Source organism: Tamandua tetradactyla, chromosome 9 (assembly GCF_023851605.1).
Source record: "Tamandua tetradactyla isolate mTamTet1 chromosome 9, mTamTet1.pri, whole genome shotgun sequence".
In the NCBI taxonomy this organism is placed as follows: domain Eukaryota; kingdom Metazoa; phylum Chordata; class Mammalia; order Pilosa; family Myrmecophagidae; genus Tamandua; species Tamandua tetradactyla.
This window is the reverse complement of record NC_135335.1, coordinates 19995000-20064376: the sequence shown is the minus strand read 5'-3', so window position 1 is coordinate 20064376 and position 69377 is coordinate 19995000. Positions and strand designations below refer to the sequence as shown.

Genomic DNA, 69377 nt, shown 5'->3' with positions numbered 1-69377 from the left:
TTCCCACGGAATTTCAGGTTGTTTTTTTAATATAGCTAACACTTATTGAACACTTCCTATGCCCGTCATTATTCCAAATGCTTTACACATATTAACTCATTTAACCCTCAAAAAGCCGAATGAGGTAGACAACATTATCCCCATTTCAGGAGGAAGCTCAAGTCCAGAGGAGTGACATGCTCAGGGTACAAACCTAAGCTGTCATACTAGTCTGTACTCTTAATACTTTGTTAAACTCCCTCTGCCGGCAGATGCTATGTCTGCTTTCTTTCCTCCAGAGTGCCAAGCACACTGCTTTGCACATAGTAAGTGTCAAACTTATTTTAATATATATAGATATATATACACACATACACACAATTTTAATTCCAGTGTGACAGATACCCCTTCTTCAACCAGGAAAGAGCTTTACCACACTCCAGGCTCCTGGAGACCATCCAGAGAGAGCCAAGGCCTGGCACAGTCTTCACAGATGGCACCCAATGGGGGGCACTTTTATTAGGAAGTGGGAAGGGGCAGGATGCAGCCCAGGGTGTGTATGTCTGGAGCCTCACACGGGCCCAGAGCTCTGCTGCACCCTCTTCATCAGCTCTTCATCCTGCATAGATAACTCTGTCAACTTTTTGCCCATCCGCTCATGGATGTCCAGGTACTTGGAGACACACCGGTCCAGGCATACAGATTCGCCCTTGGACAGTTCTGCTTCCTTGTAATGGGGAGGCACACACTTCCGGTGGCAGGCACTGGTCATTCTGCAGGGAAAGACAGACAAGTTCAGGTCAGTAGCATTCTGTGGCATCCCAGGGACCCTCGACTGTTCCTGCTAGCTATAAAGATTTCACTGCTTCCAAGAAGGCAGTGTAAATTGTATCTGCACCCCAACCAGCTTGGAAGGCCCTTGTGAGTAAGAATTCTGTCTGAGTCCTTATAGATGACTAATGAAATAGAAACCATTAATTAAGTACTGGCTATGTGCCAGGCATCAGGATTAATTCTTTAAATGGATCCTCTTATGCAGGTCTTACAACAAGCCTATGAGATAGGCATTATCTTTTCCCATTTCACAGATGAGGAAATTAAGGCACAAAGAGGCTCAGTAATTTGCTGAGGATGACATAAAGCTGGGCAGTCTGACTTCACAGCCCACATTTTAAAACCATTCTGACATATAGCCTCCAAGATGAACCAAGCATTCGGGGGAATGGATAGCAGAGAGCTACAGCTGATAAAAACAGCAAACAATTTATTGACTTCTTCCTCTGTGCTGGGCTTGATGCTAAAAGGTTATCAAACATTTTTACATTTAATATTTACCATGTCTCTACGAGGTAGATACTATTATTATCTACATCTTATCGCTGAAGACACGATCATCAAAGAGCCCAAGAAATTATCCAAGGCTATACTATTAGATTAGTGGAATCAGGGTTTGTTTCCATATTTACAAAGTGGTTATGAGCCCTAACTCTGGAGTCAGACTGAGGTATTAGTCCTACTAGTGACCAGCCTGTGGAAGTTAATTAACCTCTAGATGCCTCAAATTCTTTATCTTATAAAATTAACCCACTGGATTATTTTGAATATTAAAAAAGATAATGGGTGTAAAATGCTCAGCAAATGTCTGACATGGAGTAAGAGTTTAAGAAAGGCTAACCACTAAATGGCCATCTGCTATGCATCAAGAGGCAAACACTCAACTGTTCTTGGAACCCGCTCAGAACCTGGAATGGAGCTTCTCTCACGGCTCGACTCCTTCCTCTTCAATTTCATCCCAACCTAAAAGTCTGATTTGTTCTGGTGACGCCATAGTGAGTCTCCATTAGTAGTTCAACATGGGAGGAGTCGGGATGGGTAAGCACCGGCCTCTGGCTTCCCTTGATTTCCCTCGATCGAGGAAAGCATTTTTTAGAAGTCCTCCGCCCCTGCCCTGGGAAAGACTGACCAAGGCTCATCCCCCAAGACTTAGGGTGGTGCCGGGCCGGCTGCTGTTACCTGTTGTACATATCAGCCATCATCTCCACCTCCAGCTCCGCCGCCAGCTGCTGGGCCCTGAGTGGATCCATCTCAATCCGGGCACCGTGGAGGGGATCTCCTTCTGGCCTCCCTGTCCTGGGGGCAGACGTCACCTTCAGCACCCACCCTCCGTTCGTTCTCCTAACTCAGGAGCTACAAATCCGTCACCCCTGGAGGAGCCCACTGAGCTCAGTGAGCCCAATCACCTCATTCACAGGTGTGGAAACTGAGGCCCGAAGGGGAATACTGCCTAATCCAAGGTCACACAGCACACGAACGGCGGGGCCGTAAAACGAGCCCTAGCGCCCTGACGCCCAATCCCTCGGGGTCACCTCTATCCAGGAGAAGACCGAGAGCCCGGGGTGGAACATCACCCTAAGCCGAGGAACCGAACCTCAGGGGCCCTGGTTACTTGATCCCAAGTGGGACCGAAGCGCTCGGGCCCCCACACAAGGGCGGCCACTCAGAAATGGCTGCACCGTGATCAGGCCCACCTCGGGGTCAGGAGTCACAGGTCACTCACCTGGGCCTGGGATCGGTCAATATGCCCCCCGTGTCCCCAACTTCGGGTGAACGCTGGAAACTCACCAGGTTGCCGGGTCAGGCAAAACGGAAGCACGTGGATCGCTTCCGGGAGGGGAGTCCCACCTCCTCTTTGATCCGGACTAGCTTCCGGAATTGAGTACCAACGAGGCGGAGCCTGGAGGTCCGCTACCATAGAGAGGGAGCGGCGGGCCCCCGCCGAAGGCGAAGGCGCCTTGAAAGTGCTAGAGGGGACACCAAAAGACCATAGAGAGCTGGGCCGGGTGCAGAGCGCCCGCAGCCGGGTTGGAATTCAGGTGGGCTGTCGGGAAGAGATTTGAGTTTATTTGGTTCTCTAGGGAGGGACGAGGACGACGGAGCTCGGCCATCCTTGCCCCTACCGGGGAGAGCAGGCTCTTGACTGCAAGTCAGGCGTGGAGAAGGAAACACGGCCTTGGAGGGCGCGTTTAGGATTTTGCTGCACATTAAAATCACCTGGGGCGCTTTTAAAACTCCCTGTGCCCAGGTCGTGCCTCACACCCATTAAAACAATCTCTGGGAGCAAGATCCAGGCAGAGATACGCGAGGCATGGCTCCTTCTCGCCGAAGGCAGGTAAAGTGCACGTTTTATTTAGATCCCTCTGGGCCGTGGAGAGATGAGTAGGAGCAGTTTCGGCTGCTACCAGAGTTCATTGGTGCATTGGGATGAGGGAGAGGAGACTGGTGAACTCTTCATCTTTCCAGACTTACCGTAATCCTAGATCTACACACACACGCACACACACCTCCAAACACACCTTGGCCCTTGATTTTTCACATAATTTCCCAGAGAGTTAAATCCACAAAATGTAACTTAATGTCACAAGGTTACACGGCCCATGGGAGAATGTGGACTGTGTGAACAAACGTAAACTCAGCTCTTTGTCTTTAGCCTACGAGGTGCTGGACATTTTTGTAAAAATATTTTTTATTGAGAAGTCTTCACATACAGTCCATACATGGTGTATGACTAACGGGTCACAATATCATCACATAGATCACATAGTTGTGGATTCATCACCACAATCGTTTTCAGAACATTTGTGTCACCCCAGGAAACAAACAAAAACTCATACAGACCTTACCCCTTACCCCTGCCTCTCGTTGACAGCTAGTATTTCCATCCACCCGATTTATTTTAACTTTTGTCCCCCTAATGTTTATTTATTTTTTATCCATATATTTTTTACTCAACCGTCCATACTCTGGACAAAAGGAGCATCAGACACAAGGTTTCCACAACCACACAGTCCCATTGTAAAAGCTGTATCATTATATAATCATCTTCAAAAATCAAGGCTACTGGAACACAACTCGGCAGTTTCGGGTACTTCCTTCCATATGTGCTGGACATTTTATATGTATGGTCAACATAAACTTCCCCAGCTACCCACGACAGTCCTGATTTTAAAAAGTCTGTCTCATTACAGCTCTAAAGATTCAACCTTGTCAAACTCTGTGCCCTGATTCGTTTTCTTTCTTATTGAGGTATAACATTCGTACAGTAAAGTGTGTAAAATAGACTAATCTTAAGCTTGCTTAATTTTAAAATATGTATGCATCCATATAACCACCACCTGGATCAAGATATAAAATACTGGGTGGCGCGATGGTGGCTCAGCGGCAGAATTCTCACTTGCCATGCGGGAGACCCGGGTTCAGTTCCCCAGTGCCTGCCCATGTAAAAAAAATAAATAAAAGAGTAAGATATAAAATACTTCCAGCACCCCAAAAATGTTCTTTCCTGCTCCTTCCCAATCTATATATCCTTTCTCACGGTTAACCACTAGTCTATCACCATCAATTACTTTCAGTGTTCTCGGATTTCATATAAATGGCATCACACATTATTTCCTCTTTGTACCTGACTTCCTTAGTTCCCTGGCTTTGTCATGGTGCTAGAGTTATGTAAGGTTTAACCATTGGGGGAAGCTGGTTGAAGGGTGTACAGGATCTCTCTGTATTAGCCTTGCTACTACCTATGAACTTATAATTATCACAAAATAAAAAGCTAAAAAATTACAAAAAAAAAAGAGAATATAAAGACGTAGTCCATTGTAGATGCTCCATAAAAGGAAAGCATTGTTGTTACTGATGGCAATGGTTTTATTGCTATTATCACTATTTACTATGAAATCATATCTTTCCTTTCCTATACTTATACAGTTGATGATTTGGGGACCTGCAAGTAGGACTCTCCACTTGTCCCTGTGAAATTTCTTCTTGTAAAAGACAGCTTGTATTCTGGAGGTTATTCTTATGCATTATATAGATATCCCTTTTCAGTTTATGTTGTATTGGAGTGGCTGGGGGGAAGTACCTGAAACTGGAGAGCTGTGTTCCAGTAGCCCTGATTCTTGAAGTTGATTTTATAATGATATGGCTTTTACAGTGTGACTGTGTGATTGTGAAAAACCTTGTGTCTGATGCTCATTGTGTCTAGGGTATGGACAGATGAGTAAAAAATATGGATAAAAAGTAAGCAAATAATGGGGGGACAAAGGTTAAAATGAATTGGGTAGATGGAAATACTAGTGGTCACTGAGAAGGAGTGGTAAGGGGTGTGGAGTGTATGAGTTTTTCCTTTTTTCTTTTTTATTTCTTTCTCTGGAGTGATACAAATGTTCAAAAAATTATCGTGGTGATGAATACACAACTATGTGATGATACTGTGAGCTACTGACTGTACACCATGTAATAAATATGTGTTTGTTAAGAATGTTTGTATGTTAAGTTTTATCAATAGAAATTTAAAAAATAAAAATATAGCTTATAGCCCTAGCCTGAAAAGATCTCTTTGGATCCCAGCTATATCATCTAAAACTGCTGACCTCTGTCAGCACCATGGGGAAGTTCTGGCTCAGCCCTAGGTTCTACCCCTTCCCACCCTCACAGAGGGGAGTTGTCTATTTGTCACTCACCAGGAGTCAGTATTTTCCTCTTGGATGGGGAACTGTATTCCCAGAGTAAAGGATGTAGGCTTATCACCCATGGTGTCCATCTGAACCACTCACAAGAGATGTACAGAATACAATGTCAGCCTTGGTGTCCTCCCCCCGAGATGAGCAGGCAGAGAGGGGATAAGAATGGAATGGCCTGGATGGAGTCCAAGATCGTAGCTTAGTGAGGTGTGGAATTTAGTCCGTCCTCCAGAGCAGCTAGTAAATAGCCAGGAACAGGACAGAACAACTGCTGGGGCTGCATCAGTGGCCGAACACACAGCATACACCAGTCTGGACAAGCTGGACCAGCTGCGATCCCGCCCAGAACCGTAAGGTCCCCAAGCTGCATAGGCCAGCGCCCCTAACCCACAGGCTACTTTCCAGAGGGCAAAGGAAAGAGACTTTACTAACAGCAGGGTCTGAGCTCAAGCAAGCTCCCACTGTGGAATTAATTAACAAATTCTGACTACTAAAAATAGGCCCCCAGGGGCAGTGTGATGGTGGCTCAGTGACAGAAGTCTCACCTGCCATGCCAGAGACCTGAGTTCATTTCCCAGTGCCTGCCCATGCAAAAAGCGGAACAAAAAAATAGGCCCCCAGCTCAGCTAAACTTCAAATAAAAGCTAAGGTTACTAGTTTTTCCCCTGGCACTGATGGAGAGCTGATGAAAAAAAAAAAAGAGGTTTTTGGATCAGACATCACAAAATACTTGAAAAGGTCTGGACCCTAAAAAAAAAAAAAAAGAGGGGACACGTAGGACCTGGAGATACATAGAGCAATGTACAAACTTAAGCTCTTGATTAACAAACCTGAGGAACAGGGGTCCTGCTCTGAAAAGGATTTTTTTTTTTTTTTTTACAACTGTAAGTCTTCTAGGCTCCAACTGCCCTCGGCAAGGACAGAATTGAGCTTGTCTGAGAGACAAAGAGGCTGGTCAGGAAAAAGGAGGTAATTCCCTGGAGCCTGTGCCTTCCCCAGGAGAGGAGTAGGGTCCAGCTCATGTGGAATCCCTCCCTCAAGGAATTCAGACTGCAGGGACTAGAAAACTGAAGTAATTAAAGCCATCCTACAACCTCTCGTCTGTCTTATCCCAGCAGAGAGAGTCTGCTGAAGTTAAAGGCACCACATCACTTTATGCTGGTGAGACCCACAGGTAGACAAGCACCACATACTAGGCAGGATAGGAAAAATGCAGAGTCCAGAGGCTTCATAGGAAAACCTTGCAACCTGCTGGGTCTTACCCACAGGGAAAACTGATGCAGGTGACTCTTTCCTCTGGAGAGGAGGCCAGTCTGGGAAATCTGACTGGAGTCTATAATACCTGAGTAGACCCTCCTAAGGAAAAAAAAAAAAGGCACCATATGGGCAGGGCAAGGAACAAGAAAACTGAGAAATTCTGATTCATTAAACAAAACCTATGCTAGAGGTCTAGAATAAGCTAAACTGAATGTCAAAGAACAGATAGAAAACAAAGCCATCCAGCAAGAAAATGCTAGGTAAAAGAGTGAAAACAATCTCTAGAATAAATTAATTAAGGAAATTAAATGCCTAGTGCCAGCAAAAAAATAATGAATCATACTAGGAAAATTGAAGATGTGGCCCAGTCAAAGGAACAAATCAACAATTTAAATGAGATATAGGAGCTGAAACAATTAATTCAGGATGTTCAAAGAGACATGGAAAATCTCATCAAAAATCAAATCAACAAATTGAGGGAGGATCTAAAGAAGGTGAGGGATGAACAAAAAGGAGAAATCGAAAGTCTGACAAAACAAATCACAGATCTTATGGGAATGAAAGGCGCAGTAAAAGAGATAAAAAAAAAATGGAAACCAACAATGTTAGATTTCAAGAGGCAGAAGATAAGATTAGTGAACTGGAGGATGGGACATCTGAAATCCAACAAGCAAAAGAAAATATAGGGAAAAGAATGGAAAAATATGAGCGGGGACTCAGGGAATTGTATGACAACACAAAATGTATGAATATAAGTGTTGTGGGTGTCCCAGAAGGAGAAGATAAGGGAAAAGGAGGAGAAAGACTAATGGAGGAAATTATCACTGAAAATTTCCCAACTCTTATGAAAGACTTAAAATTACAGACCCAAGAAGTACCCCAAACAGAATAGATCTAAATAGATATCCTCCAAGATGCTTACTAATTAGAATGTCAGATGTCAAAGAGAGAGAGAGAATTTTAAAAGCAGCAAGATAAAAGCAATCCATCACATACAAGGGAAGTCGAATAAGACTATGCATAGATTTCTCAGAAGAAACCATGGAGGCGAGAAGACAGTAGTATGATATATTTAAGATTATAAAAGAGAAAAACTGTCAACCAAGAATGATATATCCAGAAAAATTGTCCTGCAAAAATGAGGGGGAAATCAAAACATTTTCAGACAAAAAAAAAAAATCACTGAGAGAGTTTGTGATCAAGAAACTGGCTCTGAAAGAACTACTAAAGGGAGCACTAGAGACAGATAGGAAAAGATAGCAGAGAGGGGTGTGGAGAAGAGTGTAGAAATGAAGACTATCAGTAAAGGTTAAAAAAAAAAAAAAAGAAAAATTGGATATGACATATAAAATCCAAAAGGCAAAATGTAGAGGAAAGTACTGCCCTTACAGTAATAGCACTAAATGTTAATGGATTAAATTCCCCAATCAAAAAATATAGACTGCATTAAAAAACAGGACCTATCTATAGGCTGTCTACAGAAGACACATTTTAGACTCAAGGACAAACATAGGTTGAAAGTGAAAGGTTGGGAAAAGATATTTCATACAAACAACAATCAGAAAAGAGCAGAAGTAGCTATACTAATATCCAACAAATTAGACTTCAAATATAAAACAATTAAAAGAGTCAAAGAAGGACACCATGTATTAATAAAAGGGACAATTCAACACAAGAAGATATAACAATCATAAATATTTATGCATTGAGCCAGAGTGCTCCAAAATACATGCGGCAAACACTGAAAAGAGAAATAGACACTTCTACCATAATAGTTGGAGACTTCAATTCCCTGCTCTTATCAATGGGCAGGACATCTAGACAGGGGCTCAATTTAAAAAGAGAGAATTTGAATAGTACAATAAACGAACTAGACTTAACATGACACCCCACAACAGCAGGATACACCTTTTTCCTCAAGTGCTCATGTATCATTCTCAAGGACAGAACATATGCTGGGTCACAAAGCAAGTCTCAATAAATTTTAAAAGATTGAAATCATACAAAACACTTTCTTGGACCATAAAGGAATGAAGATGGAAATAAATAACAAGCAGAGGGCCAGAAAATTCACAAGTATGTGGAGGCTCAACAACACACTCTTAAACAACCAGTGGGTCAAGGAAGAAATTACAAGAGAAATCAGTAAATATCTCAAGGCAAATGAAAATGAAAGCACAACGTATCAAAATTTATGGGATGCAGCAAAGGCAGTGCTAAGAGGGAAATTTATTGTGCTATATGCCTATATCAAAAAAGAAGAAAGAGCAAAAATCAAGGAATTAATTGTTCACTTAGAAGAACTAGAGAAAGAACAGCAAGCTAATTCCAAAGCAAGCAAAAGGAAAGGAATAAACAGAAACTAGGGCAGAAATAAATGAAATTGAGAACATCAACAAAACCAGAATTGGTTCTATGAGAAATCAATAAAATTGTTGGACCCTTAGCAAGGTTAAGAAGAAAGAAGAAGAGAGAGGATGCAAATAAATAAGTTCAGAAATAGAAGAGGAGACATAACCACTGACCCCTCAGAAATAAAGGAGCTAACAAGAGGATACTGTGAACAACTTTATGCTAATAAACTAGACAACATAGATGAACTGGACAACTTCCTAGAAAGGCATGAACAACTAACATTGACTTGAGAAGAAATAGATGACTTCAACAAACTAATCACAAGTAAAGAAATTGAATCAATTTCTTGAAGCTCCCAAAAATGAAGAGTCCAGGACCAGATGGCTTCACATGTGAATTCTACCAAACATTCAGGAAACAATTAGTACCAATCCTGCTCAAACTCTTCAAAAAAATTGAAGAGGAGAGACGTCTACCTTACTCATTCTATGAAGACAGCATCACCCTCATATGAAAGCCAGACAGATACTACAAGAAAAGAAGACCAATCCTAATGTATATAGATGCAAAAATCTTCAACAAAATTCTTGCAAGTTGAATCCAGCAGCACATTAAAAGAATTATACACCATGACCAAGTAGGATTCATCCTAGGTGTGCAAGGATGGTTCCACATAAGAAGATCAATTAATGCAGTACACCATAACCGCAAATCAAAGCAGAAAAACTACATGATCATCTAGATTGGTGCAGAAAAAGGCATTTCACAAAATTCAACATCCTTTCTTGTTGAAAACACTTCAAAGGAAATGAATAGAAGGGAACTTCCTGAACATGATAAAGGGAATATATGAAAAACCCACAGCTAACATCATCCTCAGTGGGGAAAAACTGAAAACTTTCCCCCCTAAGATCAGGAACAAAACAAGGATGTCCACTGTAACCATTATTATTCAGCATTGTGTTGGAAGTTCTAGCCAGAGTAATTAGACAAGAAAAAGAAATACAAGGCATCAAAATTGGAAAGGAAGAAATAAAACTCTCACTGTTTGCAGATGATATGATACTGTATATCGAAAAGCCCTAAAAATCCACAGCAAAACTACTAGTGCTAATAAATGAGTACAGCAAAGTGGCAGGTTACAAGATCAACAGTCAAAAATTTGTAGTGTTTCTATATGCTAGTAATGATCAATCTGAGGGGGAAATCAAGAAAAAAGTTCCATTTACAATTGCAACCAAAAGAATAAAATATTTAGGAATAAATTTAACTAAGGATACAAAAGACCTATAGAAAGAAAACTATAAGAAATTGCTTAACAACAACAAAAAAAAATCACAGAAGACCTAAATAAATGGAAGGGCATACCATGTTCATGGATTGGAAGACTAAATATAGTTAAGATGTCAATTCTACCTGAGTTGATTTATAGATTCAATGCAATACCAATTAAAATCCCAAAAACTTACTTTGCAGAAATAGAAAAAAAAAAACAATAATCAAATTCATCTGTAAGGGCAGGAACCCCTAATAGCTAAAAATATCCTGAGAAAGAAAAATGAAGTCGAGGTCTCACATTACCTGGCTTTAAGGCGTATTACGATGCTACAGTTGCCGAAAATGCATGGTACTGGCATAAAGATAGATATACTGACCAATGGAATCGAATAGAGTGTTCAGATATAGACCTTCTCATCTATGGGCAATTGATCTTTGATAAGGCAGTCAAGCCAACTCACCCAGGACAAAATAATCTCTTCAATAAATGGTGCTTGGAGAACTGGATATCCACTTGCAAAAGAATGAAAGAGGATCCATATCTCATACCCTATGCAAAAAATAACTCAAAATGGATCGAAGACAATAAAACTTTTAGAAGAAAATGTAGGGAAATATCTTATAAAACTTGTAATAGGAGGCGGTTTTTAGATCTTACACCCAAAGCACAAGAATTGAAGAAAGAAATAGATAAATGGGAACTCCTCAAAATTAAGCACCTTTGTGCATCAAAGAACTTTGTCAAGAAAGTAAAAGGACAGCCTACATAATGGGAGACAATATTTGGAAACGACATATCAGATAAGGGTCTAGTTTCCAGAATATATAAAGGAATTGTTCAACTCAACAACAAAAAGACAGACAACCCAATTAAAAAATGTGCAAAAGACGTGAACAAGCACTTCTCAGAAGAGGAAATACAAATGGCTAAAACGCACATGAAAAGGTTCTCAACTTCCCTGGCTATTAGGGAAATGCAAATCAAAACCACAATGAGATATCATCTCACACCCACCAGAATGGCCATTATCAATAAAACAGAAAACAACAAGTGCTGGAGAGGATGTGGAGAAGGAGGCAAACTTATCCATTGTTGGTGGGGATGTAAAATGGTACAACCACTGTGGAGGGCAGTTTGGCGGTTCCTCAGGAAGCTAAGTATAGAATTGCCATATGATCCAGCAATACCATTGCTAGGTATCTACTCAGAGGACACGAGGGCAAGGACACAAACATACATTTGCACACCAGTGTTTATAGCAGCATTATTTACAATTGCCAAAAGACAGAAATAGCCCAAATGTTCATCAACAGACAAGTGGCTAAATAAGCTGTGGTATATACATATGATGGAATATGTAAGACAAAATAAAGTTATGAAGCATGTAACAACTTGGATGGACCTTGATAACATTATACTGAGTGAGATTATCCAGAAACAAAAGGACAAATACTATATGGTCTCACTGTTATGAACTAACATTAATGAATGAACTTGGAGAATTTCAATTAAGAACAGACACCATCAGGAGATAGAAATAGGGTAGAGATTGGGTAACGAGCTGAAGGGATACAGATTGTGCAACAGAACTGATTGTAAAAATTTAGAAATGGATAGCACAATACTACCTAACTGTAATACAATAATGTTAGAACACTGAATGAAGCTGAATGTGAGAATGATAGAGGGAGGAGGGCTGGGGACACATATGAAACCAGAAGGAAAGATAGACAATAAAGACTGAGATGGTATAATCTAGGAATGCCTAGAGTGTACAATGATAGTGACTAAATGTACAAATTAAAAAATGTTTTTGTATGAGGAAGAACAAAGGAATGTTAATATTGCAGGATGTTGAAAATAGATGGTCATTCATATTTTTAAAATTCAACTTCTGTGTGAGACTGAAGCAAAAAATGTTTATTTGGCACAAAATTTATATTTTGACTAGTGCATTTCCTAATATAACTTATATGGACAGGTTAAGTGAACACCATACATGGTGTTCCTTGAATGGAACCTTGAATAGGGCATGAGATTTTGTAGGTTTGTCCAGTGTGATGCCCTGATAAATCCCAGAGTGATTTGAGCAGTGAATAAAAAAGTATTTGCAAAGTCCCCTTGCGGAAATGGCGAGAAAGGGGGAAAATTCAACTTCCCCATTTGGAGAAGGCCTGATATACTCTCAAGCAGTGTGGACAACCAAATCAAGGGCTGAGCCCTCAGTCTTGGGGTTTGTTCATATGAAACTTATCCCCGCAAAGGATAGGCTAAGCCTGCTTAAAATTAGGCCTAACCTCTCTCTCCAGTCAACACAGCAAGCAATCTCACCACCCTCCCCCTGTCTACGTGGGACATGACTACCGGGGGTGTGGCTCTTCCTGGCAGCATGGAACAGAAATCCCAGAATGAGCTGAGACCCAGCATCAAGGGATTGAGAAAACCTTCTCGACCAAAAGGGGGAAGAGGGAAATGAGACTAAGTGTCAATGGCTAAGAGATTCCAAACAGAGTCGCGATGTTATCCTGGAGGTTATTCTTAGGCATTAAGTAGATATCACCTTGTTATCCAAGATGTAATGGAGAGGCTGGAGGGAACTGCCTGAAAATGTAGAGCTGTGTTGCAGTAGCCACGTTTCTTGATGATGATTGTATGATGATATAGCTTTCCCAATGTTACTGTGTGATTGTGAAAACCTTGTGTCTGATGCTCCTTTTATCTACCTTGTCAACAAACAAGTAGAACATATGGAATAAAAATTAATAATGGGGGAACAAATGTTAAAATAGATTTAGTTTGCAATGCTAGTGATCAATGAAAGGGATCAGTAAGGGGTATGGCCCTGTAAAAAATTTTTTTTTCTGTTTGTTATATTTTTCTGTTGTCTTTTTATTTCTTTTTCTGAATTGATGCTAATGTTCTTGGAAATGATCATGATGCTGAATATGCAACTATGTGATGATATTGTGAATTGCTGAGTGTATGTGTTGGGAATGTTTGTTTCTTGTAATTTTTTAAATTAATAAAATAAAAAAAAAATTAGGCCTAAGAGTCACCCCCAGAGAATCTCTTTTGTTGCTCAGATGTGGCTTATCTCTCTCTTAGCCAACATGGCAGGCAAACTCACTGCCCTTCCCCTCTCTACATGGGACATGACTCCCAGGTATGTAAACCTCCCTGGCAATGTGGGACTGAAGTCCTAGAATAAGCTGGGACTCAGCATTAAGGGATTGAGAAAACCTTCTCGACCAAAAGGGGGAAGAGTGAAATGAGACAAAATAAAGTGTCAGTGGCTAAGAGATTTCAAACAGTCGGGAGGTTATCCTGGAGGTTATTCTTATGCATTATATAGATATCCCCTTTTTAGTTTAAGGTGTACTAGAGAGGCTGGAGGGAAGTGTCTGAAACTGTAGAGCTGTGTTCCAGTAGCCATATTTCTTGAAGATGATTGAATAATGATATAGCTTTCACAATGTGACTGTGTGATTGTGAAAACCTTGTGTCTGATGCTCCTTTTATCTATGGTATGGACAGATGAGTAAAACATATGGATTAAAAATAGATAAATAATAGGGGGAACAAATGTTAACATAAATTGTATAGACTGAAATACTACTGATCAATGAAAGGGAGTAGTAAAGGGTATTAAAAAAACAGGGGAACAAAGGCTAAAGTATATTGGGTAGATGGAACTACTAGTGGTCAATGAGAGGGAGGCATAAGGGGTATGTGTTCTAGTTTGCTAGCTGTCAGAATGCAATACACCAGAAACGGAATGGCTTTTAAAAAGGGGAAATTAATGAGTTGCTAGTTTACAGTTTTAAGGCTGAGGAAATGTCCCAATTAAAACAAGTCTATAGAAATGTCCAATCAAAGGCATCCAGGGAAAGATACCTTGGATCAAGAAGGCCGATGATGTTCAGGGTTTCTCTCTCCAGTGTAAGGGCACATGGTGAACACAGCCCGAGTTTCTCTCTCATCTGGAAAGGCACATGGTGAACACAGTCAGAGTTTCTCTCTCATTTGGAAAGGCATGTGGCAGACACAGCGTCCTCTGCTAGCTTTCTCTCCTGGCTTCCTTTCACAAAGCTCCCTGGGAGGCATTTTCCTTCTTCGCCTCCAAAGGTCGCTGGCTGGTGGACTCTGCTTCTCGTGGCTATGTCATTCTCTGCTCTCTCAGAATCTCCCATTTTCCAAAATGTTTCCTCTTTTATAGGACTCCAGTAAACCAATCAAGACCCACCCAATAAGTGGAGACATGTCATCACCTAATCCAGTTTAACAACCACTTTTGATTAGTTTACATCTCCGGGGAGATGATCTAATTACAGATTCAAACATATGGTATTGAATAGGGATTATTCTTCCTTTACGAAATTGGATTTTGATTAAAACATGGCTTTTCTGGGGTCCGTACATCCTTTCAAACCAGCACAGTACGTATGAGTTTTTTCTTTTTTCTTTTTATTCCTTTTTCTGGAGTGATGGAAATGTTCTAAGAAATAATCATGGTGATGAATATACAACTATATGATGATGATTTGAGTCATTGATTATATACCAAGAATGGAATGTTCATATGTTAAGAATGTTCGTGTTTGTATGTTGTTAGGTTTTGTCAATAAAATTATATATTTTAAAAAGAGCATTATAAGGGAAGTAAAATTTCCAAATGATTTTTATAAATCAAATAAAATATTAATGCTAAAAAAATAAATAATGGAATGGCCTGAGTCACTCTATTAGCTTGAAGAGAAAGCTGGCACATCATGGGCTCTACTCTTACTGTATTACCACTTCTCGCCTCCACTGCTGACACCTGGTCCAAACCAACATCATCTTAAACCTGGGTTATTGCAGGAGCCTCAACCATCTCCTGCTTCTGTCCATGCTTCTCCTTCAGTCTGTTCTCGAAACAGCATCCAGGGTGAGCTTGTTCAAATTGAAGTTAGATTATGTCACTTCTGCACTTGAAACGCTCTGATGGCTTCCCATCTCAAGCCAAAGCCTTTGCAATGGCCTCTGAGCCCCTCCCTAACCCAATCCCACTGCCTTGTCTCTCCCACTGTTCTCCTGCCTGCTTACCCTGCTCCAGCCACCCTTGCCTCCTGCCCAGTTACCAGGCACCCAAGTACGCTCCCACCTTTCCCACTTGCTGGTCCCCTCTGCTTGGAATGCTCTTTCCTCCATATCTGCCTGCCTGACTCCTTCACTTCCTGCAGCTTTTTACTCCAATGTCACCTTCTTAGTGATACCTTCCTTAGCTACTCGATTTCAGTATATCTACACCACCGTACCCCCAAAAAAGAACGTCCCTCAGGCTTCCTTGTTTAATTTTTCTCCATAAAACCTATCGCACTCTTAATAAGTATTTTATTTATTGACTTGTATACTATCTGCCCCTACTAAAATGTAAGCTCCATGAACACAGGGAGTTTTTATGTGGTTTTGTCTGTTTTCTGTTTCCCCTGCTGGATATCCGGCATATACTCAGTACAAAGTGTATTTAGAGCCTACTGTGTACTTTAGCTCAAAATAGAACCTGAGAGTTTTACATTTTCTAGACTCCAAACCCAGTAACCTATCAGCTTGCCCCATCACTCTTCTCCTCTTCGCCCCGCCTCCCACCTCCAAACCTCTCCGTCTAGTGTGTGCTCTTGAGACACCCACCCCCCCACCACCACCACTATGTCTGGCAGCTGCCCTGCTCACCCCCTTCTCAGCCCTCCCTTCTGCAGCTGCTTTTGTCTCAAGAAGAGTAAAAGGGACTATTTAAAGGATCCTGGGGTGGGGGGTGGGGTGGGGGTGGGGGGCTCCCATGAAGGGAGCAGAGGAAAAGGGCTGGGGACCATTTCCCAGATGGCCCCTGTAGATGACGGTCAGGGTCCCCAGTGCCAAGTGAGTCCACTACAGGGAAAGGTGACTGCAGGACGGATGCCCCAGGGGTCAGGGCCAAGAGGCGCAGCCGTGATTGAAAGGTGCCACCTGTCAGATCTTCCTGGGAAATCCGATCCTCCCAGCCCAGGGGAAAGAGTTGTACGGACAGGGTAGTAAACAATACTCTTGGGCTTCCTGGGATGGGGGAGGGGGGAGGGGTGGGGGCGGGACGAAGGAGCTGGGGGCTAGAGGCCTCCGGGGCTTAAAGGCAGCCTGGGAGGGAGGCAGCCCAGCCGGAAAAGGAGACAGTTCCCAAGCCCCCAGGCAGAGGTCCCACAGGTAGGAGACGCCCTGCGCCCTTTTCTCAGCGTCCCCTCTCCATTTGCCAACCCCCGCTCCCACCTTCCAAGAACCAGAGCGTCCAAGTAGGGCCCCTAAGTTGGGGAAAGAAGTTCAGGCTCCTTCCTGGTTCTATCCACCACTCTCATCTAGCTCTTTTTAGATCCTCAGTCCTGGGGAGCTGGACCCCCTTAAGACTCCCTCTTCAGGGTAGCCTGAGGAATGTAAGGAGGGGACCTTGGGAATCTGACCAGTGCAGTTGGGTTGAGAGACGGGTTCTCTAAACCTCTGGGGGATGGACCCAGCAAGGGAGGGTCCCTGGCTGGAGCTGGGGGACGATGGAAGCCTCAGGAATGCTGGAAGCCAGAGAAGGTGGCAGTGGGTTCAATAGAACCACAAGGCATGGCCTGGATGACTTGGGGCTTGGAACTCAAGGTTCCGGGATTCTTTTCTTCCAGGTCTGCCAACAGAAATGGGAGGGAGGAGAAGCTATCTGCAATGCTGCTTTGCTCACAAAATAGGGATGGTACTGAGGCTTCCCCGGGAAGGAAGGGAGGAAGGAAAGTAGGGAGTAAGAAAGGAAGGAGAGGGGGATGGAGAAAGTTTCACGAAAGGCCTAATGGGCACTTACAAGAAAGAGAGCTGAACTCCTCCCCCATCACTGACTGCCCTTTCCCCACACACACACCCTCCCCACCTCCACCCCCTCCCCAAGTGGAGAACCCCGCACTCTGGACTCCGGCCTTTGAGGGGACACTGGGGTGAAGAGCTGGTCCTTTGAGGGGACACTGGGGTGAAGAGCTGGTCGTGGCAGCATTTTTTTTTAAATTGCTAACAATTTGAGAACATTTTATTCCCTTTCTAACCCCACCATAATTAATACATTAAATAACACTGATAGATAGTTACTCTGTACAGTACACTTATAAACCATTATTTTTTTCCTGGATACATTTTATCTGCCCCATAATACACAATAGAGCCGGTATCTTGAAAGGGCGAAACAGTTACGGAGCAGCATTTTTGGTGTGGGTACTGGGCTGGGAGTCTGGTGTCCTGGGTTCTAGGTGCACTTTGGTTGTTTAATTGTCCTAGGATTTTGGTCAAGGAACCCAGACTTCTTTTTTTTTTTTTTTTGCATGGGCAGGCACCGGGAATTGAACCCAGGTCTCCGGCAGGCAAGTGAGAACTCTGCCTGCTGAGCCACCGTGACCCACCCGAACCCCGGACTTCTTGAGCCCCAGATTCCTAATCTGTCACATGGGGCAAATAACACCCATTGCAAAGAGTCCGAGCAGGGAATGACCCGGGCGAAAGCAGGCACAGTGGTGTACACGGCAAACCACTGTGGAGGGATTCGTGGTTGGGCTGGTGGCATCATCAGGGTTTCTCTGCATTCCGAGTTTATTCACTCCTTATCTATTTATGATGACCTCGGAGGGGGGCAACATGAGGGGTGAGCACGCAGGATGACTGAGTGTGTGTGTGTGTGTGTGTGTGTGTGTGTGTGTACCTGCCCCTTACCCTCTACCACTGTGAGGGTGTGATATATACGGTGGACAGAAATTTCGGAGAGAGAAGGATGGTTCGAGAATCCAGTGGTGCTTTAGTCAAACACTGCCACGCTTTGAGCTGTGAAAAAGGTTTGTCGTCAGCTTACTGACATTCAGTTCTGTGCCTTGTCTCAGCAACAAAATGTCCTCGAGGCTGATTGGGACCTTATCCCGGTACAGGGACCCAGAATTTCCTCTGTGCCAAGTGCTCCTCTAAATATGCCCTATGCATTAGCTTCCCTAATCCCCCGTCAGTCTCATGGGGTGGGACTTTTTTTGTTGTTGCATGAGCATGCTTGGGGAATTGAACCCGGGTCTCCGGCCTGGCAGGCTATTTTTATCACCATTTTATAAGTGCAGAAATCAAAATACAGAGAGTTCAGGTAACTTGTCCCAGGTCCCACGGTTAGTGAAGAGTGGGAACTGAGAATTTACAGCAGGCGCATGGTAAGGCTCCAGAATCAATGATTTCTACCACTGCTCTCCCACCTGCTGAGCAAGAGGGCAGGGTAGAAAAGGAAAGGAGAGAATGTGGGTTATGGAGAGCTGCATCTCCCCTACTCTCTTCTGCCGAATGGGGTGTAGCTCAGAAGGGGAGGAGACACACACACACACACACACACACACACACAGACACACCCCGCCCAGGGAAGAACAAAAATAAAACAGGAGAACACAAAGGGAGAGAAGTGGATGGTCAAGTGGTTAAGCAGATTTTGGAAAAACTTGAGTCAAGCAAACTTAAGCAGTTTCCTTTACTATAAAGTTTCTAAAACTCCTATTAAACACTCAGGAGTTTGTAAATTTCTAAGAGAGGAAGAAGTACACCGTTTCTGGACAAACTTGGCCAGAGAACACTATTCCTCCTTACTAATGTCTTGTGAAAGATGACTTTTCAATAGAATGAGGGTTGGAAAACGTGATCTAGAGCTAATCCTGATATCCCTGGGGGAAACTGAGGCCCAGAGAGGCAAAGGCACTTACTTTGGTCAGGTCTCAGAGTGAGTGAGCAGGAGATGCTGGTGAAAGCCGGCTCCAAAGCCTCCTGGCTGCCCATGGATGAGCGTTCCACTTCCCCGGCTGATTTTATTTTCTCTTACTTTAACACGCTACTGGCCGGAGGGGTGGAGTTAAAGGTCAATGTGAACACCTTCATAAACCCCAGACAGTTTTGTAGGAAATGGTAGAAGGACAAAAATGCAGGGACCCTGAGACATTGGTCTGGGGCAGTAAGACCTGAGTGGGCGACAGGAGCTGAGCCCTTCCCTGTGTTTGCCTGTTTACCTGCCTCCCTTGCTCTGTCCCAATTGCCCAGGTGGCCTGGTTATGCTCACCAAGACAGACGGCACTACCAAGGGCAGGAGGTATTTTTAGCCTATGATGAGAGTGTCCACTATACTTCTAGCCTGAGTCACAGCCTGAACCCTATTTGGGGATTGTTTTCTTCGTAGCCATACCTCCCAAGCTGAGTCTGCACCCTCCCATCTCCCCCCGCACACACCTGTTTTTGTAGATCCTACAGTATATACAGTATTGGAATAGGAAACCCCAAGTTAAACTGTCAGGATCACCCTCAGGATCACCCTTCCCCTTCCTCTGGGCAGGTGGAGGGTCAGGTTTCCCTGCAGAGGTTAGGGAGAGTGCGTTTCCATTCTTCACCAAAGGAAACTCTTCCCTGCCCAGGCCCATTGTTTCGGAGAACCACAGGCTGGCAGAGCTGGCAGAGGCCCAGAGACCAGTTGGCTCAGGGCTTCCCCACATTTCAGGTGTTTTTATGCCACCTCCACGGTTTAACTACATCTGTACCACCTGCACTCTAATTTCCTGAATGTTTTCCCTTGAATTAACTTATTTTTAAATTCAGTAAATATATTTTTAAAAGACACTTTGTATCACTATTGGAAATGGAAACTCAGTATCACTTGCCAGAAATAGAAGGTAACTGTAAAAATAAATATAATGGAAACAAAGCAGTGTTACTAAAATTCTCTCTAGATACTCCTGCCTGCTTTAGGCTCTGAGCCTGAGGCTCCCTCTCTCCATCAAGGGGGTCGAGCAGAAATTGCTCCATAGGTGTGACAGGCATGCTTGTATCAAAACTCTGACCTCCTAGTTGGCCTAATCCAAAGGAAAGCAAAATCACTGACAAGGCATTATGTGGCCCAAGGTTCCTTAAAGCCATGGCCACAGCTGAAAGCGGTCCTTGAGGTATACACTCTGCAACAACAAGCTGTCCAAGCTTTGGGAAGCAAGGCTCAATGCCTTCATTCTGCCACTTTTGGAAAAGTGGATGGCTCAGGTCCCAGGTGCAAGTGGTACAGCAACCAAGACTGAAGGCCAGTGCCCTCTGTGGGGAGAGCCTCATGCAGGCATCCGTCAGGCACAAACAGACCTGCTTGTCTTCTCTTTTCAGAAATGGAGCAGAAGGAAGGGAAACCCTCCGAGGATGGGAACACAGTCTCCCCAACCACAGAGCCCCCTGGAACGCTGGGAGGTGGAGACTCTGCAGAGGAGGTCAAGGGCACAGCTGGGAAGGCCATCAAAGAGGGGCCACCAGATAGGACAGGAAAGCAGGAAGATGCTCCAGCTGAAGATGGCATTTCAGATGAACTCCAGGACAAAGCAAATGGGTTCGATGAGGCCAAGGTGGAATCCAAAGGGGAGGCTGGTGGGAAAGATGAGACCAAGGCTGAGCTTAAAGAGGATGGTGGTAAGGAGAAGACCACACCAGCCTCCCAGGAGAAGACTGACAGGAAAGAAGAGACCGCCTCCGAAGCCAAGGAAGTGGAGGGGAAAGAAGAGACCACATTGGCCTCTGATGAGCCAAAGGCTGAGCTTGGCTCTAGGGAGAAAGCTGAGGTGAATGACAAGACCAGTGCTGAACCCAAGGAGAAGACTGGTGTGGAAGAGGCCGAGCCTGGATCTCAACTGGCCATTGCGAGAGATGAGGCCAAAGTTGAACCTAAGGAGGCTGATGGGACAGCAGAGGCTGAAAGCGATGCAAAAGAGGAGGTGGTGAGTGAGGCAGAGGAGAGGAAGTAGACGTTCCCCTCAAGGGTCTAGGGGGAGGGATGTCTCCTTATTTCCTTGAGAAAGTCCAGTCCTTCCCTCTTGGCATCAAGAGCTGGGTGGAGGAGGTGGGGACCAGGGACACAGCATTGTGACCCCAGGTGCCTTGTCGCACTTTCTGAAGATACCACGAAGCACTGGGAAGGTACTTGTGCATCTGTGACCCCATAAAGATCATATGCTTTCCAGGAGGCAGGAGGTACCAAAGAAGAGCAGGACCAGGAGGTAGAGAGAGCACCAGAGCCAGGGGAAGGGGTGATTCCCAGCTCCCCTGAGGAGTGGCCTGAGAGTCCCTCAGAGGAGGGCCACAGCCTGAGCCCAGGTGAGTGAGAGCCCAGGGGTGCACAGGAAGGATGTGGAAGGACAGGGGACGCAGGGAGCATGTCACAGGCAGCCCCAGTCTCCCTCCCACCTGTTCCTTTGCTCCAGATGAGGTGGGTCCAGACACCGCAGATTCCGGAGAGACCAGTCCTTCTGCCAGGTAATGCCAACCTCCAGGGTTCCAGCTCCAACTCCCCCGGCTACCTGCTCCCCTCAAAGTCTACTATCCCTGCAGCCTAGGCTTCCCCCAGCCCCTGATCTTGAGATATCCCTAGATTCCTAGCACTCAGGCCCCTGTCCCAGAGTCCAGGAAACCCAAGGAGGTACAGGTAGAAGGGAGAGTAGGGTACCTGGTGCTCTCCACTTCACCACCCCTGACAGCTCTTCACAGGAGCTCCTTATCTTGCAGCTCAGCATGTTTTCATGGTAGCAGCAGCATCTGTATGAGCATGATCAAGAAGCCTGAGTTTGGGCTCTAGTGCTGCCCCTTGCCAGCTGTGTGACCTTGACCATGTCACTTAACGTCTTCTCATCTGTGAAATGGGCCCAGTCGTTGCACCTCCATCATAGGATTACTGTGAGGCCTAAATGATGTAATCACGTGTGCAAAGCTCCAAGCATAGTGCCTGGTGCCTGGGAGGTGCCGGATAAAGTAATGCATAACTTGGGTTGTTAGGGTACTTTTCCTTTATACTGAGCTGAAATCCATCTTCTTGTCACTTACTGTCTTAGGGAAAGTGAACCAGTAGCCATTCAGTGAACACTCACACACTGTGTGGCAGGTACATGCTGGGTGCTTCACATTCACCTTCTCTGCCAGGCCACAAAACCCCTGGCTGGCTGTTCTTGTCCCCATTTTACAGATGAGGAAGCTGAGGCTCAGAGATGTGATGTGACTGTCCCAAGATCACACAGCAAATAAAAGGCAAAGCCAGGATTCAAACTCAGGTTGGACGGGGACTTGTCTTAGTTCTGCCCCCATATCCACACCATACTCCTGGAGGTTAAACTGACCCTCATTATTCCTCTGCCACCCACTCCCAGGACCAGGCACAGAATAAATGTGAGCCCAGGGCAGGCAGCACAATCATGCATACCCCTTTAGCCTGCCGGCCCCACCCCCACCTCCCTGCTCCATGCAGCGGCTGCTCCTAGCCTCTCACCCTTCTCCATGTAGTGAGCCTTCCCCCAGCGATGTGGCCCAGAGTCCCACGGAGCCCCCGTCCTCCGAGGAGAAGAAGAAGGAGAAGCCTCCAGAGCGGAGAGTGTCCGCCCCTGCCCGGCCCCGGGGACCCCGTGCACAGAACCGCAAAGCCATCGTGGACAAGTTTGGCGGGTAGGATGAAAGGCATGGAACGGGGTGGGGGTGGTGGGAAAATGGGGGGTGTCTCCGTTTGGGAACCATGTCGCGGCTGAGAGGGTGGGGGAGGGAGGGTGAGTGGCGAGGCCCGAAGCGGCCTCCTAACCTCTCCAACGTGGCCGTCTCCACGCCTCGGCTCACAGGGCAGCCTCGGGTCCCACGGCCCTGTTCCGGAACCCTACAGCAGCTGGGGCAGCCATCGGCGGCGTCAAGAACATGCTTTTGGAGTGGTGTAAGGCCATGACCAGAAAATACGAGGTGGGCAGAGACAGGGGCGCGTGGGCGACGTGGAGGAGTGAGAGCTGGGGGTGGGGTGGGGGGACAGGGACTCCTTCCCTAGGATGGCAGTGCTGGTGAGGGTCCGAGGTGGTGCACCAGGGGATGGAAGGCTCATCTGGATGGCCTAGAAGCCAGCTCCTCTAGGCCAGAGGTTTGCGAGGCCTCGCAGTGACCCCTCCCGCCCGCCTTGGCCCGCAGCATGTGGACATCCAGAACTTCTCCTCGAGCTGGAGCAGCGGCATGGCCTTCTGCGCCCTCATCCACAAATTCTTCCCGGACGCCTTCGACTACAATGAACTGGACCCCAAGCAGCGCCGGCACAACTTCACCCTGGCCTTCTCCACTGCAGAGTAAGCCACGGCCGGGGCGGGTGGGAGCTCCGGGGCTGCCTTCGCCGGGCGCTGGGGTCACAGGGGTGGGAGAGTGGCGCACTCACGCGGAGGCACTGGCGGCTCATTCATTTCTGCAACGAATGGAGCGCCAGGCATGGCTGCAGGCCCCGGGGGATAGAGCAATGGGTGAAACGGACAAAAATCCCTGCTAGCTTGTGGCTCACGTTCTAAAGGGAGAGACAGAATCGTAGCCCCCCTCCCCCTATACCCCAGATCTGCAATATAATGCCAGGTGCTATCAAGAAAAGTAAGGTAGGGTCTGGGATGGAGGAGAGGCGGGCCTGCTGTGTTAGAGGGAGGTGCAGGGATTTGGGGTCATATTCTGACTCTGCTGTTCATTAGCTGTGTGATCTTGACCAGGCTGCTTTACCTCTCTGAGCCTCCACATTCTGATCTCTAAAATGGAGATGATGTTTCCTCATATATAGGGTTAAGAAAGCCCCTATAGATTCCAGCAAACTAATCAAGACCCACCTGGAATGGGTGGTGTCACATCTCCATCTAATGGAAAGTTAATATCCACAATTGGATTGCAGAACATGTTTGCAGAGATAATCTAATCAAGTTTCCAGCATACAATGCTGGATAGGGATTAATAGAAATGGCTGCCTCCACAAGTAAATCAAGATTAAAACGTGGCTTTTCTAGGGTGCATAATCCTTTCAAACCGGCACAATGCCCCATTAATCACAGAGAAAAAGTTAAATGAAGATGTTCATGGATTGAGAAGTCAATTTCTGTGAAATATGTCAGTTGATAAATTAAGGGGTTGCAGACTTAAGAGAAGTGAAAAGAAACAATAAAAAGTAAAGCCTGCGTAACAAAGTTAATCCATAACTTTTCATTTATATTGCTAGGCAGAAACAGTTTCCTTCCACTAATCTATATGCAATCAAATCCTTGACTAAAGTCAATTAAAATAAATACAAGGATATTTAAAAATTAAAAAAAGAAAGCCTGTATAACAAATACCTAACCCCTAACAGGCACTTTTAAAAACTTAGCTGATGGGTGGGCCACAGTGGCTCAGCAGGTAGCATTCTCGCCTGCCATGCCGGAGACCCGGGTTCAATTCCTGGTGCCTGCCCATGCAAAAAAAAAAAAAAAAAAACCTTAGCTGCTGTTATTAGATGGCAATGAATGGCATTGGTTATTATGATTAATGATTATTCGTGTTAAAGCCTGAAGGGTGCGATGTTGCTGAGGCCCTCCTAGTCTGGTGTCTGGAGCTGGTGGCTGGCTGGAGAAAGAAGTGGTAGTAGAAAGGAGGCATGTGAGGGAGAATGTGGGGTCCACCCTTCCTTCCAGATCTCTGGTCCAAGGAAGTAGCCCAGGAGGCAAAGACATGGTTGCCAGGGGATGGTGGCAGAGGGGATGCCTTTAGCCAGACACCTCCATCTCTACCCACTGCGGAGCTTTCCCAGAGGGAAGCAGGTCCCCTGGCAGCCTTCAGCTCATCCCAGGCACATGCCTGCTGTTTTAGTTTGCAAAAGCTGCCAGAATGCAATATACCAGAAATGGAATGGCTTTTAAAAAGGGGAATTTGTTAAGTTGCAAGTTTACAGTTCTAAGGCCGTGAAAATGTCCAAGTTAAGGCAAGGCTTAAAAATGTCCAAACTAAGGCATCCATAGAAAGATACCTTCGCTCAAGAAAGCCAATGACGTTTGGGCTTTCTAACTCAGCTGGAAAGGCACACGGCAATATCTGCTAGCTTTCTCTCCAGGCTTCTTCAGTGGCTTTCCTGAGAGCACTTTCTGCAGCTCCTGAGGTGTCTGGCTATGTGGGTTCTGGTGGTTTTAAGCTTTTTCCAAATCGGTTCCCTCTTAAAGGGCTCCAGTAAACAACCCCACCTTGAGTGAGTGGAGACACATCTCCATGGAAACCATCTAATCGAAAGTTAGCACCCACAATTGAGTGGGTCACATCTCCATGGAAGCAATAAAAAACATCCCACCCAGCAATATTGAATGAGGATTAAAGGGTGTGGTTTTTCTGGGGTACACAACAGATTCAAACCAGCATACCTTCTTTCCAGCTGCTGGGATGGACCCAGGGAGGGGCTTGCGAGCCGCCTGGCAGAGGCAAGGCTGTGCAAAAGGAGCCACAAGTGAGGCCCCGCTGGGGTCCCCCAGTGCACAGCTGAGCACATCTCTAAAGCCCTGGCGGTGGGGATTAAGTCAGGGGACATTAGGAGCACCGTGGTCTAGGGTCTCCAGTCCAGGCCTGGCCCCCCAGTGTGCAGGGAGTCGGGGTCCAACTTCCATCCCCTCTCCAGGCCTCTCATCAGCAAAACGAGGGTTGAAGTTGACCTGTGCTTTTCAAACAGCTCTTTTCCTCAGCAGACATCCTCAAACAAAATGCATGAAATGAATGCCCACTGTATAAAAAAAAATATTCAACGGGGAGCTCAGCCCCCACCCGCCTTCTCAAGAAGGTCCCTGAGGCTTGTCCCTGGGGCCCTAGGACAAGAAGGAAGGCATTTAAAACCCATCAGACTCGATGATCCGGAAGGTCCCTTCCAGGGTGCGGGTTGAGGGTAAGGGGGCTCAGGAGCACCACGTCCTACTGTCAGCAACACTTTTAAGGATGACAAGCCAGGTGACAAGAGTCCCAGGTGCCCAGCGTTGCACTCAGGACTTTACCTGGCTCATCGCATTCCATCCTCACCATAGCCCTATCATGCAGATGACATGCAGAGAGGCTGTGACTTCCTAGGTCCCATGGAGGTCTGCAGCAGACCTGGGGTTTGGAAGCAAAGCTCCCGGACAGGACTTGGAGCTCTGCGGGAATAGTATGAGGGTTTGCACCTCCACCCTGGCCATCAGTCTGTGGGACATGGGGCACTGTCCTCCTTCAGCTGCCTTGCCTCTGGTTCCAGCCCTTGGAGAGCCACAGGAAGGCGGAAGGAATGCTCAGGCCATACAGGTCGGCGGGCGACATGAGGCAGGGAAAGGGAGGAGGTGACTGCGGGTGCTTGGGTTGCAGAATGGAGAATGGAAGCCAAGGAACCTGACCCTTCCTTCCCTTCTCGCTGGCCCTCGACAGCTCATGTAATCGCTCTGGAAGACCTCAGATCAGAGGGACTGGTGTGAAGATTAAGTGTGAAAAATCAGGGGGGCCCTCTGTTAGAGCCTACTGTACTCCCCTGCCCCCGTTTCCAGAACTCTCCTCTGATTCCTCTAGGGTCCTGGGGAAGAGGAAGAACAGGCAGTGCCAGAGACTCTCTGGGCTTGGCCAACTGTGCTGCTGGCAGGAGCCCTCCCCACTCCCCAGGCTCTATGGGACAGGAGATTTTGCCTCTCCCATGTAGAGGAATGACACAACCCCTGCCCCTCAAAAAAAAAAAACTGAAATTGCTGAACTGGCCACTGGGTGCTTGTTCCACTCTTCGAAATCCTCCAGCCCAATCCTTGGGCTACTTGCAACCCAGTTGTTTTGGCCCCAGAGGAAGATTTCCATTGGGGCCCTGGTTTCTTCCACTCCAAGCTTCAGAGTAAGGGGGCAAGAGGCAGCAGGCAGGCGTGGGGTCCCAAAGGGCAGCTGGGAGGACTTAGGGGACTTGCTCCCAAGTTTATGCAGTTCCTCAAACACACCAACCACTCCTGCCTCAGGGCCTTTGCACGGGCCTTTCTCTCTGCCTGGAACCCTCTTCTGAGGCATGCACATGAGCCTGTCTCCAAAGAGGCCTTCCCTGAACACCCTGCTAAAAAGACAGGAGCCCCCACTCTTTAACACAGGGGCATACCCTGGCACTCCCTCTCTCCCTTCCCCGCCTTATTTTTCTCCATCACATCTCTCACCAGCTCAAATATCATGTTTCATGTTTTGTTTCTTCCAGTCTTCTCCCATGGGAATGTCAGTGCATGAGGGTGAGGAAGTTTGGGTTTTGTTCACTGCTGAATTCCCAGGGCCTACAAGAGTGCCTGGCACATAGTAGGCCTTCAATAAATATGTGTGTGCTGAGTGAATGAAAGAAATCCTGGATCTGTTGTGCAGCCTGCCAGCCCTCCGGCTAAGACTAGATTTCTGTCCTTTAAATTCTTCCTGAGGGGCCTGACCTAGCAGGGGCTCCCTGAAGCCAGAGGACAGATACACCTGCGAGTGGAAGCTGGGTTTGAGTTTTGACTCTCAGGACCTCAGTTACGTCCTCTGGCCCCAGTGATCTCCCAACTCCGACATGCATGATTCTACGGGCTTCGTCCACCCCTTTCCTGAGCTCTGACATCCTTCACCTCTGGCCCTCTGCTCTCCCACCCCTCAGAAAACTGGCTGACTGTGCTCAGCTGCTGGAGGTGGATGACATGGTGCGCCTGGCGGTGCCTGACTCCAAATGCGTCTACACCTACATCCAGGAGCTATACCGCAGCCTCGTGCAGAAGGGACTCGTGAAGACGAAGAAGAAATGAGGAGCTGACCATCCCTGTGGGCAGAGCACGGCGGAGTGCCCGGCTGACCCATGGCCCATGGCCCCGAGACTTTCTGCTCCAGGAAAGAAGAAAGCTTGGTGCTTGGGGAAGGGGCAGTGGTGCTGGTCTCAAATGCATTAAAAGTACTTATGTAAAATCTTATCTGTCCCTCAGTGCTCCCTCCATACCCTGCCCGGAGACCTGTCTCAGTGTGGGAATAAATCCCGATTGGAAGAGCTGGTTTCCTTGGCCATCATCTGGCTCACTCCTAATACTGTGCAAGGTATTTGGGCAAGGACAATAGCCCAATACTGGGGTGAGACAGATCAGGTCTCACCACCAACCGGCTGTGAACTACCACTAACTAGTTAACCTCTCTGAGGCTCGGTTTCACAGTTGCAGCCTCACAGAGGTGTTGTGAGGATTACTTAAGATAACGAAATAATAGGCCAAATGAGCTCAATAAGCGGTAGCCGAAAAGGAAACACAAATCTTACAGGTCAAGACTCGGTGGTGCTTTCCCTAATTCCACCTCCCATGCTTCTCCCCGACTGGGAGAACTCCAGGGCAGGAGTTGGAGTAGAAGATTCTCAAAAATCTCACCGGAACTGGGCTTGTGGGGCCTGGAAGGATTTTCTAGACCCAAAGGTAATGCACAATCTGACTCTTAAAAGCCTGAGGCTTTGCAGTACCTTTCAACAACTGCAACCAGGAGAATTATTCCTTCGGATGACAGTAATTCCTCCAATTGCAGCCAAAGTTTTGGTTTGCTTTTGTTTTTCCACTTCTCATTAAATGAACCCTTGAGCTGATTATGATTCTTTCTAACAATCCTGCCTGGCTTTTTGGAGCACGCGTACTGATGAGAAATTCTCAGGAAGGGAAAAAAGCAAACAACAACAAAAAAGGACCAGCATGGCGCAGTGAAGGAGGTATAGAGACTGCAGGGATAGGTGGTGTAGACCCAGACAATTCACTGTCCTTAGCTGCCTCACCTATACAATGGAGATGTTCCCCAGGGAACCCTTTGGAAGTCTCTCTGGCCAAGTGTGAAGTCCATCTATCATGGCCAGCTTTCCGCACGGTATTTGGGGGATATGTGAAGCTTGAGACCAGGTAAGCCAAGGAAAGCAGGGCCATGCCTTTTGGTAGATGGCAGCTAAATCCCCAGCCTCCCCTTCTGTTGAGACCCCCTCAATAAGACTCAGCCAGACTCCAGAATTCATCTGTAGTTTTAATGGCTGGGTGATCCCATGAGCTTTGTGGTTCGCCTGGACAGGACAATGGAGAGGACACTCCGCACTGCCTGAGGTCAGCCCACAGGAGCTGACAACATCAAGGGTTAGCCAGTGGTTTTCAAAACAGGCAGCAGATTTCCGGGATGGTGGTTAGAATCGACAGTTTCTGTTTCATCGGTGGAAAATAAAGGGTTTAGCACCTAAATCTGTACATACCTATCAGTAGTTTGGCCGATTTCAATCACTCGATCGACAAATTGCTCCATCATAGATCATTCCCTCCACCTGCTCCCATGGCTTCCCCGAGGACTCTAGCCCTTTGTGATACTAGGATTTCCCCATCGTACAATTCTGGAGGGTAGGCTGGTAGCTCTGCCAACTTCAACTCCCCTGGCTCGGTAGGAGGGACAGGGGATTGGGGAGGGGCACACCTGTGGCCAGGTGAACCTGGGCTCTGTGGCTAAAGATTAAACCACCACTGCCCCAGGGCTTAACGTCTTCCATGGATGCCTTTGGGGCCCATTTCCCAAGCACGTGCAAATAACGCATGTGCACATGCAGAAGACTGCCTCACCCCCAGGCTCATCCAGGGACCACAGCTCCCCAACCCCCAGGATTCTTGTTTCCTGGGTTAAGAACTTCTGAGCTTGGAGGGATGGCGGGAAGATGGAGGCTTCACACAACCACAGACATCCCTGCCTCTCCCCTCTGAAACACACACACACACACACACACACACACACACACAGTAATGGCTAAGAAGCTAGGGGAACGGGTCGTAAAGGGGCTCTGGCCTCCAGTCCATAAGAAGTGTCATCTGCCATGCAGAGAAGACCTAGTCCAGGGAGGGACAAGAAACCAGAGTTAGGAGGGCCGGTCTAGTCCAAACCGGAGTGTGAACTCTTCAGCATTCTTCTTGAACAGCTCTGGGTCTTGCGTCAGCATGTCAGCAAGTTCCACCCGCAGGGGCTGCCCCAGCTCCGGTTTATTCACCAGCATGTGGAGAGCCTCCAAGACTGGGGAGAGAGACCAGACCAGAACATTAGGGCACAGGGAAGCATCCTGGGCAGGGAGGCAATGCCACCCACTCCCAGATCCCTGGAGACTCCTTCCCACTCCTTGAAGGACCCAAGAAAGGTTCCCTCTAATGGGATAGCTCTACAGCCAAATCCAACACCCCTCCCATTACTTGGCTGGGGATGCCCAAAGCCTTACTTATGTCAGTGATTCCCAGACTGTGGTTTCAGAGAAGCTGTCTACAATAGGGAAAGGTGAGATAAGTGGGGTTTCTAGGTTCCACTCCCATTTCAGCAAGAATGGCTGTTTTTCTCTGTTTTATATTAGGATTCCAAGTAAATTTTTATTTAGGAAAAAGGGTTCTGTGGCTAAAGTTGGAAAAACACTACTAAGTGGAAAAACACTATTAAGAGCCCCCTTGGCTCTTAATCTTTCACAGATGCATCTGGGGACCCAGTGGTATAGCCAGTGGCCCATTTCCTAGCTATCAGTATATACGCATATGCACAAACATGTTAAGACTGCTTCACAGGGGAACAAAGGTTAAAATAAATTGGATAGATGGAAATACTAATGGTCAATGAGAGGGGCGGGTGTTCTAGTTTGCTAGCTGCCGGAATGCAACTCGCCAGAAATGGATTGGCTTTTAATAAAAGGGGATTTATTTCATTAGTTCTTCAGAGGAAAGGCAGCTAACTTTCCACTGAGGTTCTTTCTTATGTGGGAACGCACAGATGGTCTCTGCTGGCCTTCTCTCCAGGCCTCTGGGTTCCAACAACTTTCCCTGGGGTGGGTTCTTTCTGCATCTCCAAAGGCCTGGGCTGAGCTGCGAGTGCTGAGATGAAGAATGCTGAGCTGCTTGGGCTGTGCTACGTTGAGCTCTCTCATTTAAGCACCAGCCAAGTGAATCAAACATCATTCATTACAGCAGGCACACCTCCTAGCTGACCACAGATGTAATGAGCAACAGGTGAGGTTCACGTATCATTGGCTCATGTCCACAGCAACATAACTAGGTACCTTCACCTGGCCAAGTTGACAACTCTATCTAATTACCACAAGGGGTAATGGGTATGGTATGTATGAGTTTTTTCTTTTTATTTCTTTTTCTGGAGTGATGCAAATGTTCTAAAAAATGATCACGAAGATGAATGTACTACTATGTGATGCCATGGTGAGCTGTTGATTATACACCATAAATGGAATGTTTATATGTTAAGAATGCTCGTGTTTGTATGTTGTTTTGGTTTGTCAATAAAAATTTAAAATAAATAAAAAATTTAAAAGACTGCTTCACAGACACCCAGAGGCTCATCCAAGGACCAGCCACTCCCCTACCCCTGAGCATCATTATATTCTGGATTAGGAACCTCTGAGCTGAGAGGGAGCATGAGAAGATGGTGGAATATGAAGCTCCAGGAATTGAACTGGCAGGAGCTATCTAAGGCAACTATTTCAAAACTCTGGGCTCTAGTGGAACACTGTGCATTATCCAGAGAAGACTTGGATGAAGAGGCTGGCAAATTATGGTAAATATTGGTGAATTTCACCCCCTATGCAGCAGCTACCATCCCCCAGCCACACGGCAGGCAGCAGTGGGGACTGAAGACTGGGCTCTGGGTGTGTCTTGCTGGTGCCAGGGTGGGTTATATGGACCTAGGACTCCAAAATCTGGGGGGGGGGTGTATCTGATCACGGATCACTGCTTGATCGGCTACTTCAGATGGCTGGGAGCTGACTCTAAGGATGGCCATTGTTCCAACTCCCCTCAGACAGATGTGGGAGAAGAGTCTTAAAAAGGCAGTGTCTTTTTTCCTTCTTTTCTCTTTCTATTCCCCATTTGGGAATAAAATAGTTCAGAAAAGTCACAAGTTGACAGCTCCAGTCCTCAACACACTCACACACACACATCTACCAACCCCATAGCAGTGGGAGAACTAGATTTCCAGAGTTATAACAGAATACTAAGAATGCCCCACTCTCAACAAAAATTACAAAACACACAAAGAAACAGGAAAAAATTATCTGTCAGAAACCATCACAGGATAAAAATTATTTGTCAGAAACCATCACAGGATAAAAATTATTTGTCAGAAACCATCCCTTCCAGAAGCTCAGACACTAGAACTCTTAGTCAAAGATTTTAAAACAACTGTCTTAAATATAATCAAAAAGTTAAAGGGATCCATTACACAGAACTAAAGGAAATCAGGAAAATGTTGTCTGAACAAAAGTAAAAGATGAAAATTATAAAATGGAACCAACCAGAAATTTTGGAGCTGCAAAGTACAGTAATTGAAATGAAAAACTCATTAAATGGGTTCATCAGCAGATCTGAACAGGCAGAAGAAACGATCGGTGAACTTGAAGACAAGGCAGCTGAAATTATCCAGTGTAAGAATCAGAAAGAAAAAATCAATGAAGAAAAGTGAACAGAGCTGAGGGATCTGTGGGGCACCATCAAGAGTACCAATATATACACTAATGGAGTCCACAAAGGATGAGATAGCAAAAGGGGCAGAAAAAGTATTTGGAGAAATAATGGCCGAAAATTTCCCAAATCAGATGAAAGAAATGAATGTACACATCTAAGAAGCTCAACGGGCTCCAAGCAGGACAGTCTCTAAGGATCTCCACCAAGACAATTATAGTGAAACCGTCCAAGTTCAAAGAAAAAGAGAAGATTTTGAAAGCAGCAAAAGAGAAGCAACTTGTCACATATAAGGGATACCCAATAAGATTAAACAGTGGATTTATCATCAGAAATCATGGAGGCCAGAAGACAGTGGAACAGTATATTTAAAGTCCTTAAAAAAAAAACCCATTAACGAAGTATTCTACATCCAACAAAAATATCTTTCAGAAATGAAGGAGAACGGTGAACAGGTGGTGCAGTGGTAGAATGCCTGCCTTCCACATGGGAGACCCTGGTTCAATTCATGGACCATGCGTCCTCCTCAAAATAAGAAGATAAGAGGTTAAAATGAAGGAGAAATGGGTGCTACAACCATGGCTCAGTGGCAGAATTCTCGCCTGCCATACCTGAGACCCAGGTTCAATTCCTGGGGCGTGGCCCTGCCAAAAAGAATAAATAAAAGGAAAAATGAAGGAGAAAAAAATTTTTAGATGAAGGGGGAAATTAAGACATTTGTAGATAAGCAAAAGCTGAAAGAATTCATTATCAGCAGGTCTTCCGTACAAGAAATACTAAAGGGAATCCTCCAGGCTGAAATAAAAGGACAGGAAACAGTAACTTGAAGCAAGAAGAAGAGGTAAAGAACATTGATAAAGGTATAAATACAAAATCCTGTATAATTTACTTTTGGTTTGTAACTGCTGCCCCCTCCCATACACACACAAACACACACCCATGACTTAACAGGCAAATGTGTAAAATAACATTTCAAATCTATGAATCTATGTTAATGATCATACAATATATAAAGCCATAATCTGAAACAATAACAATAGAAAAGGGAGGAATGGAGATACACAGGATCAGAGAGTTCACAGAACTACTGAAACTAGACTGGTACTGGTCAAAGCAAGTTGTCATTAGTTTAAGATCTTAATTATAATTACAAATGTAACCACTAAGCAAATAACTTTTAAAATATAAAGAAAAGGAAAAAAGAAGGGAACCAGAATAGCACGCAACAACACAAAAAGCATCTGAATACCCAACAAAAAGGCAACAAAGGAGTAATTATGGAACAAAAAACATTCAAGACATACAGAAAACAAACAACTAACTGGCAAAAGTAAATCCTTCCTTCTCACTAATTACCTTAAATATCAATGAATTAAACTCCCCCATTAAAAGGCAGAGATCGGCAGACTGGATGAAAAAGCATTATCCATCTATATGCTGTCTACAAAAGGCTCACTTCAGGTATGAAGACACAAAGAAGTTGGAAGTAAAAGGGTGGAAAGAGGTATTCCACGTGTTTTAGTTTGCTAAGGTGCTGCAATGCAGTGTACCTGAGATGGACTGGCCTTTATAAAGGGGAGTTCTTTTGTTACAAATTTACTAATTTGGGAAGGCACATAGCAACATCTGCTGGGCTTCTTTCCTGACTTCTGAGTTTCAAACAGCTTTCCCTGGGATGGTTCCTTTCTGCATCTCCAAACATCTGGGTCTGAGCCATCTCTGAGCTCTGAGCTGGGTTGTGCTGAGCTGAAGCAGAGAGACAGATGCAGAAAGGAACGGCCCCGGGGAAAGGCACTTGAATGTAGAAGCTGGGAAAGAGACCCAGGAGATGCAAGCCCAGCAGATGTCCTTGTGTGCCTTCCCAAATTAGTAAATTTGTAACTAAATAAATCCCCTTTATAAAAGCCAATCCATCTCAGATGTATTGCATTCCTATAGCCTTAGCAAACTAAAACACCACCCAAACAATAATCAAAAGAAAGCTGGAGTGGCTATATTATTGTCAGACAAAATAGACTTTAAGTGGGAAACAAATTACAAGAGACAAAGAAGGATATAATACATTGGTAAAAAATTCAACCCAGCAAGAAGATAAAAGGATTATAAATATGCATTCCTCACAACAGAGCCCCCAAATAAATGAAGGCAAAATTGATAGAATTGAATGGAGAAATAGATAAATCCACAATAGTAGCTGGAGATTTTGATATCTGATAGAACAGCTAAGCAGTTGATCCATAAACAAACAGAGGACTTGAACAACATTATTAATCAATTAGACTTAAAGGGCATATTTAGAACACTCCACTCAACAACAGAATACATATTCTTCCAAAGTGCACAGGGAACATTTTTCAAGATAGACCATATGTTAGACCACAAATTAAATCTTAATAAATTTCTTTTTCTTTTTTGGGGGGTGGTGGTGCATAGTCTGGGAAATCGAACCCTGGTCTCCTGCATGCAAAGCGAGCATTCTATCACTGAACCATTCATGCACCTTAAATCTTAATAAATTTTAAAATACTGAAATCATACAAACTGTCTTCTTAGCCCATGATGGAATAAGGCTAGAAATCAATAACAGAAGGAAAACAAGAAAATGTACAAACGTGGAAGTTAAACAACACACGATTAAATAAGCAATGGATCAAAGAAGAAATGACAAGAGAAATTAGGAAATATCTTGAGACCAATGAAAATGAAAACAACAAACCAAAGCTTATGAGGAGCAGTGAAGGCAGTGCTTAGAGGGAAATTTATGGCTCTAAATGCCTACATTAAAAAGAAGGAAGAAAGGGGTGCAAGAGTAGTTCAGGGGTAGAAGTCTTGCCTGCCATGCAGGAGTCCTGGGTTTGATTCCCAGTCCATGTACTTCCCCCCCAAAAAACAAGCAAAAAGCAAATTAACACTTCGGGGAATGGTGAAAACGGGGAGAAATGCAACTTCTCCAAGTTGAATTCTTGATATTCTCACAAGCAGTGTGGACAACCAAAGCTATAGGCTGAGCCCCCAGTCTTGGGGTTTGTTCATATGAAACTTAACCCCACAAAGGTCAGGTCAAGTCTACTTAAAATTTAGTCCTGACTTCCGGAGAAGATGGCGGCTTAGTAAGACGTGCAGATCTTAGTTTCTCCTCCAGGACAGCTACTAGGGGAGTAGAAATGATACAGAACAGCTCCCAAAGCCACGACAGAGATAAAAAAGACAGCGTACCCCATCCTGGAATGGCTGGCTGGCTGAGAGAACCCGCTCTGGTGAGATCGCCGAGGGGCGCGGGCTTCACCGGGTGGGGCGGCAAGCGGCCAGAGTCACTCCCTTCCCCCTTCCCGGGCCGGCTGGGAGAATTGGACAGGCGGTCCCCTCAAACCGCGGCGGCTGGCGCCCACACCACGCGTGGCCCCCCGGACCAACTGAGAGAATTGGATCGGAAATCCCCAGGCCGCGGAGAACGGTGACGGGGGGGGGGCCTTCCAAACCCGTGACTCCCCGGGAACGTGCACTCTCCCGGGCGGGCCGCTGCGGCTGGCACCCTCCCGCCACGCTTGGTGCCCTGGGCCGACTAGGAAATTCGGACGGGCGCTTTCCCGGGCTGCGGCGGCCAGCGACCCTCCCCGCGTTCGGACCCCGGGCCGGCTCGCACTCTTCCAAGCCGCTTCGGCTAGCGAACCTCCCGGACGGCGAGAGTTTTCCAAAGTTAAAGGACCCACAGCACCTTTTACTGGTGGGACCTGCAGACAAAAGTGTGCCACGAGCGCCACCTACTGGGCAGGATAAGAAAAACAGAACCCAGAGATTTCACAGAAAAATCTGACAATCTTGTTGGGTCTGACACCCAGGGAAATCTGACTAAATGCCCAGACGCCAGCAGCAGAAGATGACTGTCCACGCTCAGAAGATTGAGAATATGGCCCAGTCAAAGGAACAAACCAATAGTTCAAATGAGATACAAGAGCTGAGACAACTAATGCTGAATATACGAACAGAAATGGAAAACTTCTTCAAAAATGAAATCGATAAATTGAGGGAGGACATGAAGAGGACATGGGCTGAACATAAAGAAGAAATAGAAAAACTGAAAAAACAAATCGCAGAACTTAAGGAAGTGAAGGATAAAGTAGAAAAGACGGAAAAAACAATGGATACCTACAATGATAGATTTAAAGAGACAGAAGATAGAATTAGTGATTTGGAGGATGGAACATCTGAATTCCAAAAAGAAACAGAAACTATCGGGAAAAGAATGGAAAAATTTGAACAGGGTATCAGGGAACTCAAGGACAATATGAACCGCACAAATACACGTGTTGTGGGTGTCCCAGAAGGAGAAGAGAAGGGAAAAGGAGGAGAAAAACTAATGGAAGAAATTATCACTGAAAATTTCCCAACTCTTATGAAAGACCTAAAATTACAGATCCAAGAAGTGCAGCGCACGCCAAAGAGATTAGACACAAATAGGCGTTCTCCAAGACACTTACTAGTTAGAATGTCAGAGGTCAAAGAGAAAGAGAGGATCTTGAAAGCAGCAAGAGAAAAACAATCCATCACATACAAGGGAAACCCAATAAGACTATGTGTAGATTTCTCAGCAGAAACCATGGAAGCTAGAAGACAGTGGGATGATATATTTAAATTACTAAAAGAGAAAAACTGCCAACCAAGACTCCTATATCCAGCAAAATTATCCTTCAAAAATGAGGGAGAAATTAAAACATTCTCAGACAAAAAGTCACTGAGAGAATTTGTGACCAAGAGACCAGCTCTGCAAGAAATACTAAAGGGAGCACTAGAGTCAGATACAAAAAGACAGAAGAGAGAGGTATGGAGAAGAGTGTAAAAAGAAGAAAATCAGATATGATATATATAATACAAAAGGAAAATGTTAGAGGAAAATATTATCCAAACAGTAATAACACTAAATGTCAATGGACTGAATTCCCCAATCAAAAGACATAGATTGGCAGAATGGATTAAAAAACAGGATCCTTCTATATGCTGTCTACAGGAAACACATTTTAGACCCAAAGATAAACATAGGTTGAAAGTGAAAGGTTGGGAAAAGATATTTCATGCAAATAACAACCAGAAAAGAGCAGGAGTGGCTATACTAATATCCAACAAATTAGACTTCAAATGTGAAACAGTTAAATGAGACAAAGAAGGACACTATATACTAATAAAAGGAACAATTAAACAAGAAGACATAACAATCATAAATATTTACGCACCGAACCAGAATGCCCCAAAATACGTGAGGAATACACTGCAAACACTGAAAAGGGAAATAGACTCATATACCATAATAGTTGGAGACTTCAATTCACCACTCTCATCAATGGACAGAACATCTAGACAGAGGATCAATAAAGAAATAGAGAATCTGAATATTATTATAAATGAGCTAGACTTAACAGACATTTATAGGACATTACATCCCACAACAGCAGGATACACCTTTTTCTCAAGTGCTCATGGATCATTCTCAAAGATAGACCATATGCTGGGTCACAAAGCAAGTCTTAACAAATTTAAAAAGATTGAAATCATACACAACACTTTCTCGGATCATAAAGGAATGAAGTTGGAAATCAATAATAGGCGGAGTGCCAGAAAATTCACAAATACGTGGAGGCTCAACAACACACTCCTAAACAACGAGTGGGTCAAAGAAGAAATTGCTAGAGAAATTAGCAAATACCTCGAGGCGAATGAAAATGAAAACACAACATATCAAAACTTATGGGACGCAGCAAAGGCAGTGCTAAGAGGGAAATTTATTGCCCTAAATGCCTATATCAGAAAAGAAAAAAAGGCAAAAATGCAGGAATTAACTGTCCACTTGGAAGAACTGGAGAAAGAACAGCAAACTAATCCCAAAGCAAGCAAAAGGAAAGAAATAACAAAGATTAGAGCAGAAATAAATGAAATTGAAAACATGAAAACAATAGAGAAAATCAATAAGGCCAGAAGTTGGTTCTATGAGAAAATCAACAAGATTGATGGGCCCTTAGCAAGATTGACAAAAAGAAGAAGAGAGAGGATGCAAATAGATAATATCAGAAATGGAAGAGGAGACATAACTACTGACCTCACAGAAATAAAGGAGGTAATAACAGGATACTATGAACAACTTTACGCTAATAAATACAACAATTTAGAGGAAATGGACGGGTTCCTGGAAAGACATGAACAACCAACTTTGACTCAAGAAGAAATAGATGACCTCAACAAACCAATCACAAGTAAAGAAATTGAATCAGTCATTCAAAAGCTTCCTAAAAAGAAAAGTCCAGGACCAGACGGCTTCACATCTGAATTCTATCAAACATTCCAGAAAGAATTAGTACCAACTCTCCTCAAACTCTTCAAAAAAATCGAAGTGAAGGGAAAACTACCTAATTCATTCTATGAAGCCAACATCACCCTCATACCAAAACCAGGCAAAGATATTACAAAAAAAGAAAACTACAGACCAATCTCTCTAATGAATACAGATGCAAAAATCCTCAATAAAATTCTAGCAAATCGTATCCAACAACACATTAAAAGAATTATACATCATGACCAAGTAGGATTCATCCCAGGTATGCAAGGATGGTTCAACATAAGAAAATCAATTAATGTAATACACCATATCAACAAATCAAAGCAGAAAAATCACATGATCATCTCAATTGATGCAGAGAAGGCATTTGACAAGATTCAACATCCTTTCCTGTTGAAAACACTTCAAAGGATAGGAATACAAGGGGACTTCCTTAAAATGATAGAGGGAATATATGAAAAACCCACAGCTAATACCATCCTCAATGGGGAAAAATTGAAAACTTTCCCCCTAAGATCAGGAACAAGACAAGGATGTCCACTATCACCACTATTATTCAACATTGTGTTGGAGGTTCGAGCCAGAGCAATTAGACAAGAAAAAGAAATACAAGGCATCAAAATTGGAAAGGAAGAAGTAAAACTATCACTGTTTGCAGACGATATGATACTATACGTTGAAAACCCGGAAAAATCCACAACAAAACTACTAGAGCTAATAAATGAGTACAGCAAAGTAGCAGGTTACAAGATCAACATTCAAAAATCTGTAGCATTTCTATACACTAGCAATGAACAAGCGGAGGGGGAAATCAAGAAACGAATCCCATTTACAATTGCAACTAAAAGAATAAAATACCTAGGAATAAATTTAACTAAAGAGACAAAAAACCTATATAAAGAAAACTACAAAAAAGTGCTAAAAGAAATCACAGAAGACCTAAATAGATGGAAGGGCATACCGTGTTCATGGATTGGAAGACTAAATATAGTTAAGATGTCAATCCTACCTAAATTGATTTACAGATTCAATGCAATACCAATCAAAATCCCAACAACTTATTTTTCAGAAATAGAAAAACCAATAAGCAAATTTATCTGGAAGGGCAGGGTGCCCCGAATTGCTAAAAACATCTTGAGGAAAAAAAAACGAAGCTGGAGGTCTTGCACTGCCTGACTTTAAGGCATATTATGAAGCCACAGTGGTCAAAACAGCATGGTATTGGCATAAAGATAGATATATCGACCAATGGAATCGAATAGAGTGCTCAGATATAGACCCTCTCATCTATGGACATTTGATCTTTGATAAGGCAGTCAAGCCAACTCACCTGGGACAGAACAGTCTCTTCAATAAATGGTGCCTAGAGAACTGGATATCCATATGCAAAAGAATGAAAGAAGACCCATATCTCACACCCTATACAAAAGTTAACTCAAAATGGATCAAAGATCTAAACATTGAGGAAAATGTAGGGAGATATCTTATGAATCTTACAATTGGAGGCGGTTTTATGGACCTTAAACCTAAAGCAAGAGCACTGAAGAAGGAAATAAATAAATGGGAACTCCTCAAAATTAAACACTTTTGTGCATCAAAGAACTTCATCAAGAAAGTAGAAAGACAGCCTACACAATGGGAGACAATATTTGGAAACGACATATCAGATAAAGGTCTAGTATCCAGAATTTATAATGAGATTGTTCAACTCAACAACAAAAAAGACAGCCAACCCAATTACAAAATGGGAAAAAGACTTGAATAGACACCTCTCAGAGGAGGAAATACAAATGGCCAAAAGGCACATGAAGAGATGCTCAATGTCCCTGGCCATTAGAGAAATGCAAATCAAAACCACAATGAGATATCATCTCACACCCACCAGAATGGCCATTATCAACAAAACAGAAAATGACAAGTGCTGGAGAGGATGCGGAGAAAGAGGCACACTTATCCACTGTTGGTGGGAATGTCAAATGGTGCAACCACTGTGGAAGGCAGTTTGGCGGTTCCTCAAAAAGCTGAATGTAGAATTGCCATACGACTCAGCAATACCATTGCTGGGAATCTACTCAAAGGAATTAAGGGCAAAAACTCAAACGGACATTTGCACACCAATGTTTATAGCAGCGTTATTTACAATTGCAAAGAGATGGAAACAGCCAAAATGTCCATCAACAGACGAGTGGCTAAACAAACTGTAGTATATACATACGATGGAATATTATGCAGCTTTAAGGCAGGATAAACTTATGAAGCATGTAATAACATGGATGGACCTAGAGAACATTATGCTGAGTGAGTCTAGCCAAAAACTAAAAGACAAATACTGTATGGTCCCAATGATGTGAATCGACACTCGAGAATAAACTTGGAATATGTCATTGGTAACAGAGTTCAGCAGGAGTTAGAAACAGGGTAAGATAATGGGTAATTGGAGCTGATGGGATACAGACTGTGCAACAGGACTAGATACAAAAACTCAAAAATGGACAGCACAATAATACCTAATTGTAAAGTAATCATATTAAAACACTGAATGAAGCTGCATCCGAGCTATAGGTTTTTGTTTTGTTTTGTTTTGTTCTTACTATTATTACTTTTATTTTTTTTCTCTATATTAACATTCTATATCTTTTTCGGTGATATTGCTAGTTCTTCTAAACCGATGCAAATGTACTAAGAAACGATGATCATGCATCTATGTGATGATGTTAAGAATTACTGATTGCATATGTAGAATGGTATGATTTCTAAAAAAAAAAAAAAAAAAATGGACAGCACAATACTACCTAATTGTAATGTAATTATGTTAAAACACTGAATGAAGCTGCATCTGAGCTATAGTTTTTTTTCTTATATATTTTTGTATTTTTTATTTTTATTTTTTCTCTATATTATCATTTTATTTCTTTTTGTGTTGTCTTGCTATTTCTTTTTCTAAATCGATGCATATGTACTAAGAAATGATGATCATACATCTATGTGATGATATTAAGAATTACTGATTGCATATGTAGAATGGAATGATTTCTAAATGTTGTGTTAGTTAATTTTTTTTAATTAATTAAAAAAAAAATTTAGTCCTAAGAGTCACCCCCAAGAGAGCCTCTTTTGTTGCTCAGATGTGGCCTCTCTCCAGCCAACACAACAAGCAATCTCACCGCCCTCCCCCGTCTGTGTGGGACATGATTCCCAGGGGTGTGGACCTTCCTGGCAACGTGGGACAGAAATCCTAGAATGAGCTGAGACCCAGCATCAAGGAATTGAGAAAACCTTCTCAACCAAAAGGGGGAAGAGTGAAATGAGACAAAGTGTCAATGGCTGAGAGATTCCAAACAGAGTGGAGAGGTTGTCCTGGAGGTTATTCGTATGCATTAAGTAGATATCATCTTGTTAGTCAAGATGTAATGGAGAGGCTGGAGGGAACTGCCTGAAAATGTAGAGCTGTGTTCCAGTAGCCATGTTTCTGGAAGATGACTGTATAATGATATAGCTTTCACAATGTGACTGTGTGATTGTGAAAACCTTGTTTCTGATGCTCCTTTTATCAACCTTGTCAAGAAACGAGTAGAACATATGGAATAAAAATAAATAATAGGGGGAACAAATGTTAAAATAAATTTAGTTTGAAATGCTAGTGATAAATGAAAGTGAGGGGTAAGGTATGTATAATTGGTATGTATAATCTTTTTTTTCTGTTATTGTTTTATTTTTTTCTGTTGTCTTTTTATTTCTTTTTCTGAATTGATGAAAATGTTCTAAGAAATGATGAATATGCAACTATGTGATGATATTGAGAATTACTGAATATATATGTAGAACAGAATTATATGTTAATGTTTAATGTTTTTGTTCTTAATTTTTTAAATTAATAAATAAATTTTTAAAAAGCAAATTAACAAAAAACACAACAAACAAAAATCCAACAAATGGTGCTGCAATAACAGGATACTCACATGGAAAAATAATGAAATGTGACCCTGCCATACAGCATAAAAAAAAAAAGAAGAAAGATCACAAATCAATAACCTGATTTCACACCTAAAGAAAGTAGAACAAGAGAACAAACTAAAACCTACATTAGTAAAAGGAAGAGAAGGGTAAAGAATAGCGCTGAGATAAATGAAATAGAGAATGGAGAAACAATTGAGAGAATCAATAAAACCAAAAGTTGTTTTTTTTAAAAGATCAATAAAATCAACAAACCTTTGGCCAGGCTGACTAAGTAAAATGACATAACTACTAAAATTAGGAACAAAAGTGGGGACATTACTACTGAAATGCTACAACATGGATGAATTTTGAAGCCACCCTATCGAATGAAGTAAGAAGGATACAAAGGGACAAACACTATATGATTTTTCTTATATGAGCAAATGTACAGAGACAGAAAGCAGAGCAGTGGTTACCAGGGGCAGGGGGGGATGGAGAATTATTGCTAAATGAGTATGAGTTTTGGTTTGGGATAATGAAAATAGCCTGGAAATAGTGGTGAAATTATAGAATTCTCAGTGGACTCAATGTCAAAGAATTGGTTACAATGATTTTATGTCTATTTTACCATAATTAAAAATAAATTAATTTTTTTTAAAAAAGAACTTCTGAGCTGATCTAGAGGCATGATGGATAATACACAGTTAAACTCGAAGGCTCAAGGGCTAGCTGTATGCGGCTGTTTACATTTTTTTTTAATTAGTTAAAATGAAATACAATTAAAAACTCAGATCCTTGGTCACACCAGCTGCATTTCAGGGGTTCAGGAGCCATACGGAGCGAGGGACCATGGCATTAGACGGTGGAACTCTAGGGCATTTCCATCACTGTAGAAAGTTCTGTGGCTATTGCTGATCTAGAATCAGCTGGTCTGGCTGGAATCCTAGTTCTGCCACTCCCCAGCTGGGTCAATTAAGCAATTGTGTCACCTCTAATATGCCTCGGGGTCCTCACATGTAAAACACGACCTCGTGGGGCAGCTGGGAGGACTCTATGGCATCGGCAAGTGACCCTCTTAGCACGGTGCCCAAAATGCTCAATTAAGTGATGATTACCATCACAATGAGGTCAGTCCTCTTGTACTGGACTGAATTGTGAGTGTCCCTCCAAATTCACATCCACCCTGAACCCAGCAAGAAGATATAACGATTATAAATATGCATTCCTCCAGATGTGACCTTATTTGGAAATAGGGTCCTTGCAGACGTAATCAGTTAACTTCAGATGATGTCAAAATGACTTAAGGTGGGCCTTAAATCCAATGATGGGGGCGCCCTCAGAGGGAAATGTGGACACAGAGACAAACACAGAAGTAAGACAGCCATGTGAAAACGGAGGCAGAGATTGGAGTTACACTGCCGCAAGCCAAGGAATGCCTGTGGCCACCAGAAGCTACAAGAGGTTAAAAAAAAGGACCTTCTCCCAGAGGATTCAGAGAGAGAGTAAGGCGCTGCCAAAAACTTGATTTCAGACTTCTGGCCTCTAGAACTGTGTGAGAATAAATTTCTTTGGTTTTAAGCCACCCAGTTAATGGCAATTTGTTACGGCAGCCCTAGGAAATGAATACGCTCTTTGTCACTGAGGCCCAGGAAGGAACAATTACTTGCCCAAGAACCAAGATGATGTAGCCGGTCTTCTCATCTCAAGACCTTTCCCTCACCAGCTGAGCTCCCTCTCTTTCTCTCCCCAGTGAACCACGGCAAAGTTCCTCTGTCACAAAATCCTAGAATGAGCTGAGACTCAGCACCAAGGGATTGAGAAAACCTTCTTGACCGAAAGGGGGAAGAGGGAAATGAGACTAAGTGTCAATGGCTAAGAGATTCCAAACAGAGTCGAGAGGTTATCCTGGAGGTTATTCTTATGCATTAAGCAGATATCACCTTGTTATTCAAGATGTAATGGAGAGGCTGGAGGGAACTGCCTGAAAATGTGGAGCTGTGTTCCAGTAGCCATGTTTCTTGAGGATGATTGAATAATAATATAGTTTTCACAATGTGACTGCGTGATTGTGAAAACCTTGTGTCTGATGCTCCTTTTATCTACCTTGTCAACAGATGAGTAGAACATATGGAATAAAAATAAATAATAGGGGGAACAAATACTGAAATAAATTTAGTTTGAAATGCTAGTGATCAATGAAAGCGAGGGGTAAGGGGTATGGTATGTATAATTTTTTTTTTCTGTTTTCGTTTTATTTCTTTTTTCTGTTGTCTTTTTATTTCTTTTCCTGAATGGATGCAAATGTTCTAAGAAATGATGAATATGCAACTATGTGATGCTATTATGAATTATTGATTATATATGTAGAACGGAATGATCATATGTTAATGTTTTTGTTCGTTTGTTGTTAAATTTTTTAAAAATTAATAAATAAATAAATTATTCTAAAAAAAAAAGTTCCTCTGTCACAACTGCCCAGGTGTAGGAAGAGAGGGAGGAGCAGGTCGGCCACCCAAGGATCTCGGCAGGCATCCTATCTGATGACTGCCTCAGCTGAGACCCACAGTTTTTGTCTCCTCTCTTTTGGGGCATTCCTCTACCCCGCATCAGCCCAGGAAACCCCCATCCAGTCTTGGCCCCAGCCCTTTGGGCGAGGCCCAGCCCCACCTTGGCAGGTCTTGGTGCAGGGTTTCCAATTCTCGTTGCTGATGATGGGCAGGCACACCTGGCCGTTCTCGTCCACATTGGGGTGGTAGATCTTGGTTGTGAATTTCACCGTGGGGGGCTTGAAGGGATAATCTGCGGGGAAGCTGATGCACAGGCTGAAGGCCTTAAGGTTGTAGGGTGGTTGGTCCTGGGAAGAGAGAAGGGGTCACGTTTCGATGGAGGTGTGGCCGCTCTGAGAAGACCAGCTTTCTCCTAGAGCCCTCATCTGGTTTTCCTCCCCCGGCCCCCACCCCAAGGTTCCAGACATCCTTGGCACTACTCTTGGGAAGAATCACAAGCAGAGGGTACAGCTGGGATTCGAATTCATTCAGCAATTGACCACGGACGAGTGGAAGGGTGGAATCACAGAAGAACACATAAAGTCTGATCCTGGGTTTTGCTGTGTGACTAGGGGCAAGCTGCCTCCCTTCTCTGGGTCTTGAAAAATGAGTAAGGTTCACTAGACGAGTTCTACGGACCACCCCAGCTTTAAAGTCTCTGAGAACTATGGAGAAGGAGAAGGAGAGAACGTCCTCTCCATGGAAAGGTTAGGAAGCACAAGAGAGCATCGTCACTGGGGTCGCGGATAAAGAAAATGAAGAATCATCAGAACTCAGGGGCTGCAATGTCTGCAGAAGACCCTCCCAAATTAGAAGACTGAAGACTTTCCTAAGCACCTACTCTGTGCCCCCCTGTGCTAAGGATTTGTCATGTATTAGCCCATGCAGCAGAGTTACACAGATGCCAGAGCCAGCTTCCTGGGTGTGAATCGTGGCTCTGCCACTCACTAGCTGTGTGACCCTTGGCAAGTAACCCAACCTCTCTGTGCTTCAGTATGGGGAAAACAATAGACTTGCTTCTTCACGGGATTTACGTAAAGATTAAACAAGTTAATTTATGCCACAGGCAAGCACTTCATGTCTGTCAGCTATTATGATAAGTGTTATTAAAGCTGCCAACTCTTAGTATCTCCATTTTCAGATGAGGAAACCCAAGTTCAGTGCATGTAAGTAACTCACCCAGAAAGTGGCAGTGCTGGGATGTGTACCCAGTGCTGTTGTCTCACCATCTCCACATATGACCCCTACCTTATAGTCCTGGAAGGCAGGAACCCCAGAACTTGGGGTTTGTTTTGTATTACAAAACTACAGGAATCTAAACAGTGTGGTACTAGCACACGGACAGACTTATAGACCAATGGACTCTTACTAAGTGTTCAAAAATCAACCATCTTGGCATCCATGTTTCCATTGCTCTGTCAGTCTCACAAAATACTCTGAAATGACATATGTCACGGGACAACAGAAGCCCTACTAAGCTGCACAGAATTCTGAATGGCTGCCTCTGGGCTCTGCAGAGCATATTATATTGATTGTCAGCATGTTCCATGGGACGAGATACAGTGGCACCTGGGCCACCGTTCCAGTTTGAAAGCTGCTTAAACGCAATATACTAGAAGTGAAATGGCTTTCAAAAACCAGAATTTGTTAAGTTGCTAGTTGACAGTTCTAAGACTATGAAAATGTTCACATTAAAGCAAGGTTATAGAAATGTCCGATCTAAGGCATCCAGGGAAAGATACCTTGGTTCAAAAGGCTGATGAAGTTCAAGGTTTCTCTCTCAACTGGAAAGGCAAATAGTAAACATGGTGACCTCTGCTAGCTTCCTCTCCAGGCTTCCTGTTTCATGAAGCTCCCTGGGGCACGTTTTCCTTCTTCATCTCCAAAGGTCTCTGGCTGCATGGGCTCTCGTGGTTCTCGGGCTCTCGCTGCTCTCTCCAAAAATGTTCCCTCTTTTAAAGGATTCCAGTAAACTAATCAAGACCCACCTGGAATGGATGGAGTCACATCTCCCTCTAATCAAAATTTAATACCCACAATTGGGTGTGTCACATCTCCATGGAGATAATCTAATCAAGTTTCAACCTACAGTACTGAATAGCGATTAAAAGAAACGGCTGCTTCCATGAGATGGATCCGGATTAAAACATGGTTTTTCTACGGTATATAATCCTTTCAAACAGACAACCACGTATATCCCTGATGAACATGCTATTTCAATTTTCTGCTTGCTAATTGATTTTAGCCTAGAGATATGATTAAAACTGTCTTTAGGAGAATTAATAGGAGACTTGTACATAAGCTATACATCCAGAAAGTACTTAAAATTATAACCTCTAATTTGTATAACCATTGTTTTTAGCTACAGATTTGAACAGAAAGTTTATAATCCAAATGTGTTCAACTATTTGCCTAAAAATGACAACTGAAAATTCAAATGTTAACTTTGTACTTGATGTCATTAAAAATGGATAGCAATTTCTCCAAACATAGAGACTGACTGATAGACTGTCTAAAGGTTTACTGCAATAAACCACCCATAATAAATATTCTTAAAATATTTTAAATTCACAGATTCATGCAAAGATAGACAGGTGTTTCAAAAACAGAAAAATTATGCTAGTACGGAAATAAATGAAACCCTATCTTAGGCCTTAGCAACCAGAGAAAGTCTTTAGTATTCCACATTTGTTACTTTCCATTCAACTAACTAGTTTATTAAATCAGCCATAGATTTCATGAAGAAGTGGCTGATCTATAAGCATTTCCTTATTTTCTGACAGCATCATCTGTCTAGAAATTGAAGGAGATTTAAAAGTATGTTCTTAAGAAATGCATGTAAAGAAAAAAGAATAAAACTTGCTTTGAGACAAAGATTTTTTTAATTTTAAAAAGTCAAAGCCTATATTAAATCAGGAAATCAATAAGTCTGAGTTATACAAGCTTTCTATATACTTAAAATAAAAAATAAACTCTCAAACCTATGGTCATCTGCTTTTTGACAAGATGCAGGTACAATCAGTGGGAAGAATAGTCTCCGCAAAAAATGGTACTGGAAGAACTGGATAGCCATATGCAAAAAAAATTGAAGGCGGACCCCTACCTCACATCATAGACAAAAATAAACTCAAAATGCATCAAAGACATAATATAAGAACCAAAACTATAAAGCTCCCAGAATAAAACACAGGGAAACACCTTCAGAAACTTGTGTCAAGCCATGAGTTTTTAGACTTTATACCAAAAGCACAAACAACAAAAGAAAAAATTGATAAAAGGGTCTCATCAAAATTAAAAACTTTTGCATCAAAGAGCTTTATCAAGAAAGTAAAAAGGCAATTTACTGAGTGGGGGAAAATATTTGGAAAACATTAATCTAATAAAAGTTTAATATCCAGAATACATAAAGAACTCTTATAACTCAACAATAAAAAGACAAGTAGCCCAATTAAAAAATAAGCAAAAGACTTGAATAGACAGCAATCACAGAAATATCTACAGACGCAATAAAAACATGAAAAAATGCTGAACATCATTAGCAATTAGGGAAATGCAAATAAAAACCACAATGAAATAAAAGATAACCAAAAAAGAAAGGAAAAAAAAAACCACAATGAGACCCCATTTCACACCCACTAGAATGGCCATTATTAAAAATAAGTGTCGGCAAGGATGCTGAGAAATAAGAATGCTTGTACATTGTTGATGGGAATGTACAGCTACTATGGAAACTAGTTTGGTGATTCCCTGGAAGTTAACTATAGAATTACCATCTGACCCAGCAATCCCACTTCTAGGTATATAGCTATATACTCTGAAGGCAGGGTCTCAAACAGATACTTGCACACTGATGTTTATAGAAGCACAGTCATAATTGCCAAAATGTGGAGGCAACCCAAGTGCCCAACATCCAATGAATGGATAAAACATAGTATAGACATACAATGGAGTATTATATTATATATAATATATATTATATTTTATATATATAAAAGTTCTAATGGATGAACCTTGAAGAACCTTGAAAAAATGTTGAGTGAAACAAGTCAGATTCAAAACACGGGTAAATATCATATGATCGCACTTTAACAAAATAAGTGGAATATGCAAATTCATAAAGTCAAACTAGAATACAGGTTACCAGGAGCTGGGTGGGGTGGGGAATGGAGAATTAATGTTTAATTGGTACAGAGCTCCTGTTCGGGGTGATGGAAAAGCTTTGGCAATGGATGATGATGGCGGCACAACTCTGTGAAAAGTAATTAACACCACTGAATTGTATATTTGATAGTAGATAAAATGAGACATTTTAGGTTGTATATAAGTTGCCAGAAAAAACAACACAGAACTGTGCAACACAGAGTGAACCCTAATGTAAACTATGAGCTACAGTTAATAATTGTCTTACCAAATTGTGGCAAACGTACCTCACTAATGCAAAATGTTCATTTTAAATGGGAACTCTACTTTCTGTGTGATTTTTTCTGTAAACCTACAACTGCTCAATTAAAAAAAAAATAGCTGTTGAATGATGGAAAAAACAACTGAATATCCTTGTTCTTAGGAAATACACATGGAAGTATTATATGTTCAAGGAGCAAGATGTGTGCGATCTACTCTTAAATGTTTGGAAAATAAATAGACAGGCAGATAGGTAAATAGATTGATGGTTAGATGGTCAGAGAGACTGAAATGGCAAACACGGCAAAATGCTAAACTGGTGTGGGTATTCAGAGGTGGGGTATGTTGTACTTCTCTGTATGAGGTTTCTATTATTTTGGCAGCTGTCCTGCAAACATCAAATTATTTCAAAATAAATTATATTTTTTAAAAGAAGAAAACACATTTTGGTTTTGGGGGGAGCAAATTCTACCAACCATGGACACTTGGAGCCTACCCCCCTACCCTTTGACAAAAGTCCAGGAGATTTTCTCTTTTTTTCTTTTTGGTGTTGTTTGTGGAAGGGGTGCCAGTTTCTGTGATGGACTTGGTGGCTGCAGCTTGGAAGAAAGTACCTCCCACTAAGTCCAAAGGCCTTTTAGCCTCTTCATCAGTCTGCTTGGATCTCAGAAGCAATCCATTCAGATGGAGACCCCTCCGCCAAGGAGCATTTCCAGTGAAAGGACACTAAGGGAGAGACGGTCCCTGCCCAGCCCTAACCCTCCCCGCCCACCCGTGCCCATGGGCTAAGCCTCCCCCAGTCCAAAGCTGCGATCCCCATGGACACTCACGGGCAGGAGAAGCATGTGCCACACCAAGACATTGGCGTCATCGCTGAACAGGTCCCGCACATACCGGGGAGGTGTCTTCTGAAGGTCCTCCAGTTCCTGCAGGGGGGCACAGCGAATGGACAGTTGGCCTAGTCTTCCCTACTTCCGTCCCCTTCCCTGGCCCCAGCACAACATGACACAGTGGACAGCAGAAGCCAGCAAAAGTAGGCCCCTGTTTTGAGTATGTGTCAGGCCTGGCGCTAAGTACTTGGTGAGAATTCTTTGATTTCAGCCTCACCACAGCTCTGTAAGTATGAGGTGCAGGGAAGATGTACATAACTTCTCTCAGATATTACAACGTGGGATAAAGCTCTCTCAGGAACCCTTTCTCCTAAAACCAAGGTACTTCACCTGTACCTCTTGCCCTCTTCCTAGAAAATCACTAGGTCCCAACTCCCCCACCACCCACCCTTCCATTAGCATCTGCTGAGTGCCCCACAGGACATGAGTGGATGGTGCTTATGGCAGATTTATGCAGCAAAAACTCCACCTGAATACACCTGAGGAAGGAAAATGACTCAGGCAGACCACAGCAGAGGAGAACTCTACATGCCAAGCTGAGGAACATGGGGGCAAGGAGTGAATTTGCCCCCGAAATGTGACCCAATCATCTGGATATCCGTGAATTCTCTCAACAATCATTTACTGAGCATCCTCTACTGACACTCGTCTAAGACAGAGCCCAGTCCTCAAGAAGTTCCATGGAAGAATGCAGGAAACATGAATGTGATTACATGGTAACATGAAATGGGGAAGGAGAGATGAGGAAAGCTGGGAGGTATCACAGAGGCTGCACGTTGTGAGCTGGGTCCTGCAGATTAAATAGGAGTTTCATGCAGAGAAGAGGAAGGGTACCAGAGCAAAGGGACCAGTTAGGACAAATGTGTACACTGCACCCCATGGAAGGGTAATAGTTACTACAGGAAAAGAGTCCCATAGGTATATAAGTTTGGGAAACACTGGGCTAAACCAGTTTCTTTACTGCAGGGTTTCCCAGAGCCTTTATTGTGGGTTATGATGTGAGCCCTTCACATGCAATACCTCTCAAACATATTTAACCAAGGAACCTTTTTGGGGTCCATTCCGTGCAACTACAGAGACTTAAAAAAAAAAAGATGAAAATTAATCAAAAGCAGGTCTTATTTCTTTGGTATACCTAGTTGGTATAAACCAGCAGTTTTGTCCCCTGCCCTCCAGGGGCCATCTGCCAATGTCTGGACATATTTTTGATTGTTATAATGGGGGGGGGGTGCTACTGGCACCCTGTGTGCATAACGTCCTACAATACACAGGCCAGTCTACTCCGGTGAAAAATTATTTGGTCCAAATGTCAATACTGATGGGACTGAGACTGGCAGAGAGCTCCCAAACGCAGCCCAAAGTTGGGGAAGAGTCCTTTAACCCCGTGATCCGTCTGAATTTTCTCTGTCCCCCTCCCTTCTATCTTTTAGCCCATCCTCTGTCTCTCGTCATACCAACCAACTGCTCCTGGTGCCTTCTGCATAAACATCATTTATCTTTCACCCCAAACTAGAAGGAGAATTTGCTACTACAAGTTCTCATTGAGTGTCTTGAAGCTCAAGTTAAAAAAGAAAAGCTCTGGAATGGACATTTTCCTGACTTTAACTGGGAACATTCAGGAATTGATGTGTTATGAGTTCTGCCAAATTTTCCCAGAAAATGTTGCAACCAAGCTAGGACACACAATTTTTTCCTGAAGCCAGTTCAGAAAATCACCTGATTTACAGAAAGAGAAAATGAAAGTACAGAAGTCACTCAAAGAGCCGGCAGCTCAACTCCCAGCCCCATCACTTCCTTACCGGGTGATAGTGAACAAGCAACTTACTCTCTCTGAGCCTCATTTCCCCATCTGCAAAATGGGGTGCTATTGCTTATCCCACCTGCTGGCCGTGAGAATGAGAAGAAATAACCGACCTGAACTGCCAGTGTAACAAACACTGGTTCCCATCTCTTTAGCACTCGGCTGCAAGAATTCTCCAGCCAACCTCCAGCCTACCTTGGGAGTTCAGTTCTTCCAGGCTGAGCCTGCTCTCAGAGCCCCATTCAGACAGCATCTTCTCCAAGGTTCCCTCCTTTACCCCCTCAAGCCTGTCCCTCTACTCTAAGGACTAGAGGACACTTCTGAGAGACACAAAGGCTGTGGGATGGGCAGCCTTACTTCACCAGGATTGCTTTTCCTCCCCCATCTATCTACAGTCCAGTTCCCCACTCGAGCTGGCCTTCTCCAGCTCGTGCCCCGGCCCCCTATCCTTCCAGAACACATGGCAAATTGTGTACCTGATTAGAATGAAAGCTCAGCCAGAGCAAAGATTTGTGCCAGCTCCTTCACCTCTGCCTCCCATCCTCCGATGAGATGACCCATAAGAGGCATTCAACAACATTGGTGGAACGAATGAATGAATGCACACCACCATCTCCAGGAGACCTCCGAGGTCACCTTGGCATCTTTTCCTCCCGAGAAGGCTCGGGGAATGCGGCCCGAAACTCGGAGTCAACATCTTACGTTTCCTTGGACTTTAATAAGAAAGGTAACAACCTAGGGGCGGCCACAGGCTGTTACTCGAAGGCGAGGACCTTGTCCCCTTTTATTCTCTGCTCATAACCCTCTTTTTCCGCCAGAAGAGTGCATGACACCAGGAAGTCGCCAAGGAACCCTGGCTGCAATTGTTCCCTCAAGTTTCTGGCAGGGGAAGTGAAACTGAAAGCAGCATCGGGATAGCCTGCAGTGGGCTCGTTCGCACTCTCAGCAAAGCTCGGCGGGGGGGAGAGCGACAGCCCCGCTCCGCATGGCCCACCCCCCACCCCCACCTCTAGCCCCCTCTCGCAGACGCACTCCTCCACTGGGGAGGGAGGCGGGGATAGCAGATTCAGCCAACCCTGGTATCCAGACAAAAATGCACCGGGAGAGCCGGGGTAGGGAGAGAGAGAGCGCGGAGGGAACCGGGCGGCCGCGGGAAAAGGGGGTCATCCCGTTGGGCGTTACCTTCGCCACCCGCTTGCTCGCTGTCATCTCAGGACCGAGTGTGAGGCTCCGGCGGAGTCCAGCTGCACAGTGCACCGGCGGGCGGTCTGGAAGCGCGCGGCCGGGGTGGGGCGAACTCCTCCTCCCCGAGCCCCGCCCACGCTTCGCTCCACCCCCCCCTCCACCCCCGCCCCGCGCACCCACGCGGGGGCGGTGCGCGGACTCCGCGGAGCTGCGGGGAGGCTGCCGAGGGGGCGCACCCGGCCCCGGCGCGGCGGGCTCGGGTCCCGGGAACTCCCGCTCTTTGTCCGGCGGGCCTGGGAGCGCGCGGCGGGACCTTGTGTCCGGGTGTCGCTGGGGGTGCGGGGGTGGGGCGGCTCCGTGCACCGGGCAGCGGGGGCGCGGGGCTGGGGTCCGCCCAGCCGGGTGCGGGTCCCAGCTCCTCCGCCGGGGCCGGCGCCGGGAGCGCCTCTGCATCGACCTCTCAACCCCTACCCCCAATACACTCTCGTCCTGAGCAAAGACAAGGGTGGTCGCTGCGCAGGCCAGCTCCGCGGCAGGTCTCCGGACGGCCCCTGCCCATCAAAAGTCGCCGCCCCTGGCGAATGCCCGAACCCCCATGGACAAGTTGTGTCCCCTCTCCGAGTCCAGTGCCTTGTCCCTAAAAGTAGATGGGGGGCCGCGTAGACTAGGTGCCCTCCAAGGGCCCTTCCCCCAGCAGCCTTGGACTCTCACTTGCTGACCAGTAGCTGGCGGAGAAACTGCAAGGACGCTGCTCCCAGACACCATAAGGGGGCGCTGTTTGGCTCAGTTTTCTCTCGCTTTGGGGGTTGGGCCGTCCATTTATTTGGTCCTTTACTAGGCTTCATGTATATCGTAAGTGCCAATACATGTCGGTTTGGAAAACAGGTGGGTGGAGGGAACCCCGAGACAAACTTCAGGAGTTTCCCCCCAGAGGGAAGGCTGCCTCCCTTCTTTTCTTGCTGGTGCCTCCACAACTTCAGCCTACTATGCACCCCCATACTCAGCTAGGAGTCTCCTTCCCTTTATGCAAGCGCAGAGACCCCTTTCCCCAACCTGAAGCCGAGGCGTTCTGGAATAGTAAGCCCTGAGCACCTAATAGCGTCCGGGGGGAAGAATTTCCTAGAAGTGGTGACACGCAGAGATTTCTTGGGAGGAAATGAGCCCTGCTTCCTCACCCTCTCCCCACTTCTGCCCAGCTGTCCATCAAAGGGAGTCTGGTTGAATCAATTATGGTACAGCCACACAGAGGAATATTAGGCAGCCGTAAACAAGAATGAGGAGGCTGGTTATGTACTGCTAGAGAATGTCCTTAAAGATATATTTTAAGGGATGAAAACAAAGTATAGCAGGGTGTGAAAATTATATTACCATTTGTGTAAATAAAGGAAAGATAATCTTTGCGTGTGTATGCCTAGATGTGTGCTTCTGTGTGTATTTCCGGAAAGATACAAGGTACAGGCGCAGTGAAGGTTTCTTGGGATGGCAACCAGGGGACTTGCATAGGAATGCAAGGAAACTTTTTTACAATAAACCTGATTTCCTTTTAAATTTTTGAACAATGTGAATGGACTACCCTTTAGAAAATGAAAAATGTTTAAATTGAAAAATAAATATTCTTTTTAAAACTGAAACTTGTTGACATTCGAGTTTTTATTGCTAGCTTCTGTTTTAAAATGTGGCTTCTTTTTGCATTGTGACTGCGTGATTGCAAAAACCTTGTGTCTGATGCTCCTTTTATCTAGGGTATGGACAGATGAGTAAAAGATATGAACAAGAAAAGAAACAAAAACTAGGAGGAACAAAGGTTAAATTGAGTAGTTTGAAATACTAGTGCTTAATGAGAGGGAGGGATAAAGGGTATGGTATGTATAAGTGTTTCTTTTTTTGCTTTTATTTCTTTTGCTGGAGAGATACAAATGTTCAGAAAAATGATCATGGTAATGAATACACAACTTTGTGATGCTATTGCTAGCCATTGATTGTACACCACAGAATGTTTTATGTTGTTTACAATAAAAATATTAATAAAAAATGTGTTATGGTAATATGCAAAAAAAAAAAAAATGTGACTCTTGGCAATACAAAGCCCAGGGTCCCCATTGACTGCCCTTTTATACCAGGTATGCACGCCCTCTTTGCCGCAGTCCTCACCACTCCCTATTCATCCCCACCTGGCCAGCTTCACCCTCTCTTTTAGCTGCCTGGCTCCTGGAAGGAATGCCTGCTCTGAAGTTTCTCGCCCTTGCTAACTTCTTATCTCTCAAGAACTCTCCTCTCCTTTCTCCCCCAGGATCAGGATTTTTTGTTTTCCGGGATGATTCTGGCTTCGCAGATGTAGGCGTGAAGCTGTCCTAGGAGGTATGACAGCTCCTCTTCCCCACTCAGGATGTTCCAAGGACTTCACAGGGTGAGGTTGGGGAGAGAATGTTGGCATTGTCTATCCCTAGATGAGGCGGGAACTTCCTTTCAGAGGGGGCTGTCTGGGTCAGATAAAGGCTCAATGACAGAGCTAGAGTAAGTCTCAGAGACTACCTGAAAAACAGGCAGGAAATATATTAATACATGAAAAAAAAAACCACGTTTCATGCACCATAGACAGTAGACATCTTACCTGTGTGTTTATGTAACTAAACTTGAAGGGTACTGAGGTGACTGATAGAGTGGTGATCAGTTGGGGAGGAAAATGATTTTGTCAGTTTACAGCACACCCTTTCAGGCTATCCAGGCTATTTCATCTTCTTTGAGCTTTTGTACAACTTGGTGAGAAATAAAATCTTGTAGGCCCAACACGGAGTCACCCATGCTAAGCCTCACGTTAGCGAAACAGTAAACTTAAGCTACTTACTATTTCCTGTAAACGCTGGGCTTGCCCAGGAAACCAAATTTAAATACGGCAGATAAGTTATCGCCAGCTAATCGGTTCCTAGCAGCCACCTGCTCCTCACTTCATAAAAACACACCCTCCACCCCACCTAAAATGGAAACTTAATGCCAGCCAATCCAAATATTTCCTCCCTTGCTTCCTCGTCTGCCCAGTAAGAGTTTCTCCCTTCCATCTCCTGGGGCCAGCTGGGGGTGGGGAGTTTCCTTTTACTTTCTGAATGGGGTGCTGCTTGATTCACGAATAGCTCAAAAAGCTGTGGGATCCTAAACTGCATGAAAAGTTTTCCTTTTATCATCAGTAAATTTTAGCAACTGATAACAATGCAAAATAATTCTTGTAGACATGCAAATTCTTTTCTCTCCAGTACAGGTTTAACCGACTTCCTCTCTGTTTTAGTTGTTAAAGCTGCTGGCATGTGATATACCAGAAACAGGACAGCTTTTAAAAAGGGAATTTATTAAGTTGCAAGTTTACAGTTCTGATTCCTTGAAAATGCCCAAACTAAAGCATCTAAGGAAAGATGCCTTGACTCAAGAAAGGTCCAGAACACCTGTCAGCTGGGAAGGCACATGACAATGTCTGCTAGCTTTCTCTTCTTATTTCATAAGGCTTCCCTGGGGGTGTTTTCCTACTTCATTTCCAAAGATCTCTGGCTATGTGGGCTCTGTTGGCTCTCAAGCTTTTTCTAAAATGTTTCCCTCTTAAAGAGCTCCAGTAAACAGCCCCACCTTGAATGGGTGGAGACTTAGCTCCACAGAAGCCATCTAATCAAAAGTTACACCCATAATTGGGTGGGTCACACCTTCATGGGAATAATAAAAAAGATCCCACACAGCAATACCGAATGAGGATTAAAGAACATGGCTTTTCTGGGGCACAGGACAATTCCAAACCGGCACATTCCACTCTTTGGACCCCCAAAAAGCATGTTCTTCCCAAATGCAAAATACATTCATTCCATCACAATAGCACAAAGCCTTAAACCATTTCAGTAACAATAAACAAATGCAATATACAGAAACGGTACAAAATCTCATCAAAGTCAGCTATAGACCTGGTCTGTCTTAAGGCAAAACTCTCCTCTGTCTGTGGACCTGTAAAACTCAGAACAAGTTACCTGCTGCCAATGTACAAAGAAGGGGTATTCATAGGATACATATTTCCTTTTCCATAAGGAGAAATTGGAAGGAACACAGGGGTCACCATACCCAAACAGTTCTGAAACCTACAGGGCAAACTCCATTAGATTTCAAAGTCTGAGAGTCATTTATCCTCAGAACTTTAGAAAGCAGGAGCCCCACTCTTTCCAAGGGTCTGCTCAGCAGCTCTACCCTCTCCAAACGCTGGTGTGGGGTTTGCAGTCTTGAAGGACACTGGGGAGAGCACCTTTTTCTCAGCTCTGCCCTTTCCGAGCATTGAGGCAACAACCAGGCTCTCTGCCATCTCTGGGGCACACGTTCAACCCTTCCAGGATAATGGGGTGGCAGCCAGGCTCTCCCCAGTCCCCCAGGAATGTGCTCCACCCTCTCCAAGGTCTGGGAGACAACTCTTCCAGAGCATCCAGCGGGGAGACTCACCCTCTGCCTTTGGGGCAAACTCACCCTCTCCATGTGTATAGATGGGTCCACTCTCCTTGCCCGACATTTCTTGTCTTCAAACCTTAGCTTCCATGGTTCTGCCTCTGAGGCTACTTTTCCTTCAATTTGTCCCTTTTCTGTCCCTTTTAATCCAGACTGGCAGTGGTTCCATTTATGCAGATTCTGCAACACTTTTGTTGATTTTCTATGTCGTATGAAGAGAATGTGACTATCAGACAATAGGATTTTCCAGAGATCCTTCCTGGATAGTTCCAGCTCCAATCCTGGCTTGTCCTGAAATAGCTGGCTGTTTCTATGTTTGGTTAAATCCTCATGTGAGTCACTATTCCCTGGGGTCTCCCTTTCTGGAAGCCCAGAATTTTCCAGAATAACAATTTCAGCTTTCTTTGCACACAGGAGTTCAGTGCTCAACTTATCTCTTTCCTGTTGCATTTCACTATAAGCTGCAAGGAGAAAACATGCTGCACTTCCTGCATTTTATTTGGAAATGCATCCTTTCTGCTTAAGTCCTTATCAGTGGTATCTTTAGAGTCCACATTTCTCCCAACAGTCTCTTCAAAGCATTTTAGGCTTTCTCTATCAAGTTCCTCACAACTCTGCCAGAATCTTCCCTTTATTCATTTAACAAGCTGCTCTAACATGTTTGGTATATTCAGACTGCAGCAGCACCCCACTTCTCTGATACCAAAATCAGTTTTAGTTTGTTAAAGCTGTTGGAATGCAATATAATGGAAATGGAATGGCTTTTTTTTTTAATGTAGAAAAAAGCTATTTAATTCATTTAAAAATAACATATTAAGCCCAGTACATGATAAAATAAATAACATGTTTTTATGAAATATTTTTCCAAAAAAAGTTTTGTTTTGTTTTTTTTTTTGCAATATCTCTTTAAATATGCCTCGGTAGAAGATAGCTGGGTTTTCATATCTGCTTCTGCATTCCATTTCCTGCAGTAGTCCTGTTTACCAAGGGAACTTCTAAGTTGCAGGTTTACAATTTTAAGGCTGTGAAGATGTCCAAACTAAGGCATCCAGGGAAAGATACCTTGATTCAAGAAAGGGCCAATGGGTCCAGAACACCTCTGTCAGCTGGTAAGGCACATACTGATGGTGCTAGCTTTCTCTTCTCATTTCTTAACGCTTCCCTGGGAGTGTTTTCCTTCTGCATTTCCAAAGGTCTCTTGCTTTGTGGGCTCTGTTTGCCCGCAAGGTTTTTCCAAAATGGTACCCTTTAAAGGGCTCCAGTAAGCAACCCCACCTTGAATGGGTGGAGACACCTCTCCATGGAAACCATCTAATCAAAAGTTACCGCCCATAGTTGGATGGGCTACATCGCCAGGGAAACAATAAAAAAGTTCCCACCCAGCAATATTGAATGATGATTAAAGAGCATGGTTTTTCTGGGGCACATGACAGTTTCAAACTGACACACCCTCCCCAATCCCACTCTCTGAAATAAAGTTTTGCCTTTGTTTACATATTCACTTCAATATTCCTGATCTATAAATGTGTCTGCTTTTGGACACTCTTTTGAATTGATGATAACATCTGGTTCCCTCTCATCAGTTAATGAGTAGAAAAAAATCTTTAACACATGCTTACTTTATATCTGTATAAGAGTCAAGATTTTACCTTTTTCTGAAAATCATCTTTGCATGGTTATAGACTAAGCTGGAAGCATGCTTAAGAAATTAAAAGAGTGGTTATTAGTGTGGGAAGGGAAACTGGGTATCTCTAGGAATGAAGCAGGAAGGAAACCTACTTTTCACATCTTGTACTTTTAGAATTTCATATTAGGCTAATGACTATCCCCTCAAAACTATAAGCAAATATAATTTTTAAAGACAAAAATAATTGAAGAGTAAGAAAAAAACTTAGTAATTAAGAACGTAGGATCACGGCATCAAGAAACTGAGAAAGCCTTCTTGACCAAAATGGGGAAGAGAGAAATAAAATAAAGTTTTAGTGGCTAAGAAATTTCAAACAGAGCCGAGAGGTTACACTGGTGGTTATTCTTATGCATTTTATAGACATCCCTTCTAAGTTTATAGTGTATTGGAGTGGCTAGAGGGAAGTACCTGAAATTGTTGGGCTGTATTTCAGTAACCTTGATTCTTGGAGACAATTGTATGAATATATAATGTTTACAATATGACTGTGTGATTGTGGGAACTTTGTGTCTGATGCTTCTTTTATCCAGGGTATGGACATGTGAGTAAAAACTATGGATAAAAATAAATAAATAAATAATAGGGGAAGAAGGGATAAAATAAACTGAGTGGATGGAAACACTAGTGGTCAATGAGAGGGAGGGGTTAAGTATATGGTATGTATGAGTTTTTTCTTTTTATTTCTTTTTCTGGAGTGATACAAATGCTCTAAAAAATGACCATGGGGATGAATACACAACTATGTGATGATATTGTGAGACACTGATTGTGCACCATGTAGAGAAAGTTTGTGTCTGAAGATTTTTCTCAACAAAATAATTTTTAAAAAAAGAACATGGAATCAGGGTCCATTAGACCTGAATTTAAAGTTCTGACATTTTCTTACCAACTGTCTTTGAGGAAGTTACTGAACCTTTCTAGGCTTTAGGTTCTTTAGCTGCAAAATAGAGATAATAATACTCTGTTCCTCAAAGTCATCGAGAAGATTGAATGAGATTTTAAATATGACGATTTGTAGTAGAGAGCCTGGTATACAGTAAGTGCTCATAACAAACTTGAACCACAACTTTATTGCTGTCACTGTCATCATCATCTTCTTCATCAAATCCAGCATTTCCCAAACTACGGGATGAGCCCATCAAAGGAGAATCAAACACTTTTAAGTGGAACTACCTAACCATAAATCACAAACTGAGAAAGCTTTTTCCTTTTCCAATTTCTTTCAGTCCTTCTTGATTTCTCAAGGATGAAGGATCAGTTTGGTGCTGGTCCATCTTTCATACCTAACACATGCTTATCTTTTTTTTAATAAGGAAGGAGGGGGCTTTGGTGCGGTGATTTCAGCAGGCAGAATCTGATGGAATTTAATAATATCATTCTGTTTTCATCGTGTTTCTTTCACAGTTACATTCTTTCCAGGGCTGCATTCGGACTCTCAGGTGCCTTGGCACTGTTGCCTTAGTAGGCCCCTTTCTTCATTAAAAAAATCATCATCATCATCACAATCATATTTTATGGCTACTTTGTTATAAATAAGGATATAATCTAAGCAGGATTCATTATTATTATTATATCATTTTTTTCTTCTGATTTTAAAATGAATTAAAATTAAGACACTTTTGTGGGCCTCTAAAAATATTATGGGCTTAAAGCCCTGTACTTGCTCGGCCATGGTTGGCTCTGTTCATGGCAAGTGCTACTGATTTTCCAGTCAGAGAAGAGACGTAAAATTTCCTTTCTATGTGTGCATTCAAGTAAACAAAATTGAGCCCGTTAAAAATATGAAAGTGAAAAATAATACAGGTGGGGCGAGAATATGGCAAAAATGAAAGTTCTTCATTTTACAGATGAGGAGACTGAGGTCCTTGTGGAACCAGGAACAGAATTCCTAACGCTCATCCCCCGTGCTCCCCCCACCCCCACCCCTACCCCTTCTTCCTGACACTTCAAGACATTTGTGCTGAGCCTGTCAGGGCCTGGGAATGGGAAAGGGTGGTCCCTTCCCAACTGGCTTTAGACCATCTCCACAAGGATGCGGGGTGGGGGTGGGGGGTCCCTGAGCTTGCCCGCCGCACAGCACAGGCCTTGGGGGTCAACTTCCCAAAGGACTCTACAAGGAAATGACTTCAAAATCCAGCATCATATGAGTAAAAAATATGGATTAAAAATAAATAAATAAATAATAGGAGAAACAAATGCTAAAATGAATTGAGTAGATCAAAATACCAGTAATCAATGAAAGGGAGTGGCGAGGGGTATGGAAAAAAAATGAGGGGAACGAAGGTTAAAATGTATTGGGTAGCTGGAAATACTAGTGGTCAATGAGAGGGATGGGTAAGGGGTATAGTATATATGAGTTTTTTCTTTTTATTTATTTTTCTTCAGTGATGCAAATATTTTAAGAAATGATCATGGTGATGAATTTACAACTATGTGATGATATTGTGAGTCACTGATTGTATACCAAGAATGGAATGTTCATATGTTAATAATTTTCATGTTTGTATGTTGTTATGTTCTGTCAATTAAAAAAAAAATGGCATCATAGGATTGAGAAAACCTTCCTGACCAAAACGGGGAAGAAAGAAATGAGACAAATTAAGGTTTCAGTGGCTGAGAGAGTCGGAGGTTATCCTGGAGGTTATTCTTCTGCATTATATAGATATTCCTTTTTATTTTTACTGTATTAGAATAGCTAGAAGGAAATACCTAAAACTGTTGAATTATATTCCAGTAGCCCTGATTCTTGAAAACAGTTGTATAACTATATAGCTTTTACAATATGACTGTGTGATTGTGAAGACCTTGTGGCTGATGCTCCCTTTATCTAGCGTATGGACAGATGAGTATAAAAATAAGAAAAAATAAATAGATAAATAATAGGAGAGGTAAGGGGTGAAAAAAAAAATTGGGTAGATTGCATTAGTGGTCAGTGAGAGGGAGGAGTGTTGGGTATGGGATGTATGGGGTTTTCCTTGTTTCTTTTTATTTCTTTTTCCAGAGTGACGCAGATGTCCTAAAAATGATCATGGTGATGAATACACAACTATACGATGATATTGTGAACCACCGATTATACACCGTGTATGGACTGTATGCGTGTGAAGATTTCTCAATAAAAATATTTAAAAGCAACAACAACAACAACTGGGCTTTGTTTTCATCAGAACACAGATTTTAACGGTTCGGAAAGGCTATCAAAAGATAAAGTTCCTGGACAGGGCAGCGGTGGCTCAGTGGCAGAGTTCTTACCTGCCATGCCAGAGACCCAGGTTCGATTTCCGGTGCCTGCCCATGCAAAAATAAAGTATATATATATATATATATATATATATAAACACCTATAAAGTTTCTTTAAGCCATGCTGCAACACTTTGTTAGAAAAGAAAATGAGGGACATTCTCCTGTGGTTCCTGTGAGATTTCAACAATTGATGATTCTTTGAACACCAAGGTCTTCATTCAATTGAAGCTCCAGTCAATCAGATTGACTCTTGATATATTCTTATCTGTTATCTGGTTTTAGGATCAGAATAACTGACTCCACCTTTCTATATATTGACTCATTAAAAAAAAAATCTTCTGGTTGATTTAATGACAAGTAGTTTGAGCCAGAAACCAATTTTGCAACAATATAATACTATCAGTTTGACAAATGAATTCAATCCAAAAAAGAAAATGAGGGAGCATTGAAGAGGACTAATTTAATTAGCATTCTGATTAGGGGGCTACTTCAAAGACCCAGAGACTGGCTCCTGTCACCCAGATAACCAGGTCCAATAGAAGGGCATGCCCCAGTGTGGAAAGAGCCACTCTCAGTATCCTCAGGGTTTCCATCCTCACATGGATAAGACGCGAAAGAGAAAGTCCAGAGGCTGAGCGAGAGAGCCAGAATCTCTCTCCAGTGAGTCAGCTTCCGGGGCCAGCTTCTCGGATGGTCAGCTAGCGTGGTGGTCAAAGATGGACATGTAGGCTCTGCAAATGCAGACAGAGGAAGGAGTTCTGTGAGCTATGGGCCTGGAGGAAGGAGCTTTTTCCACCAGTCTGGGCTGTTCCATGGCTTGAAGCAGGACCTGGAGAGGCCCAGGGAAGCCTCCGGCTAAATGAGTAGACTCAGCTGGGGTTTGAGTCCCAAACTAGCACTAAACTGAGGAAGTAAATAAAGAGATAAAGAGATAAAGTTAAGCAACGACAGAATATAGTTGAGTTGTATAGAAGGCATCATTGTGGCCCTATTTATAATACTTCATTTTTTTTTAGATCCTTTTTGTTTTGTAGTGCATATGTAATTGTAAGCAACTAACGCGAATGTCTAGATTAAAGTGATGTTTTAAAGGAAAGATGAGACTAATCCAGGGCTTGCAGTTGTAAGGGAGCATGGCTAAAGGATATGGGATGGGGGTGGGGACACAGCCTGTGCCTCAGCCCTGAATCTTTAATGTACGCAGGGTGCAGCTGTTTCTCTGGAATCTGGGGGAGGGCTTGCTCTCCCCCACTTCCTTGAAACAGCTTTATGTCTCTTCTCTTACCCTTATCAGTGTCTTAGAAGAGGTAACAGGCACCGCCAGCCTCCCAGAGGCAGCTGTGAGAATTGACGATAGGGATGGGTGTGTAGGAGAAAATAATTACTAGAAGGCACAGTTGGACAATTTAATCTGTGTCCTTGATGGCCAATGTGAAAGAACCTTGCTCATTTAATCATTTGGCAACTATTTCTGCTGCGTGCCAGGTGCATGGACCAGAAATGGAATCTGATCATCCCACCAGACAGGTGAGAATTACGACCGTGAAAACGACAGGGAATAACTTCCCTGAGCCCCCCAACTAGCCTCCAGCCACAGCAGAAGTCAGCAGGTGACACCAGTGTGCCATCAGTTCGCTTAAAACCCCTCTCCTCCTCTTTGTTCATGTTTGGTCTAGTTTGTTAGCTGCTGGAATGCAACACACCAGAGACGGGTTAGCTTTCAATAAAAGGGGACTTATTTAGTTAACATATAGTTCTTCAGAGGAAAGTCAGCTAACTTTCGACTGAGGTTCTTTCTTATGTGGGAAGGGACAAAGCAATCTCTGCTGGTCTTCTCTCCAGGCCTCTAGGTTCCAACGTCTTTCCCGAGGTGATTCCGTTCTGCATCTCCAAAGGCCTGGGCTGAGCTGCAAGTGCCGAGATGAGGTATGCTGAGCTGCTTGGGCTGTGCTACGTCTCATTTAAGCACCAACCAATTAACTCAGATATCATTCATTGCAGCAGGCACGCCTCCTAGCCGACTGCAGATGTAGTGAGCAACAGATGAGGTTCATTGGCTCATGTCCACAGCAACAGAACTAGGCATCTTCACCTGGCCAAGTTGACAACTGAATCTAACTACCACAATATTCTTCCTTTCACTTATTCAGCTGAGGCATGAAGCTGTATCCTAGACATGGAATTCTTAGGAAACCAGCAGATAGGAATCCCAACTTGTCCCTGACCACGTGAGGAACAATTTGCATTGGGTTGATTCCCATTTAATTCACCCATCCCCTCTCCCAGACATATACATTTTATCACTAATCATTAAACAATCACTGGAGTTTCTGAGCAGCTCATCCCATCCTTGTCAGGAGTCCCTGCTCTCAGAACTGTTGCCTTCTAGCTTGGGCAAGTTGTAGTCATTCATTCAGCAAACATTTATTGAGTATCTTCTCGCTGGTGAACGAGATAGACAGGTCTGTGCCCTTATGGGGCTCAGTCTAGTGGAAAAGACGAATATTAAATATATTGATTATCTCCTTGTGATGAATGTAGTGAAGACAACCAAAGAGTTACTATGGTAGAGAATAATGAGAAGGGTGTTTGAAAGGACCTCTCCAAGGAGGAGTGTCTTTAAATACTGAAACCTGACGAATGAGCCAGCCAGGCAGAGGGCTGGGGAAAGTGCAGTCCTGGTGCAGGGACCAGCAAGCAAAGAGCAGACAAAGTCTGGAAACCGTCAGAAGTCCAGGGCGACATGGAATAAGGGAGCTGAGTAGTACGAGAGGAGGTTAGAGAGGGAGGCAAAGGCAGCTTGAGCCCCCATCTCATGCCATGGGCTAAGCTAGACAGTTAGATTTTATTATAAGTGTAAAAGGAAAGCCTTTTAAGTGGCTTCTCATCAGAGTGTTCTCCCACGGGAAGCCAATTTATATTTTCAAAAGATCGTTCTGACTGTGGAATGCAGAATAGATTGGAAGGGGCAGAGTGAAAACATGGACACCCGTTGGGAAGCTATTGCAGTTGTACAGGTGAGAGATGATAGTGGCTTAGGCTGAAGGGGTGGCCCCAGGGATGGAGATAAATGAGTGAATGGATGATATATTCTGGAGATATTACTGCAAGGTCTGCTGATGGGCCGAGCATATGGACAAATCAGTCTTTCCTAGGCCCTCTGAATGAAAGACTAATCAGTCTTCTGTGACCTTCTACCAAAGCCGAGGTGGAAGTAGAAGGTACAAATTCGGAACAGGATCAAAGACTGAGCGCTCGCTTAGTGCATATACTAAAATTGGAATGATACAGAGAAGATTAGCATGGCCCCTGCACAAGGATGACAAGTAAATTCGCGAAGGATGGAAATGTCTTGCTAATGGGTGGTGGTGATGGCAACACAACATTTTGCACAGAAGACAGCACTGAAATATAAATTTATATTTAATCTGGATGTAATTAAAAGGGGGAATGTTAGATTGGATTTTTGGTAATAGAATAAAAATTACAAACAAAAATCCTTGGAGCTACACTGCACAGTAAACCCTAAGTTGTACCATAGACTAAAGTTAGTAGTACAATTACAAAGATATGTTATCATCAATTGTAACAAATGCCCCCCACACGTGTAAGGTGTTAAGAATAGGGTGGTATGTGGGAATCCTTTATTTTATGTCTGATTGTTCTGTAAACCCACAATTTCTCTAATAAAGAAAAAAAAAATCAAAGACCTGAAACTAACTGAATTCAAGGTACCTGGAGTCGAAAAGAAAATACAAAATCTAAGATATCTATGCCACTGATAAAACTAGGAATTGCCACATAAACAGAAGAAAGGCAAAACTAGGCATAAGAATTATTTTTAATGAGATTGAATTAAATTATAAATTATGTTTCTTAATAGCAATATCAAGTATTTAGGATTAAAACTAATAAAAACAGGTATAATGTTTCTATAGAGCAAACGATAAAACTGTATTGAGGGGTTAAAGTAATTCATAACATAGGGTTAGGGAAGACAGTGTCTATATTTTAGAACCACACATACTCTTTGAGACCAGTGGAAGAAAGATTTATTTGATCTGGAACTGAAATTTTCTGTAGTCTATAATCTAATTCAACCTCTGTATAGCTCATTTGAACAACTGAAACACAGGAAGCACAGAACAAGAAAGAGTTCTTTTCATCCTGTATAGATTATTGTAATGCCTGGAAACATCCTAGAGTATATTAAGCAGAAAATCAAAAAGTTCCCTGAGAGAGAGGAGGAAGACTATGGAACTATTAAACCTTACTATCAGGAATCCCCTGATACGGTGTCAAACTTTAGAGATACCCAAATCAATTGTATAACTAAATCAATCATGAGGGTTACTCTTGTGAAGCTTATGTAGGTAGCAGAAAAGCTTAGACTACCTATAGGCATGCCTAAGTGTTACTTCTGGAGGACCTCTGTTGTTGCTCAGATGTGGCCTCAGTCTCCCTAAGCTCAACTCTGCAAGTGAAATCATTGCCCTCCCCCACTACGTGGGACATGACATCCAGGGGTGAAAGTCTCCCTGGCGACGTGGGAGAGGACTCCCAGGGATGAATCCAGACCTGGCACCATGGGATCAACAATTCCATCCTGACGGAAAGGGGGAAAAGAAGTGTAATTAATAAAGTATCAGTGGCAGAGAAAGTTCAGAGTCACGAGGCTACTCTGGAGGTTGCTCTTATGCAAGCTTCAGGTAGACCTTGCTACCTATCATAACCTGCCAACCCCCAACCAGGACCATTCCAGCCAATCCCAGAGAACACCTAGGGCAATATATAAGATTCCACAAGGGTTCGATGCACTAGAGTAACTTTCCAGAAACCTGCAACCTCCAGATGAGTCCCTGGTCCAGATAAGTCCTGAAACCTAGCCCAGCCTCTCCAGAACATCAGATAGTTCCATCTCCCTACCCCATATTAGTGACAGACCTTTCCAATATCAAAAATTTAGAATTGCCATAGCCGAAACAACCCCACTGAGAAGTATGAAAAGATAAAAGGTGATGGCGGAATTATTCATAGAAGATAGGACTTAACAAATGAATATGAATGCTGAATCATTAAATTGATATCTTTTTTAGTCTCCAGTATTTTAGAGCAGCTAGAAGTAAACACCTAAAGTTGTGAAATTGTAACCCATGTCAAAGTCTGAAATATGTTCTACAACTAATTTGTGGCGCTGCACTTTGAAATTTATAGCGTTTTTGTATATATCTTATTGTTCATAAAAAGAAGGAAAAACAGTTGATTGTGATGATAAAAAAAGTATTTAAGTGCTCTAGCCTCCTATATTCTGGAGCAGCTAGAAAGAAAAATATGAGAGGATCGTATGGTAGCCCATGACAAACTCTGGGATCTGTCCTGTAACCACTTTTTGAAGAGTGCTTTGAAAATGATTACTTTCTATTTTTTTGCTTTGTATATATGTTATACTATACAATTGAAACAATTAAACAAATAACTATATTGAGAGGGGATGCAAGGGTAGTTCAGTGGTAGAAGAACCAACAAACAAGCAAAACAAACAAAAAACCAAACAAACAGACAAAAAATTCAACAAGTGGTGCTGCAATAACAGGATACTCACATGGAAAACTAACGAAATGGACCCTGCTATACAGCATACAAAAAAAAAAAAAAGAAAAAGCTATATTGAGAGACATTAAAAAAGAGAATTATACCATGTTCATGGATTAGAAGACTTACTACTGTAAAGATGTCAATTATCACACCCACCCTCAATAATCTATAAATGTAAAATAATAATAATCAGAACAGCAATAGGTTTTTTTTGTTGGTTTTATTTGTGGAGTCTGTTAAGCTGATACTAAAACATACACAGAAATGCAATGATCAAGAAGACAAAAACATTCTTCAAGAAGAATAAAGTGAAGGGCTTGCTCTACCAGATATCAAAGCTTATAAATGGTGACCTCACAATTTGGTATCCATATGGGGGAAAATGAAATTGCACCCCTACTTTACACCGCACCGAAAATATCAGTCTGGGTGGACTGAAAACCTAAATGTGAAACAAAAATGTCTGTATCATAATATAGGAGAATATGTTCTTAATCATGGGGTTGGAAAGGATTTATTGAATAAAAAAATCACAACAACTATAAAGAAGAAGTTTGATAAATTTGACCACATTGCAATTAAGAATTATTGTTCTTCAAAAAACAGTATTAACAAAAAAAGATTTAAAAAAAGAC

At 43.4% G+C, this 69377-nt stretch overlaps 3 protein-coding genes and 1 non-coding gene across 5 annotated transcripts; 2 read left to right on the top strand and 2 right to left on the bottom strand.

The window, feature by feature from the left end:
- Nucleotides 1-343: 343 nt before the first annotated feature.
- TIMM10 (translocase of inner mitochondrial membrane 10) lies at nt 344-2713 on the bottom strand. 2 transcript variants are annotated; one of them, XM_077115036.1, is made up of 3 exons: nt 2602-2713; nt 1993-2109; nt 344-752 (listed from the first exon to the last, which is right to left on the bottom strand). In XM_077115036.1, exons 2-3 carry the CDS (start codon nt 2061-2063, stop codon nt 551-553), a joined length of 273 nt encoding a protein of 90 aa, XP_076971151.1. In that variant the 5' UTR covers nt 2064-2109; nt 2602-2713; the 3' UTR covers nt 344-550. The 2 variants fall into 2 exon arrangements, with proteins under 2 accessions (XP_076971151.1, XP_076971150.1); XM_077115035.1 differs by having other exon boundaries at nt 2537-2669.
- A 13774-nt stretch (nt 2714-16487) lies between these two features.
- SMTNL1 (smoothelin like 1) lies at nt 16488-28219 on the top strand. Its single transcript, XM_077116221.1, has 8 exons — nt 16488-16602; nt 20569-21170; nt 21414-21546; nt 21654-21705; nt 22723-22881; nt 23049-23163; nt 23383-23534; nt 27839-28219. Exons 2-8 carry the CDS (start codon nt 20571-20573, stop codon nt 27981-27983), a joined length of 1356 nt encoding a protein of 451 aa, XP_076972336.1. The 5' UTR covers nt 16488-16602; nt 20569-20570; the 3' UTR covers nt 27984-28219.
- A 985-nt stretch (nt 28220-29204) lies between these two features.
- Nucleotides 29205-53874, bottom strand: UBE2L6 (ubiquitin conjugating enzyme E2 L6). Its single transcript, XM_077116222.1, has 4 exons — nt 53751-53874; nt 50708-50803; nt 45598-45784; nt 29205-30237 (listed from the first exon to the last, which is right to left on the bottom strand). Exons 1-4 carry the CDS (start codon nt 53775-53777, stop codon nt 30086-30088), a joined length of 462 nt encoding a protein of 153 aa, XP_076972337.1. The 5' UTR covers nt 53778-53874; the 3' UTR covers nt 29205-30085.
- Nucleotides 53875-66398: 12524 nt separating this feature from the next.
- On the top strand, nt 66399-66501 carry LOC143647426 (U6 spliceosomal RNA). Its single transcript, XR_013158053.1, has one exon. It is a non-coding gene; the product is annotated as a U6 spliceosomal RNA (small nuclear RNA).
- Nucleotides 66502-69377: the final 2876 nt, after the last annotated feature.

Excerpts from the sequence above, each read along its gene's own strand:
- TIMM10 (XM_077115036.1), bottom strand. The coding sequence starts at position 2,063 with ATGGATCCACTCAGGGCCCAGCAGCTGGCGGCGGAGCTGGAGGTGGAG. Across the intron at positions 753-1,992 it reads ATGGCTGATATGTACAACAG|AATGACCAGTGCCTGCCACC; the intron begins GTAACAGCAGCC and ends CTTTCCCTGCAG.
- SMTNL1 (XM_077116221.1), top strand. The coding sequence starts at position 20,571 with ATGGAGCAGAAGGAAGGGAAACCCTCCGAGGATGGGAACACAGTCTCC. Across the intron at positions 21,706-22,722 it reads GAGACCAGTCCTTCTGCCAG|TGAGCCTTCCCCCAGCGATG; the intron begins GTAATGCCAACC and ends TTCTCCATGTAG. Across the intron at positions 23,164-23,382 it reads CCATGACCAGAAAATACGAG|CATGTGGACATCCAGAACTT; the intron begins GTGGGCAGAGAC and ends CTTGGCCCGCAG.
- UBE2L6 (XM_077116222.1), bottom strand. The coding sequence starts at position 53,777 with ATGACAGCGAGCAAGCGGGTGGCGAAG. Across the intron at positions 45,785-50,707 it reads GGCACATGCTTCTCCTGCCC|GACCAACCACCCTACAACCT; the intron begins GTGAGTGTCCAT and ends CTCTCTTCCCAG. Across the intron at positions 30,238-45,597 it reads CTGCACCAAGACCTGCCAAG|TCTTGGAGGCTCTCCACATG; the intron begins GTGGGGCTGGGC and ends CTCTCTCCCCAG.